The sequence below is a fragment of the Otolemur garnettii genome, unplaced genomic scaffold, assembly GCF_000181295.1.
Source record: "Otolemur garnettii isolate 467f Iridium unplaced genomic scaffold, OtoGar3 scaffold00021, whole genome shotgun sequence".
Lineage (NCBI taxonomy): Eukaryota > Metazoa > Chordata > Mammalia > Primates > Galagidae > Otolemur > Otolemur garnettii.
In genome coordinates this window covers 1,524,633-1,596,721 of record NW_003852416.1, presented here as the reverse complement: position 1 = coordinate 1,596,721, position 72,089 = coordinate 1,524,633, and positions in this window count along the sequence as shown.

Genomic DNA, 72,089 nt, shown 5'->3' with positions numbered 1-72,089 from the left:
AAGAACATCTGCCTGCTTGTGTGCAGTTGCTGATCTTTGCCAAGAGTAGGCCAAGGACAATGAACCTCCCCCTGTTAGGCAGCTGGAAAGCTGTCCTAGTGGATAGCATTTTAGCAAGACTCCCGCAGAAGCTTAAATGATGTAAGGGTCTCGTCTGAGCGTGTTTCAGAGGACTTCAGTAACTGGCAGCCAAGCCTTGGTTTTTGCTTTCTGCCCCGGCAAACCTGCACAGGTGCCAGAGATGTGGACCAGGGTGGGTGGAGGGGCACTAGGGACTGCACTTCCCAACAGTCTTACTGCCTGACCTTAGGTGAGGGTCACCAGAGCTTCATTTGTAAGATGGTGGTGATACGGTTTCCCTCCAGGGGGTGCTGAAAGGAAGACAGCTGCCAGGGCTTGTCAATGTAAAGGGCACCCCATGCCATCCTCCGCCAGCGTGGCTGCCCCTGGGGAGGGGATGAGACTGTCACACTGTCAGATTCTGTCCACCAGCAGGAGTCTTGCTTGAGGGGCACAGACAAAGAGCAGCTGGGGTTAGAATGGGTGGGACCTGGGGACGAGGAAAAAAGAAGGCAAGATTGACGCCTAAAACCTCTAAGATCACCCACTTGTGATTGCAGAGATCCTGTTTGGTGCAGAAAGAACTTGATCTAAAGCAGATGATTGAGTACCTTCTCCCCAGGCATCCCTGGGCACAGGCGCCATCTGCTGGTGGCCCCTGTCCTGGGTTTCCTCCTGCCTGAGGGTCCAGCTCATCCTAACCCTTTTGCTGCCTCACGCTCTGTCCTTCCCCGTCTCTGCCCCATTCCCTTCCATAGGAACCTCCAAGATCCAAGTACTTATTGGGCTATCCTCTTCTCCAGGGACCCAACACCCCGTGAGAGGCAACAGGCGGCAGTGGAGAGCGACCCAGCCAGGGTTCACAGTGCTTCAAGAAGGGACTGTGCAGAGACTGAGCAGGAGGGGCAGGCGGAGTGGGCAGGATGCTGCCCTGCAGTGAGCAGCGGGAGTGGGGTCTTGTGAGCTCAGGGAGGGCGGGGAGAGCCTGGGTGGCCAAGCAGGCTTTCCAGTCAACTGGGGGGTGAGGGCCCAGCACAGCAGGGAGCATGGGTGGACCCTTCTGGGGCCTGGTCTCCCTCCACTCCTGGCCCCTCCCTCCCTGACTTCCCAACTAGGGCAGACAAGAAAGGTCTGGCCACCTTCAAGTTACGTTTGACTTCTGCCCCCGCCCCCACCCCACCATTGACTGTTTCCTGAAGGCAGGAGCAGTAGTGGATAGTCCCAGCCTTCTAGGGCCTTGGAGGAAAGGCAGCAGGTCACTCCTCCAAGCACTAAACTGCTGTTCTGTGTTTTCCTTCTCCTATCCTATTGAGGCCACCAGACTGGGAGGGGACAGAGAGGCCCAGAGCAACCCAGGCCAGAAAGGGAAAGTCACCTCTGACCAAGAAAGAAGGAAACAGCATTCATGGACCCAAACTCGCCTCATGTGACTGGGACAGGCCCTGGGGGGCTCAGAACAAGAAAAAAATAGTCCCAGTCAAGTTACACAGCAAGGAAAGAGCCCACTGGAAACTTGGCATGGCTCCAGAAGATGGCAGATTAGGGCCAGCAGGGATGAGCGTGAGGTGTCCAGCAGAACGGCACAGGGAACAGCCCCAGAGCCAGCAGCAGCAGGTGCTGTGGTCCTGGAGTGCCAGCACTTGGGCTCCTAGACTTGGTGGGCATGGTGGATAGGCCAGCAGCTCGGGTCCCTGTGGAGGGCTCTGCTGGGGGCTCTGTCCTGCATGTGCACAGCTCACCCGAGAACTGGAGTGTGATGCCATCAAGGCTCTCAGGGCAGTATGGTCGGCCCAGGCAGGGACAGAGGGGCCGGCTCGTTCCACTCCACTGTGGGCCCCACCCTGAGCTGGTCCAGCCCTTTGGGAGAACACACAAGTGTGATGCCACTTGTCTCGGGAATCCATGGTCTGTGTGGTATGCCCTTTCATCTGGCCCCCACGGGCTTTAATAAAATCAGGAAATCCTCTATTTGAGGGGAAAAGCCAGAGAGGAGGATAAACTTTGAGTTAAGACTAAGAACAGCCTCAGCCCATAAGCTCAGGGAGCAGCCACCAATGGGGTTGTGAAGTCTGACTGGGGAGGACTCAGTTGCTCCAGCTGCGCAGAGCTGGGGCCTTATGAGAACAGTCTGACACCAGCCAACACCAGCCTGAGTCTTCCCCCTTAAGGCACTAGACTTTGCCCAGACAGGTGGCCCTTGACTTTCTGGAGAATGTTCTAGAAAGGTTACCTACAGGTGTTGAGTAATCTCATTTTGAAAGTTTCCATTTCTTCCCCAGCACATATAATAGGACTGCCCCCTCCCTCCCTGTTTTTCTCCCATCATATTTCATATTCTTTAGAAAATACATGTGCTGTTTTAAGTGCAATCTTAGAAAACTTAACTAGAGTGTTTAGTTAGTCTAACAACATCTTCTAGTGTAGTTAATGAATACAGAAAAGAGTAGTTTTAAAAAAGAAAACTGAGGTGTCATTGTTCTGTGTTTTCCTTTCTGAAATCTGTAGACAGGCATGAAACCAAGAGGGAGAGACCTGTGTCCTGAAGAGCCAGCATTCCATTTCCACAGTGCATGCGGGGAGGGTAGAATAGATGGGCCGGCTCTGCCTGCTCCCCCTACCTTCTCAGTACCTCTCAGTAGCCCTGCAAGGCCCTGGAGCCAGACTCAGGGGAGGTTCCCTGGTCTTCCATTTGCTAATTTGTTAGTCCTGACACTTTAATGTCCTTTTGCCCCAGTATCCCCATCTGTAAAATAGACTCAATGACAGTGCTTCTTCCCTTGAGCTGTAAAGCACTCAGACCATAGCTTGGCACAAAGAATCTTGGCTCTCATGGGTATAAAAGTTCCACCTCTTGCCTAAATGGAGCTCAGAACACCAATCAGAGAGCAAGTCCTTTCTGAGATCTCCCCAGAGTCCTGCTTAGCCTCTTTGCAGACTCACAGCAGGTGCTCAGTGAGTATTTGTGGAAATAAAATAAATATCTCTAGGGAGGAAAGGTATAATCCAGAGAGGTGACAGTTTAAGGTTAAAGTATTATTTTCTTCCTTAAGGATATGCTAAGAAATACTAGTCCCACAAGATAGTCCTCAGATAAAAACAAAGAGAGGGGAAACCACATGAGTCGCGAAAATGAGGCATTCTAATGTCTCTTCTTAGAAATTCACGGTGCACAGCAATATTTTTAAAGGCTCTGAGGAGTCCTGCATTAAAGAAACTTGCTTAACTGTGTTTCAGCTAACACTAACTAAACTCATTTGATGAGGAATTTTCTCCTCTCTGCTTGGCTCTTTCTCCCTCCCTCCCTTCCTTTATTTTATGCCATCTATTACTATACCACAGAATTCATGGATTTGAAAAGGACACAGTTGCCTGAGATGCACAGGGGCTTTCTGGGTATAAGATAGGATGCTATTCCATACAGGGGACAGAGCAACAGTGCCACACTCTCAACAGGACTTCTGGAAGGCCCAGCATTGCAGCACAAGGGTGACAAGGGTCTGGCAGCTGACACTGGAGACAGATGACTTCTTTCCAGAACACAGCCTCAAGCTTTCTTTGAACTGATCTGACCTTGGTTGATGAAAAACTAAATCTTATTTTCATATGAAGCTGAGATTTAGATCATCAAACAATTTTTTTCAAATCTAGAAGATTCATGGGGGAAGGCAAACAAAAACAAAAACACTGAAGTAAAATCAAACCCAAACAAAACAAAAGCAGCCCTGAGAACAGAAACACAATAATCAGACTTGGGAGCCTTTCGGGGCTACTGAATAATTCATGCCACCACAGCTTTCCTTCTGTTTTGTTTCTTAGGATTGCCAAAGTCCAGGGACTTAGCCTTGCCATGGTCTCTTTCAAATGGCATTCTGTCTCTGCTTACACACTTCCTGTGGTGGGGAGTTCACTACCTCCCAGGCTGTCCCTGTGTTACTCTTAGTTGCTACCACCAGGATGTTCTTTATGCAACAGCAAGAGGACTCCAGAGTTCTCCCCACATCAGAGTAGCTGGCCAGTGTAAGGGTTGAAAGTCTGGACCCTGAAAAAGGCCTCCTCGGTGTGAATTCCAGTTCTATCACGTACAAGCCATATACAAGGGCCAGGCACCATCTTCCTAGGTACAGCAATGGCACCAGGAGTGCATGGCCAGGGAGCGATCCAGACACTGGGCACTGTGCTCCCCACTATTAGTTCCTGTGCCCAAGGCCCACGTCCCCCTCCAATCTACCTTCCCTTTTGGTTGAGGCCTTCTGGACTCCTTTCCTCTCACCAAAGCTCTTCTAGAAATTTTAGATCCGATGTGGAAGGCATGTGTAGCTCAGCATATACCTCCTCTCCTGAGGAAGCCATGTGACCACCAGTGATGGAGGGGCATCCCTTCACCTGTCCTCTGCTTCCAAGCCTCAGTGCCTGGTAAAGGGTCCTGGTAAAATTCTCAGGACCCCAGGCCCAAGTTATCCAGAAACAAAGAGTCTGTCCACAAGGTGAAGTAAGGAATCTGTCCGACTCCAGAACTGGCTCACAAGTTAAGGACAGAACTGTAGCTGTAAATGAGCAAACAGACAAAGGGAAACAAAGACACCAATTTTTCTGTAAGTTTTTGAGCCAGACCTGATTTCCTTCAAGATTCCATCCATTCACGCATCTACCTCCAGGGTCAGGCAGAGCTCCTGGATGCTACCCTACAGATGAGGGGAGAGACATTCGGTACCCTGAAGAGGCTTCTGTCTGAGCCCGTGGCCCAGTTCCCTGTGTGACTCTCCACCCTCTGCCTGTCTTTCTCCTGGGAATGCACCCAGGTTCCACAATGGAAGCAGCTAGAGGGGAAGTGAGGACAAGGAATGGGAAGGATATTGGGCCAGGTGAAAGTGGGTCAGGGATGGAAAACATCGGGGCTGGTGAGAGGGTGCCCCACACTCCCACCCCCCAGTTTTCAGGGAGCAAAGCTTCCTTCCACTCCCCTTGCCAAGCCCTGGGCCCCCTACTCCTCACAGCGGCAGGGTAGGAATGAGCACCATATTTCACAGAAGGGAAAACTAAGGCTCAGAGAAGTTGAGTAAACGAGGGTGACCAACTACCCTGGATTACCAGGACAGAAAGGAGTTTCCTGGGGCCTGGGACTCTCAACTAGGACAGTCCTGGGCAAACTAGCACTGTCGGTCACCCTGCTCTTCAGTGACAAACCTGCATGACACCACTGTCCAGGCTACTGGGCAGCCCCCAGCTCTCCAGAGGAGGGAGGATTCGGAGGGATTTGATCTGGCTGGGCTGGACCCTGAGCTCTCTACATGGGAGGGGACCCAAGTTCAGTCAGTGAAGGAGACAGGAGGGCGGAGAGACCGGCAGGGCCAGAATTAAAGGATTGTCTTCTTAGTCATGCACTGTTGGAAAAACAAAACGAAACCGGTTTTAAGCTTTTCTGCATAGTGGAGCTGGGACGTCATTTGCAAAACTGGACCAAGTTAAGCTGTTTCCGTTTGGGGCACTGTCCTTTCACACACCATTGAAGGAAGCCACTGCTTTCTCTTCTGTCCTTAATTTTCTTTTGAATGACTAGCAGATGTTTTAGGGGAACTGAAACAGTACCTGTCAGCTGAAAACTCAAAACACTGGTCTACGACATCTGCTCTGTTCCCAGGCGGAGGGCTTTGGAACCGTGGGTCTTTTCCTGCTACTTCAGAGATGGCTCTGATTTCAGTTCTGAGAGCAGCAGAGGACAACACTCACTTATGACAATGGCACCAGGGCCCATTCTTCACCAGGATAGGGCCACTGTAGCCACTGGTCATTCAAACCCTGGTCTCAGAGAGTCTCATGTTCAGGGCCAGCTTCTGCTGTTTGGTCTACTCAGAAAACCTAAATAAATAAAGTAAATAAACCTCTCACAACCCACAGGCAGAAGCATTATGAACCTTCAGATTTCATAAGGGGTAGAATGGGAGAACTTCCAGAAAGCTCCAAAGAGGCTGCCGCCTTTGCTTGTATCTCCCCTCCCCCACCCTCCTCACCTCCCATTCCCTTTCCTCCCCAGCACCTGGGCAGGCAGGCCACTCCCAGGGGAGGCCGGCAGGCAGGCGTCCTGCTGCGGGGGAGATGGAGATCAGCAGCCACTCTGTCATTAGACTGACACAGAATGGCCCAAGCTTGCTGCCCAGTGACCAGGAAAGGACACATCTCACAGCAACCTCCAACTCCTGCGCTCAAGCGATTCTCCTGTCTCTGCCTTCCAAGTAACTGGGACTATAGGCACCCTCTACAACGCCCAGTTATTTTTTGGTTGCAGCTGTCGTTGTTTGGCGGGCCTGGGCTGGATTCGAACCCACCAGCTCAGGTGTATGTGGCTGGCGCCTTAGCCACTTGAGCTACAGGCACCGAGCCTAGTCTGCATTTCTTGAAACTGTACTATTCTATAAAATGTTAATAAAAATTTTTATAAACCATCATAGTCAGATAAGTTTGGGAATTGCCAAAATAAATATAATTAAATGACTGTCTTACTGCGGAACTCCTCAGGGCCTTTAATATGCCAAGTACATGTTGTGCCCCTCCAAGCAAAGGATATGGTATTTGGAGGTTCTCAAATCTATTAATCACAGTTTCCCTCTGTGTTCCGACCATGCTTTGAAGGTCACAATGCAGAGGGCCTTCTTTTCTTTCTCTTCTAAGTTTTGAGAAAGCCAGTCTGCCCTTCCTGTCTTTCCTATAAATACGTGTAACTTTGCAGCTTCCTGGCCCACAGCTCTCCTGGGAGGCAATGCCCAGAGGCATGACTTTACTTCTGAATGGCACCAAGGCCCTCCACACTGGGACCAGGCCACCCATCCTGCTCAGCACCTACTGTTTGCTTCCCATGTGATCTGTCTGAACCCTGTGGTCTTGAACCTGCGACATGATCATGGCATTGAGACACCTGCCTCCGCACTTCCTGGCAGACATCTATGCATCCTTAAGGCTTCATGCCCACACCCATCTAACGTCCCCCAAGGTTTCCCCAACTTGGGTAAGATACCCTCCTCGGAACTCCCCTCATCCCCACAAGCTTACCCTGCAAGACCCGCTACTTTCCATAATGATTGTGTTAGGGCTCTCTAGAGGAGGGAACCAATGGGAGATTATGTACCCACCTGCATTTCCACACACAGGGGAACGGACTCACAAGGGAAACTGCCATACAGACCATCTGTAAGGAGAGAACCAGGGAAGCCAGCAGGGTGGCTCAGTCCAGCCTGAACACCTTGGAACAGGGAAGAAACAGTGCAGCCCCCAGGCTGAGGCTGAAATCCTGAGAGATCCGGGAGGTGGCGCCTGCCCCATAGTCTGACTCTGAGGAATCTGGAGTCTGAGGCCCACGGCCAGAGGAGGAAGCAGGAGCCAGCTGGGCATCCCACTACTCCTGCCTGCTTTGTCCCAGTTGAGGGGTGGCCTCCACAGTGACGGCAGGTCTTCCCCTCAGCCCACTGACTCCCATGCTGATCTCTGGAAACACCTGCCTAGACACACCCAGAAACGATGCTTCACCAGCCACCAAGGCCACCCCGGATCCAGGCATGTTGACACCTACCCTGAACTATTTCAGTTGTACGGGGCTGCGAGTTGTGGACTGGTCTTGCCCTCCAGCATCTTCTACAGTGCTGGACCCGTACGGCCTTCCTCATCTGATGCATCAGGGTCCAGAACTTTCAGAGCGAGATCACTTTGAGGATGAATCGTCAGTCTGTAAAGCACAAATTCTTGTGGTCTCTGCTTCTTGCCTTAATGTCTACTCTGTTGGATATTAGCACAACTACACTAATTTCCTTTCCTCTTATGGTTATTATTATTTTTTTTAATGGTTAGCCTTCTCTAACCTTAAGAAGAGGCGTGTCCTTTTTAAGTACCAGATAGGTGGGTTTTGTTTTCGCTTTGTTGTGGTTGATCTGGCTTCCAGTTGAAGCGCTGGACCATTTACATATAGTAGGGCTACTTACAGGGTTCAGTTAAAATCTACCATCTTCCTCTTTCATCTTTCAATTCTTTCACCTTCTCCATGTTCTTTCCCTCTCCTCTTCTGAAGGAGTATTTTTTATTATTGCATCTTCCTCTCCTGCCATCTCGCCACGTATATGTTCTTTTCTATTCATTTAGTGGCTATCTGGAGGATTCCATCATTTGTTCTTAACTGATTCTGGAAGTCTAATATAAATTAGGACTTTCACCAGTTTCCAGACAGTGAAAAGGGTCTTAGAATGCTCTGATTTCATGAATCCCTCTTCTGGCTTATGGTAAATTGTTATTGTGTATTTTAATTCTCTCTGTATTTCAACCCCCCTCAAGACAATAATTATCATTCTATCCAGTCAATATCCACTTACTCTGCTCACGATTTGCTCCTTAGTCCTTCTTGCCATCTGAGATCCTCTCCCTCTGCCAGAAGAAGACGTTTCAGTATTTTCCTTGGCAAGTGTCTATCAGGAATGAATTCTCTTGGCTTTTACTTGTCTTAACTGTCTATATTTTATTTTCATTTCTTTTATGGAACATGTCAAGCACACAAAAGTAAAGGAAATAATGTAATATACCTCTGTGTACCCATCACCCAGCTTGAAAACTCATCTCTTACCCTGGTATTTTTTTTCCCCTGAGACAGAGTCTCACCCCATTGCCCAGGCTCTGTGTCACCACTCATAGCAACCTCAAACTCCTGGGCTCAGGTGATCTTCTTGCCTCAGTCTCCTGAATAGCTGGGACTACAGGCACCCACCACAAGCCCTGGCTGGTTTTTCTATTTTTAATAGAGACAGGGGTCTTGCTCTTGCTCAGGCTGGTCTTGAACTCCTGAACTTAGGCAATCCACTCCCCTCGGCCTCCCAGAGTGCTAAGATTCCAGGTGTGAGCCACCATGCCAGGCCTCTCACCCTTACATTTTTACTGGCTAATCTGGGCTGAGAATTGTTTCTTTCTTTCTTTCTTCCTTTCAACACTTTGAAGCTACTCCCTTGCCTCCCGGCCTCTATTTCTATGGAGAAGTTGGTCATCAGTTCTATCCATATGCCTTTCAAAGTGCGTGGCAATTGTTGATTGTCAGATATTCTATATGTTAAAAAATAAGGTATAATTTGAGACTCTGGATGATGTTTTCTTCTCCAGAGAGGATTTTCATTCACTTTTTGCAGGCAGCTGAACCTGGGCCATTGGCAATCTCGGGATACCTAAATACACTTAGGAACTGAGATATTCAGAACGAGGCTGTAGTCCTAGTGAGGTCTGGTCTATTTCTAGTGCACTTTAATTTTTAGGGTATAGCTTTGCACAGTTCCTCCAACCCCCGTCTACTGAGAGCTCCACTTATGTCTTCAATCTCTAAGTCACCACTTTTAAACTCAGAAAAAATAAAACTCTGGATCACTTCTCAACCTTTTGGCTAAGTGTAAAAGCATTTTGGCCACTTCTTTATAGTCTGACCCTGTGGAAAGGAGACATCAGTCCTCATTACTGAGGTTGGTGCCTTAAATGCCCCTTCAGAGAGGCAGTGCCCCCTGCACCCCTCCAGGCAGGGCCCCACTGCCCTCCTCCTCCTGCCCTGAGCTCCCAGGGTTACACACTCCCAGCCCTTGGGGCACCATTACTAGTTTAAAGTACAGACTCACTTATTACACAGGAAGCCAACGAATACTGCTGCTGTCTTCTCAAACTGACCATATCTTCTGCAAGGAAAATCCCTCTCAGTGATTTAACATAGTTCAGGGGACACTTGGGGGAGCAGTGGGGCCATCCTGCAGCAGATAAGAATAAGATGGGAACGGGTGCCCCTGGCACAGCCCTATCCCCCTCCTCCCTGCCTTGCTTGTCTCTGGCTCTGCCAATCACCTGGCTAACCAGTCAGATCCCTGGAAGGTCTCCTCCACGCTTCCGGGTGGGAAGGGGCGTGTTTCCCTACCAAGGGTGAGAATGTGGCTTTCTCCTGCCTGCAACCCCTCCGTCTTCCCTGCCATCGTCAGGAGGAGGCTACATCTTAGCATGACACTCCCCCCTCGCTTCTGCTGGGCTCTTCCCGGGTCCTACCTCCTCCACCCCTATTCAGCCCAATGTGGCGGCTTCTATGGCTCAGGTGCTCCTGGGATTCCTTGTAACCCTGAGCAGTGTTGGGGGCTAGTGACATTTGCCTGCTGAGAGTACACTTGGACACAACATTTCCACAGCATCATTTGGGGAGACAGAGAAAATTTTCAACATGGGGCAGTGCCTGTGGCTCGAAGGAGTGGGGCGCCGGCCCCACATGCTGGAAGCTGCAGGTTCGAACTCAGCCCTGGCCAAAAACTGCAAAAAAAAAATCTTCAAAATGGCTAAGAAATTCTATTTGCAGACATTTTGCCAGAGAAACAAGAATGGGCACCTAAATTCAGCTGCAAAAGATGTATTTGTAGCAACTTCAAATTTCCAAGGGTTGCTTAAAGCTATTCTAGCCCAGCCACACGGTGGAAGGCTGAGTTGGTAAAAGCCTTGATGCAGATGGAAACCCTGTATTTGGAACTGTCACCTCTGCCCCAGACGTCCGCCAAGCCTCCTAACATGTTTTTAGACATCCCTCTTTGCTTCTCTTCAAATCATTTGCACTGAGTTTTGCATAAAAAATAAAAGCCTAAATCTTTCCATAGCAGTTCAAAACCCTATAACAAGTTCCTGTTAAAAATGTGAATTTCTGTGCTAGGCTATGTGGGATTAAGCCTGTGTGGTCTCTGCACATAGGTGCTTCTTTACCGGGGATGGAGGGGTTGGGTGTGGCCCTCGGGAGCCTCAACCTGGTGTTCTGAGCTTACTACACCCACATCAACCCGTGTCCACCCCCCATACTCTGGCCATGCCCTCCTCCTGTCTGTCCTGGAGCGGGCCCAGCCCTGGCCACCTCTAGACTTTTGCAAATGCTATTCCCCTGGCCAGGGATTCCTGTGCCGTCCCTGGTGCTCTGGGTAACTTCGTCTTATCCTTCAGTTCCCAGAGAGGCTTTCCTTGGCTTTTCCATCTAAACGTGCTTGCTGTTAATAGTCCTCCTGTGTCCTGTTCTTCCTTTTCCTTCCGTTTCCATTTAATACACGAGGGTGGCTTCCCTGTGGGCTCTGCTTACAGGGGACAGCCAGCACTGAGCACTCTGTAGGCCTCACATACAGTAGGTGCTCAGTGATCATGTTAGGAGAACACCTGTGCTACATCGTTAGTTAAAAAATCAAGTTACAAAACATACGTGTAAAACATGGTATAATGCAGTGTAATACAGTGTCACACATATTAGCATAAAGATCCAGCCAGAAGGCTCTCCAACAAACTCTCATTAGTCATTACGTATATATGCTGGGATTATAGATAGTTTAAAATGTTTACCTTATTTGTTTTAGCTATATTTTCCAAATCGTAAATAAGTTCTTAATAAATGTGAACAATAAAACTACCCCATTATAAACAATGAAAGTCAGGCGTTATTCTCATTCCAAAAAGACCCAGCCCACAAATCCCCAGCCTCTGTGAAGTGTGTTCTCCTGGCTCCACCTGCAGCCCACCTGGGAAGGTGGAGCTGGCGGCAAGTTGGTGCCCTCTAGAGATATCAACATCGCTCACCATCAGAGGTTTCTAAGTATTGGACTCTGAGGAGTCTTCTCTGCAGAAGCTTGGGCTGATCCCCCTGGAGCTGTGGACATCTGCGTGCTCCCACCAATCCGGACCTTTCTAAGTGTAATAATGGACATCTGCGTGTTCCCACCAATCCTGACCCTTCTAAGTGTAATAATGGACATCTGCGTGTTCCTAACAATCCTGCCCTTTCTAAGTGTAAGAATGAAAACTGGGAGTCAGAGTCTTGCATTTTTTTCAAGTCACATTTTGATTTTAAAGATGGACATTGATTTCCAAAGAGATAGCAAAAGTTATCACTATTTAATTGGTCTATTGAAACGCTGAGCACTAAGCTCAACTTACATAGTTCCTGTTTGGAGAGCGTGTGTGTTGCCAGGGCACAGCTAAAAAGGTGCATTTCTGACAGGTTCCCAGGTGATGCTGATGTGGCCGGTCTGGGGACCACACCTGGAGAATCTGTGAGCCAGGGGGCTCTGCCTTGCTGATGGGACCACAGGAGCGCGAATGAGGTGCCGTGTGGCTTGGAGGAAATCACTGTCCGTGCTGAACCTCAGGTTTCCTGTTGGTAAAAAGAGAAGGAACAACTCCTGTGGGCCGGGCGTCACATCAGCATGTCCCAGCCAGCACTGGGCAGCAGAGGGCAGCAGAGATCAGCAGATGGGGCCCAGGCCGGCTTCCTCCTGCTGATCCCAGCTCCCTGAACTGTCTTCTGTTGGCACAGAACAGCACCTGTTTGGCAACTCAGCGCTCCAAAACCATTAACCCAAGGAACAAGAAGTTTCCTAATCTGTTTGCACTCTCTTTAATGACTAAGAAAGGTGAACTGATGCCTTAGATGGAAGTTTACTTCTTAGAGAAGTTCACCTTGACAGACTCTCTGAACACAGGAAAATCCAGGCCCAGAAAGAGAAGAAAGAGCCTGTGGTCACTTGGTGGCAGGCTCAGGACTACACAGAGGCCTTTCCATTTTACCCACACAGAGTGGTCCATTCCCTCCTGGAAGAACATCAGGCTAGTGGACGTGAGGGGGGAGGGGTTGAGGGGGTCCAGGGACTGACGGGTGTGGAGAAGACACGAGAGGTTTCCCAAGTAGGGCCCATGGGTATCCACCCCTCCTCCACACTTGAAGCTGGAAGGGGAAGTTCCCTATAAATCTGTGACTCCAGAGTCCTCAAAACTGTATGCAGAGACAGCAAATCATTCCCATCTGCGCCTCTCCAGCCGTTCTTCAAACGCAGACCCTCCTCCCCCTTTTCCAAGTGTGGATCCATCACCATGAGGTCCCCACACCTCTCCCAGTGCTGTAGATGTCAGACCCGAACCCTAAAAAAAGCCATTTTTCTACCTTGATAAATACATCTTCCTTGTCTGGAATGCCAGGTTGGAATTTAGAATTCCTAAGGAGTTGCCCATCAGAACAAAGCAGTGACCAAGGGCCAGGCAGCAGCGCACCCGCTTTCAGACCAGCCCCAGCTTGCCCTTGTGCTGTGAGGGGTCTTCTATGCATACGTGTGCATACACGAGTGTGTGCCCGCCAGCCTCACGTGTCCACGTCCTGTGCACACCCTCCCCCAGCTGAGCAGTCAACCACAGGAGAATGAGGGGCCAGGGAAAGAGGCCCAGACAGACCTGCAGGTTGGCTGGGGGTTCCAGGGCCCCGTGATGAACTCCACAGAGACAGGAGGCAGGATCCTGGTAGGCACATCCTGACCCCAGGGACTCCGCGCCTGCATTGGGGCCCCTCCAGCCATAGGTCTCGGGACAGCTCTGCCTCAGGAGCAAGTTTGGAAGTTACTGCCTCTTGAGTCTGTAAGGTTTTGGTTGCTCAGTGCTGACCGCCACGTCCCTGTCAGTGCCTGACACTGCCCTGCCCTATACCTGGGAGTCCTGCTTTGGTGAAGGCATGCCCTAGTTAAACTGGGGCTCCCACCTGTGACAGAAGCGGGTTATAAAACTACTCCTGACTCTGTAGGTGGGACTCTTGGTTGCTGAATCCATGGGGCGATAGAAAGTCTCTGGGATGGTGGTGGTTGGGCAAGGCCAGTGAGTGGTTACCAGCCTCGCCTCAGCCCTGGGAAGCATTCAGAGGCCCCTGACAGGGAAGACCAGAGCCACCTGCCTCTTCTGAGGCAACAGCTGGGTCTCAGAGCCTCAGGTGTGCTCAATGCCCAGCCAAGCCCAGAACATGGGCCTCTTCTGCCCAGGCCCTCCTAGCTGGCCATTAACCAGTGAGGAGAGTTTATGAAAAGCTCCCGGGATGGGCCCAGTGAAGCCACACTGGCTTTGGGCCCCTGGAGGCCTGACTGGGGGCCTTCCCAAACCACAGGGAGGGCTGACAGAGAGAGGGCAGTAGGCTGCGGCTGAGCAGGGCTGTGGGCTGGACTGGGCTGCAGCTCATTCTGACAGGGTCTTGGAGGAGTAGGGGGTGAAGAGGCTGTTAAAATGCAGCCTTCCAGGCCCTGCAAAGGCCCTTCGTACTCGGCGAGCCTGGGAATCTGTATTTTAACAAGCCCTCCTTCCTGAGGATTCTAACGCACGCACACTAACACCTGAGAAGCACAGCTGGGAAACATTTTTTTATTTCTGCAGTCAACAGATGTCCACAGAACTTCTCTTGCCATGGCACCATCGGGCTTCTGTCCTCTGTGGCAAAGTCAGCTCTCCCAGGCAGGTTCCCCCCTCCTCAAGTCACAGTGCTAATGTTACCTCCTCAGGGGCACCGTTCCTATAACGGCTGCCATCTCCGGCCTCACCCCACATCCTTTCTCTTAGTTCCTTGGCCTTCCCCACAGGCACAGAGAGCTTTGAGTATTTATTTCACTCAATGGCTGTGTCTCCCCCTCTAAACTCTCAGCCCCTCCCCAAGGCGAGGGCCTGATTTTCCCAGTGCTGGGGCTGAATGGGCTTCCTGAGTCTGTGTGGAATTGCGCATGAGGCCTCCACAGCTCAGGATTCATTCTTTGCCTCTTCCCATAATGAAATGACAGGGCAGGCACCTGTGGGAGAAAGAGGGTGTTTGTAATGAGGAAAGGTAGGTGGTGGAAGCCTCCAGGCTCTGAAGACCCCGCGTGGCTGTCTGCCCACCCACTCCAGGAAAGGGGAAGCTCTTCCATGAAAGGCAGAGAAGCAGACAGGCCGAGAGAGCTCACAAATGGGCGTCCCCCCAGTGAGGAAGGATTCAGGGCTCAACACGCTTCCTGGGGCCGGGTCTGTACAGGTAGAAGGAAGAGGCCCGGTTGGCTGCACGGCGGGGCGGCCTGAGCCCCGGGCCGGGTGTGCAGCAGCCTGGCTTCAGAGTGTGCTTGTACGCACTTGTTCTTCTGGCATGCTATGAATTGTTTTTTGGCTGCCTTGTTAGGAGATTAAGCTTTCTGTAAAAAGATGAAAAAAATCTCTAGCAAAGGCTTGACTAGAGCTGACCCCCGAGGAGGCGGCAGCAGTAACTGATGGGCACAACATTTGTCTAATTAATCTTCTTGTCAACAAAGTTGTTCTTTGCCAGTGCCAGCCCTGACATCATCCCATAAGCTTGCCACACTGGTTCATACCCACTCCTAAGGCCACCTCCCAACTGCTCCCCAGCCACCCCCAAATGCTGCCCATGGGCCGGTGCTGCCTGGAAATGTGTGGATGAGAACAGAGATGTCACATAGCCACTAGCTTAGAAGGAGCTCTGGGGAATCACAATTCGATTGAATAATGGGTAAAGATCTGGAAGGTTCAGTGGATCCCCAAGCTTGGAGGAGCCGGGTTTCCAAATAGGACTCAGAGATACTGAACTTTTTCTTCAGATTAAACTTCGGGGCAGGGGAGGGTTCGATCTCACAAGGCAAATTGCTTTTGCCCTGCTGGGTTGTCCCAAAAGTGACCCAGGAAAGTTTGGCTGGCAAAGCTGCAAAATCAAGTGCCTTCAGGGCCCAGGCGAGGCTGACCTGGACTTCAGGAACTGGGGCACACTGTGTTCAAAGGTTGAGTCTGAGTCCTGAACATGACATTTAAATTTTCAAAAAGATAGCTCAGTGCCTGTGGCTCAAATGGCTAAGGCGCCAGCTACATACATCTGAGCTGGAGGGTTCGAATCCAACCGGGGCCTGCCAGACAACAACCAAAAAATAGCTGGGTGTTGTGGTGGGTGCCTGTAGTCCCAGCTGCTTGAGAGACGGAGTCAGGAGAATCACTTGAGGCCAGGAGTTGGAGGTTGCTGTGAGCTGTGATGGCACAGCACTCTACCTAGGGCAACAGCTTGAGGCTCTGTCTCAAAAAAAAAAAAAATTAGTTTAGTTTATGAACTAAATCACATTGCTGATTTAGTTTGAAAAGCTCCTGGGATGGGCCCAGTGAAGCCACACTGGCTTTGGGCCCCTGGAGGCCTGATGATTTGAGAAGGCCCCCAGTCTCCTCCATCCCAGGAGCTTTTCATAAACTGATCTTTGCCAGTGCCAGCCCTGACATCATCCCATAAGCTCGCCACACTGGTTCATACCCACTCCTAAGGCCACCTCCCAACTGCTCCCCAGCCACCCCCAAATGCTGCCCATGGACCGGTGGGACCTGGCCAAGGATCACCAATGGCCATCACATTGGTGGCCATTTCTTAACTCTTCGTGAGACTTTTAAAGTCAAATATCATCTCACCCAAGCCTTCTGGGACATCCCATCTACATAGGCCCTCCCTTCTGATTTTATTGCTAGTACATCATGGCCATGGCTTTCCTCAAGCCTTTGTCACCACACATCCTGTTTCTGCTCAGTTTCTGGGATCCTCAACCAAGGAGTCTCTGGATAAAATCTTAGGGGTCCATAAACTTGGATGGGGACATAGTTACATTATCACTTTCATTAACAAAAATTTCACATTTTACTCCACTATGAACATAGGCAGCACACCACAGGGTATTAGCAGTGCCTGTGACTTTGTTGCAAATAGAAATCGCAGCTATTTTTATATCACATTACAGTTGATGCAGTTATCTCAAAATACCAGTTGGGATCATCACTATTTTGAAATGACTGTAGTTAATAGACTTGTTTGTAGATCTGGTTACATCATCCATTAGCTAAGAGCATATATGACTATTTCACAACTAAACAATATTTTGATTGCTGTATTTCAATATACATAAATAATTTGCTTTGTAATCCTGTGTATCTTATTTTATACTTTTCCAAATAATCTGAGAAGGGGCCAAGGGGATTCACCAAAACTGGAAAAGGGAATCGTGCCACTGTAAGCCATCTCTTTCATCCTCTTCTGTATCAACAGCAACTACTTTGGGTCCTGACACATAATAGGCGCTCAACAGTTTTGGCTGAATGATTCAACGAATGATCCACTAAAAGACACAAGTAAATGAATGAATGGTCCAATGAAGACATGAGCCCTAAAATGACCTTGCCCAAGTTCATGGATCTATGTATCTTGGAAAATGCCTAAGGTTCCCTGGACCCATTGCCACGGGCGCTCCTTTCTAATTCCACCAGGAGAACTTGGGGGTCTTGCTCCCACCACTAAGAGCAACACGAAGAGTTCAGGGCCAACTAAAGAGCCTCTGCTCTGCTGGACCACACCGGCCCATTGCCTTTACTGCTACAGCCATACTGGCCACTGAGTCCTGAGAAGGAGAGGAGGGATGATCCCAAAGAGACGCTGGGGTCTTTTTGTTTCGGCGCCACCGCGGGACTCGGGCCCGCTGCGCGGCCCGCTCTAGCCACGCGATGGCGCCGTGCGCCCGCCTTGCGCGCTCGGATTCCCGCCCCGGCGCCAGGCTCCGAGCTGGGGTTCGGGCCGGGGGAGGGCGCTGCAGGACGCCTGGAGCTTCGCCGCAGCCCGGCTGAGGTTGATCAGCAGCGGTCAGTCCCGCATCATCAGTTCCCTATCAGTTCCGTGGGGCTAGAAGGGATCCCAGGGTGGGAGGCGTGGGAACGCTGGGGCCGGATTCCCGATGCCCAGGGGTGAACCCCCAGGAGCCTACCTTTGAGCCGCCCTAACTCTCCATGCACACCCCGCGTCCTTAGCGGGGGGCCATGATACAGAGGCCGAGCGCCCTGTCTGGAGAGCCACACGGCCTGAGTCCCGATTCCATCCTGCCTTCCTGCCATCATATTCTCTTTTGCAAAATAGAGACAAGCATGGTCAGGACGAGTTGGTAGGATGGAACCGGATGCAGCAACAAAGGGCCGCTTAGCACAGTGCCGGGCGCTCAGTGAGCGCTGCGGTGGCGCCTCGTCCCCAGCCAGGTGACTCTGGCGAGGCCAACCACAACCCTCTCCCGGTACTTGCTTCCTGGATTGCGGTGGAATTGAAGGTAACGCTCGCAGAGCTCCGCACGGTGCCTGGCGCCCAGCGAGTAAGCATGTCCTGTGTGAGTGGACAGGCAGGCACCAGGACGCCCAGCTGCTCCTCTAATAACACCGTCACCCAGATCCTAGAGTTTTATTCCAGGGAAATGAGGCCCTGGCCAGGTCAAATTTTCCTGTTTTCTAAAGAGGACTTGGGCAGCAGACAAGGAAACACAAGAAGGTGGTGAACGTATGTTGGAGTCCTTTAAAAATGGGGAGATGAGCTCCTAAGCAACTGTGTTCTGCTCAGAAAGGAGTTGCTGGGAGAGCCAGGAGGCTCAGCTGAAACCCAGCCGGACGCTGGAGGCATTCGGGGAGCCTCAGCCTTGCTCCAGCAACCGTCCTGCATGCGTCCTAAGCCCTGTTTCCTGAGCCATGTCGCTGGCCCACCAGCTCCTTGGTCTGTCCCTGTGCGCAGTCACTGGTGCGTGCAGGCCCGAACTGGCCCTCTCTGAGTCAGCCTGAGACCAGAGTGTTGATAATTAAGAGACACACGTCAAGAATGTAAATTCCTGCGGTTCCCAGCCTAGGAAGGGTTCATTTGGCGTCTCAGGACAATTACAAGCTAAGGGAGGCTGAAAGAACCAGTGTTACTGTTTAAAGTGTTATCAGTTTAATGAACTGCTTATGAAGTGTTAAATGCATGTGAGTGTAAACCCAACATCTGGGCTTGTGTTTTATTTGCAGACTTCAAACTGGGCGCTGCGTGTTTTGAAAATGCCAATTAATGGTGTAGAATCAGAATTTCTAATAGGGAGGAAGGAAATTCTTTTGTGATATCTCCCTAAACTATCTCAAAATATGTCTAAAATACACACACATATACAAACAATAAAACCATGAAGACTGAAATGATTTTTTTTTAATTTAAAAAAATAGTAATTTGCTGCTCTGTCCTGTGTGGCCACATGATTTGGTATATTTTTGGGGACCGGAAAGAATGAGGAGTTTAAAATCAGAGACGTCATCAACACAAATTTCCCAGAGGTTGTTCTAGAAAATTTGATATTTCTACTCATTTCTTTCTTTCTTATTTTTCTTTTTACTCTATTGCCCAGGCTAGAGTGCTGTCCCTCCAGGAGGCCTGGCTAATTTTTCTATTTTTAGTAGAGATGGGGTCTCACCCTTTCTCAGGCTGGTCTCAAACTCCTGAGCTCAAGCAATCCACCCACCTCGGCCGCTGGAGTGTTGGGATTACAGGTGTGAGCCCCTGCACCCAGCCCTGTTCATTTCTCTCAGGCAGAATGTAGATAGCCTTCAGAAATATTTACTGTGCTTGCATGAGAAAAACCTTCAAGCTACTCCCCAAAGCAATGAAGTTGGATTTGGAACAAGTGGAAACATTGTGAAATGGCTTATTTTCTTCCAAAATTTGTATTTTTCTTCCTTATTTCCTGTTAAATCAGTGCCACTCATTAGCAACCATATTTTTTGGTTGTATACTCAGCAGAATTTTCACTCCGTGACTACATTCCAAATTAAACTTTTAAGTTTCCAGGGAAAGAGTAACAGACGTTTAAAGCAGTCCGAAGTTAAACGAATGAGGAGAGGAGGAACCCAACTCTCTTCTTCTCTTGTAAAGAGCTACTGCTTTTTATCTACTTTATGCTTTGGGGACACTCTTATCCCTGGGTTCTTGAAAGGAATGTTCACGAAGTAAGACGGCTCAGCAAAATGCCAAGATGTCTGAACTTAGCACGATGGAAGGGTCCTGATAAATGCTGCTTTCAGAGAAACAAAGGTGGAGTTTGAGGATTTGATCACGAGAGTTGGATGGGGCTGCCTACCAGTTGCACCATGCTAGAGCTGGAGGGGTGTCCAGGCTGGAAGCCTCATGCGGTGAGGCAGAATTCCAGAGCATGGCAAGAAGCACACCCAAGGAAATTTAGTGATAAAATTACAGATGGAGCCCATAACCTTTGCTGAGTGTTCTTTAATGAGCAGCTACTTGTCTCATATACAAGTGCCCCTCTGCCAGGGGGCAACGATGGCAGCTACCTGCAAGTTATTGCCTTAATGAAAAGAAGGTAACCCCCCCAATTAATTTCCTGTCAAGGTGGCCCAGTAAGGCCCAGGCTCTTTCTTCACTCTGCTATTGTTTGATTCTCCATTTGGAAGCAAAAGGCCTATAGGAGCAAGGGAAAAAAAATTCCTATAGGAAAGTCATAAACTTTACTACATGGTAAGATAATGTTGGCTGCTCAGGTCAATAAGCGTTGCTATATACAGACCAGACCTGTAACAGCCTGGAATGTTCCTTTTAAGAAAAATTTGGTAGCTTGATTCAGCTCAGATTATTTTAAGAAAGTACATTAAAAGGAGTATATCACTGGGGGTTGGGAGAAGAAGGAGAAGAGGCATTATGAAACTTCAGTGGCCAAACTAAACTGTGAACATGGTGAATCACTGCAACAGAATGTCTCGGACACAGGCCCTAAGGGAGATGATATAGATACAAAATTAGTATGTGGTAAATATCTGCAGGGAAAGGCAGTCGGTCAATGAATGGTGTCAGGACCAATCACATGGAAAAATTAAAGACAATCCCTAGCTCTCCCCATACACTGAAATAAATTACCGGCACACTTAACAGCTTTATGCAAAAAGAACATAAAAATTTCAGACAGGCAAGCTTCAGATCTTGACAGAAGGATTTTATAGATATTTTAGAAGACTGGAAAGAACAAGATTATTGGATTGGACCACAGAAACATTCGAACTTCCAGATATCAGTAACATTGGGAAGATGTTTGTGAATATCACAAAGAATCCATCTTATTTTCATGTGAAATTTTATCGCAAAACAATGAGAAAAGTGCTAAGACCATGCTGTTAAAATGGACAAAGTATACGAGTAAGTAACAAAAATATAAATGCCCAATAAGCGTGTAAAATGTTCAAATATCAAAAATGTAAATAAATCAATAATAAAAATTCAGGGCGCTGCCTGTGGCTCAAAGGCGCTGGCCCCATATGCCAGAAGTGGTGGGTTCAAATCCAGCCCTGGCCAAATACTGCAAAATAAATAAATAAAAGTAATAAAAATTTACCCCCCCCACATTGCTGGTGGGAGTTTACATGGACAGAAACTTTCCATAAAACAAAATTGTTCATCAAGACCCTTAAAAATGGTCATACTGTTCATTATGTTTTCCTATTTTTACAAATGATCTATAATTGGATAGGAGCACAAAAACCTGTTCATCAGGGAGTTCATTTGGTGAATGCTTACAAATTTTGAGACATAATCTATATTTCCAGTAACTGGGATTATCATCCACATGATGGGATAATGATCAGCCATTTATTTTGTTACTATTTAAGGTTGCAGGGGCATGACCATGACCGAATGCCCAGTGAAAGACTTTGTGTACAAAACAGGTACACAGTATATATTATAAAACTCCAAACGTTTTCAATGGGGTTAGTGGGGATTGGATATAATTTCAATTTTCTCTTTACGTGTTTATTTTTCCATAATATACATTAATTTATGACAGAAAACAAATATTGAAAATAGCATTGGTGGGAACAGATGTTCTTTCCAGGTGGTGGTGGGTGGGTGAGCCCATGTTCTCATGAAGCAGGCTCCGCACGCCCCTGACCATCTCACCTATGTTCGTTCTGTGTTTACCAAATCCTTCACAGCAGATTTTCCCAGGCTGGTTATGGTAACAGGAACTTCCATATCCCAACTGGCTCAGAGCCACCTTCATATCTACCCCTTGGGAGGTGAGGGGCTTAGTCTCCATTTTTCTGTGTCAAATTAAGGGTCTCTTAGGGTCAGGTAGGGTTAGGCAGAGGTTTCTGGGTCCTGTTTGGCCACAGTGAAGTCGGAAGGGCCGCATTGTCAATCTTGGCCAAATGTCAGTACAGACATATTCCACCAGTCCCCTGCTTCCTGGAGTTGAGCTCCATCACATAAACTGCAGAATTTTTAAACATACTTAGGTACTCAGTTGGCCTTCCGAGCTATTCTTTAAGGATTTTCGCAGGGGTGTGCTGGGGTCGGCTCATACTCCTCTAAGAAGCTATTGTATGCATCTCTTTCCAACTCTGTTTACCACCTTGGTAGCTTAAGGTTGGCCATTGTGGGAGTAAATATATTAATGCCACGGAAATAGGGAAGCAGTACAAATCGGGGCTGCTTTCTTTGTTCATCGAAAGCCCTACTTTAAATAAAAATCTATTAGCATACCACTGGCTGTACTTAAAACAACAATCATTTTATTATCTTTCATAGTATCTGTGGGACAGAACTTGTGAGGGGCTTGAGTAAACAGTTCTGGGTCTGTTGTGCAGTTGGAGTCAGACAGTGGCTGGAGCTGGCAGAGGAGAGGGCAGGAATAGCAGGGGCTGCCTGGCAATCTCTCACTCTTCCTAGCCGTGTGGGTTCTCCATGCGGAATGATTTGGGTTTCCTCACAATGGCGGCTTCAGAGCAGTTGCGGTGCTCACACGGTGTCTCAGGATCCCAGAGGGAGAGCTAGGTCTCACGGCAGAGCTGAATTGCTTCATGATCTTGCCAGCGAAGTCAGTCGACATCACTTCCGTCGTATGCTATTGGTTACAAGTGAGTCAGAGCCCCCCAGGTTCAAGGGGAGATGAATTAGACTCCACCTCATGATGAGTGAATAGCAAGGTTTCTGAAAAGCATGCAGGACGAGAGGAAAAGATAATCTGCCAGACAGTTTGAAAATTTACTTCGGAATTTGCCTTCAGAGGCTATAGCACGTCTGTCTAAGTATTGGTGGATGTGGCTGTTCTTCCTCTATTGAGATAGATTTAATTTTGATTTCTGAGAGTGGACAAAAGGTACGAAAAGTCACCTCCAGCAAACGATGCCCACAAATCTGCTAGAGGGCAATTTTATCAGAAGAGGGGGTGTTAGAAAAGGGGATGTCACAACAAGATAACAGAGTCAGTTTTCATAGGAGACCTGACCATTTCCAAGAGAGTGGCACAGTCCTGTCAGCTGCCTTTCAGAAATAAGTGCACAACCTTTAAGGGGACTGCAAAGTCTTCTGGACTAAACACAACAAAAGTGGCTTGTCTTACTACAAAACCTGCCTCGCTGTCTTCCAGCCACCTGCACCCTTCTTTGGTGACCATCAAATATTTAGCATTCCACCAAGCATATTATAGAGACAAAGTAAATATTTGAGTAGTTGACTGATATGGTGTCCAGCCCCTGATTTAGTTAGGTTCTTAGGTGGTAGTGGGACTTGGTCAACCACAAAAAAAGAGATGTTGACTCCATTTCTTCAAAACCACTTAAAGAAATTCCAATGTGTTTAAACTTGAGGGCTCAGGGCATGAATAAAAATGTACATTTCTCTTGATACATACTCTTGCATTCATCCTTTTCTAAATACAATAAATCTGTGCACCTACTTCCTCTCACCCTTGTTGGTGAGGTTCACTGAGGGTAGAGGGGTAGGTGGGAACCACAGGTGCTATACTCCAGGCTTCTTCATGGCCTTTAAGGTAGACTCAAATCGGCCAACTGGCTTATTTCTGTTCAGACCACTAAGTATACTCTTTTAGTTCTAAGGCCCCACTTGACCAAGGCTCATCAACTACCAAATATTTACCTAGACCCTAATCTCTTCTGTCAGTACGTCCGAAATGCATATGAAAGTCCTTATGCATCTAGTACTTTCCCATTAATTGAAGCTTAGAATTTTCCCTCTTATCCACATCAAAGAGAAAAAATATTTTTCAGTAGGACTCATGGTTGCAAACACATTGATGCTTATATGGGATGGCAGAGACATTTCTTGTTCACCAAATACCATGTGCCTTTCTCCACCACATTTCCCAGCCCACTTACATATAGATGGGGCCACGAGAAGAAGAGATACGTATTATTTCTAGGTTGAAATGTAATTCTAGGTTGGGGTGGGATATCCAAGCATTCTCTTCTCCTTCAAGGTAACATGGAGGTCATATGTTCATGAAAACAAAGCGAGAAGACTCAGAGGGCACCATTAGCCTGGTCTTTATGTGACTATGCCCTAGCTCCCTTGAGTATATGCCCCTGGACAACTTATATGGAGTGTGGAATAAACTGCTATTACATTGAGGCACCAAAATGTTAGGGTGCATTAGATACTGCAATATAGCTTGGCCTAGCGTGACAAGGGGTCTACAACAAAATAACAAGAGCATGAGCTGTTCATGCTGGTAGAGTGGTCCTATCTGAGCAGGACGCCACCTGGGTGCTCCAGGTACAAAAAGCTACTTGGCTGGTGGGAAAAAATTCCACCTAACTTTTGTTTTAGGGAAAATAAAAATGAAGTTCTCAGTAGCCAATAAAGGACACTCTCTACCCAGCGTAGTGACTTGTAATGTAGCATCTATACTGGCAAACCTTGTGCCTAGCTTCCTTTGGACACGGTAGCACCACAATAAATATTTGATATTTGACATGATTGTTTACTGTGGGGTATATTTGTGGGTTCAGGATCATGATCATGGATAGAAAGTCTAGAAGCCAATGTCTGATGACCTAAGTGGACACTTGGCATTTCATCAAGATGGATATGTGACCATCACCGTGTGTGCGTGTGTGTGTGTGTGTGTGTGTGCTCACATACCTATGAGTTCAGGTGAGTTGAGAATATAGTAAATAAATAGGAGTTTTTTATCTGCCCCACTTTGTAGTCAGCCACACAGTGGCTCTGCTCTAGAAGCCAATATCAAACAGTAACAGATTTTTTATATGCAGCAAATGAAAGAGGCCAGAAAAAAAATCAACCCTCAAAGGAGGAAGTTAAGTCAATCATATATTGAAATATTAGGCAGTAAATTACAGTTATGAAAAGTACAGACTTTGAACTCTGCCTGCCGGGGCTAGAATCTTGGTAGTACCCCTTTTTAGGTGTATGACTTTGGGTTACTAATATAATTTTTATGTGCCTCAGTTTTCTTATTTGGAAAATGTTGATGTCATCTTGATGTTATGAGGATTAAACGTAATAATGCTGTGTTGGGATTATGTTTAGCTGTTTGTAACAGAAAACCCTTAGTCCATGTGGGTTGCTAACACAAAATACCATAGATTGGGTGACATTTATTTTTCACAGTTCTGGAGGCTAGGACGTCCAAGGTGAAGGTGCCGGTAGATTCAGTCCTTAGAGAGGCTGCTCTTTCTGGCTTGCTGATAGCTGCCTTCTCACTGTCCTTACACACTGGAGAGAAGGGGCTCTCTGACTCTCTTCCTCCTCTTACAGGGACACTAATCCAATCACGAGGGCTCTATCCTTATGATCTTATGTAAAGCTGATTACCCCCCAATGGCCTAACCTCCATGTTGTTACATTGGGGGTTAGGGCTGCAACATTGGAATTTTGGGAGACACAATCATTTGAGCCCATAACACGGTGGCTTAAAAAAAAAGAAAGGTATTTATTTCTCTCACTTTACAAAGAAAAACCAGACCAAGGCAATGATTTGTTGTCCATGGCATCACGGACCCAGGCTGCTTCTAACTTCTTGCTCCACCATCTTTAACAAGTAGCTCCCACTTTGGCCCAAGATGGTGACTGGAGCTCCAGACATCAAATCTTCACTGCAGCTATCAGGAAGAGAGAAACCAGAGGCAAAGAGCTCATGCTGTACATCTCACTTATTGGAACTTGGTCCATGACACACCTAGATGCAAGGGAGACTTGTAATGTAGTAGCCACACTGGGAAGCCACGTGCCCAGCTTAAAACCATGGGTTCTATAATCAAAGAAAAGAAGGAAAGCAGCTATCAGGATATAAAATTTGTAGTCTGTGTTCCAACGTCAAGTGCCTGCCTAGCACTGTTTGAGCAGATAGTGAATGTAGACTAATAACTCTTATCAGAAGTCTACCATACTGGACAGAGCTAGTCATGCTTCAAGCACATCATGTACCTTACTGCTGCACTCTGTCGTAGTTCTAGTTTACTTTCAGGCTCAGATTAAGTACACAGACCATCCTTCTGTTGTGACAGAATAACAAAAACAATTCAAAAACAAAAAGAGCGAAAGCAGGCATGGGAACTGGCAGAATGAACCTTACATTCCCTTGGAGGAAGATAACTGCACCTAGACAATGCCAAGGTCATGGGTGCACCGTAGCTGCAGTGGGAGCCCTGGGGAGCAGTTACGGAGAAGGGGACATGCTCCTCCAGCGAGCAAGAAGGCTTTAGGCAGGAGGACATGGCTAAACGGAACACAAGTGAGGACTGCTCTGCTCCTTCTCAAGCATATGAAGGGTGGTGTGTCACTGCAGCTTTCCTTTCCCCAGCTCACGAGGGACGTAAAGGAAATAGGAAGACAGAAGAGACTGGTGGAGGGAGAGAGAACCACGTCTCCTGAATTGTGTCCCCAAGGCCTGAGGTTGATGGGACTGCAGGAGAACTGGTGCCTGCACCTCAGGTGTGCAGAACAAAGGAGGGACAGGCTTGTTCTAGCCTTTTCCATCTCTGACACCCTCCTGGCAATAGGGGCAGGAGAGCCCTCTTTCTCCACATGAGTCAGCTGTCTCATAGAGGGTTCACGCTGTGACCGTTATGTGTATCTCTTTGTGTCTCTCAAATAGTGACTCCCAACATGGGGCTTTGGATCCTCTGGGGTTCATCAAGAGACCTTCAGGAGGTTCACTATGTCAGAACTATTTTCATAATAATACTGAAGTGATGTTTGTCTTTTGCACCCTCATTCCCTCTTGACACAGGGTGCCATTTTCCTGAGGCTGCGTGATGTAAAATACTCCAACAGGAGCAATGACAAGAATCCACATGGCTCCTCTTAACTGAAACTTGAAAGAGATTTGCAAAAATGCAGTCAATTGCACCCTTTTTGCTAACATTTTTGTTTTGGAAAATAGGGTTGTTTTTCGCAAAACTGCATCATTTATATATATAATTGGTTTATTATTTTAAATAAATTAATAAGTATTTTAAACATTCAGAGTTTTAATTTGTAATAGGGCAACTAGCAATAGATATAACTCTATTAAACAAAAACTCTTTCAGGTCCTCAGTGATTTTCAAGATTCAAAAAGTGTTCTGAGACCAAATTGTTGGAGGACGCCTATTTTAAACAAAGCATGTCTTGTGTACATTAGCCTGCATGCACTCGTAAGTACACTGTAACGTATATTATCACCAAGTGTCCATTCATACCTCCAGGCGAGGATGGACTAGTGAGTAAATATTAATATTTTAGGCTCTGCCAGGCAGTATGGTCTCTGTAGCAATTATTCAACTCTATGATAACGTTGAAAAATCAGCTGTAGACAATTGGTAACAAATGGGTATGGCCATGTTCCAGAAAAATTTGTTTATGGACACTGAAATTTAAACTTTGTATAATTTCCATGTGTCATGAATATTATTCTTCTGCAAATCTTCTTCTTCTTCCACATAAATAGGCGTATACATCAGATAACATCCTTGTTTTCCACTTTTTGATTTGGGAAACATGATTTTTGAGGCCATGTCACCACTTTTCCCCGTATGATCAATGGCTCTTAAATGAAGTGGGTGGTGAAGGTCCAGGGTGCCATCTGGAGTTGGCATCTCTGTAAGGGGACATGTCAACTGGGGGATTGGGCCTTAGAGAAATGCCTTCTAGGAACCAGCCAGAGACGAGGCTGAAAAAAGAGGCAGAGAAATTCATTATGCTGAACTAAGGTCCAATTGCATAACCATCTCTGTCTTTCCCGCCATTCATTCAACACACACTATTTACTGAGGGCTGACTGTGTACCAGGGGCATTAAAAGTTAAAAGGAGGTCTGTAACCCACAGGCAAGACTTCGGGAATATGAGTAGAGGTCCTCAAACTTTTTATACAGGGAGCCGATTCACTGTCCCTCAGATCGTTGGAGGGCCAGACTGTGGGCCCCAGGATGAGTCGGCTGCTAAGCAGGACAGGAAGCAGTGGCAAAAATACCTGGTGGGCCAGATAAATGTCCTAGGAGGGCTGCGTGTAGCCCGGGGGCCATAGTTTGAGGACGCTTGTGTCAATTCTCATGATTCATGGTTGTTATGTACTGTATGGTCACTGCAAACCCTGAGTCAGCACATCCTGAGTGCTGAATCAGGGTTTGAGTCCTGAGAGTCTGTGATCACAACATTTTTGGCAATGGATCCTTATATAACCTAGTTTTATGTGTTTCTTTCTAAAGAGATCTTATTTAACATTTTGTTGATTCATTGGCATTGAACTCATGGCCAACAGCATTGGCTCTCACGCCTGAACAAAGCCTATCTGCCATACAAGCTTTGTTCACAAGGCCCGTCAGAGCCTTCTTGTGCTTAGAACACCAGTGTGGTGCTGGGGCCACTTTAAACAGCCAGATCGCCAACCAACAAAGAACTCTGAAATGCAAAATCCACGGCACTGAACAGAGAATGAACAGGGCACTCCTTTACAGTGTGAGAGCTGCGAGGAGAAGGCAGAGGGTCATCTTCTTCGAGCTCAGTTAGAAGGTGAGCAGCAGGGACTCAAAGCTTTCACTGCTGGGCGTTTTTCTGCAACTAGCTATGAAAGTGCCCCACGACTGGTTGTGGAGGTTACAAGTGAACTTTATTAAGTAGATGAATTTGTAAACACAGAATCCATGACCTGTGAGGACCCACTGTGTTGTTGGTGTCAGAAAAGATCTCAGGATGAAAATCGAGACATTCGTTCTGGAGGTGGAGACTCTGGAGGGGAGTTGGGTGGTATGTGCACTGCGTCATTGACTCTGGGAGTTCAACTCCTGAAACGGTCTCCAGAGAAAATCATCAGGCAAATGGGTGAATGAGCCCGTACGAGGATGCTCATTGAAGAGTTGTTCCTAATCGAGTGGAATATTATGCAATTAGTAAAGATAATACCGTGAATATTTATTACTATGAAAAGTTTATGAAATATTGTAAAGTGAGGACACAGTGAAACAGTACACACCACAGTCTAAGTTTTGTGAATAAATATATTTCATTTATGATGTATGATATAGACATATATAGCTTATGATCTAGATACGCTCAATTTCTGGATAGACAAAATTCTGGAAGGATATATATCAATAAGTGACCTTGTCTAAGAGTGCGGATTATAGAAGAATTTAATTTTGTTCTTTGTACTTTTCAGTGGTTTCTAAATTTGTTTACAATGGAAGGTTACCTTTATCATTACAGATGTATGATTTTTATAATGAACATTTTTAAGGTGCTTTCACTATGCCAGACCCTGGGCTAAGTTCCTTAACTCTTGAATTTTTATTAAAATGCTATAAAACAATAGTTGTTTGTAGTTCACAATTCATAATAAAAATAGAAAACGTCTCAACATTGCCCAGCCTCATTCCACAGATTTGGAAGGCCCTCAAGGGCCAGCTCCCTTCAACACATCTTGCTGCCATTCTGGGAACCAGAATCAGAGGTGGAGACTCTGGCCCATGTCCCCCTTGCTCAGAAAAGTGCTGAGATCTGAGCCTTTTCAGCCAGAGCTGAATTCCTGGGGCTTGGCCGCAGGGACAGGACTAACAGATTCAGGCAAGAATTTTGTCTGTCTCCTTCTCTGTTTTTAAAAGAAATAGCCACTGCCTTAACTGGGTTATGCCTGGTATTATCTGGTTTTCCTCAAAGCCTGAGCTACTGCTACTCAGGTCTACAGGACTGTCTGGGGAATGGGGTTTCTGGGAGAGAGTGTGTTCTGCCCAGAAGGGACTCAGTTGGCGGCAGGGGCCATGGTTGCCTGAAGATGAGCTTAACAGATGTCAGCTCCCCATCCTGAGAGTTTCTGCCTGTAATTTATCCTTGGGAGCATTGCTCTGTCCGCAACCTGTATTCTAACAGTCAACAAATCAAAAGACGACCAAAGGTGATAACGGGAATGGAGTTCAGGCTCTGACCCTCTCCATGGGGCACCTTCCCTAGTACTAGCCTCTCTAGCCTGAGGCCTGACAAATCCTCAACTTTCCAGCTTCTTCATTTTACTCCACCACTTAAAAATGGCAGAGGTTCCTTGATATGAGGCCAGAGGACTTCGATGCAGGTGCCACTCTGCCACATCTGCTTATGTGACATTAACTATGTCACTGATCCTACCTGGCCCTTGGGTTACCCATTTGAAAAATTATGTCTAAAAATTAGGTCAAGTTTTGATTTGTGGACTTAACAAAATGCAGGCTGGGGATATAGGAATTAGGTCCCATTCTGGAGACCGGATCATGTTCCCTCACTGGAGTGTCTGCCTGTCGTGGCAAAACCCAGGGTTTGGACTTTTGTGATACAGATTCCAAGGACTAAAGCACGACTGATTTCAGTGTCCATGAGCTTAGCCAGAAGGCATGTCTGTGGGCAGGAGCAGGGGAGACCTTTCAGAATCACAGCACGCAGGGGGTCCCCTGACCTACATAGAACAAGGCAGTACCTCCTGGGGCCGGTCGACTGGAGCTCCTGGAATCACGTGGCAGAATTAGGCACGCCTTATAGTTCTTTTCACGGACCCAGATTCTCCAAGAATGGTGTAAATGTCAGTTTCATGAAAATCCATTCTAAAAGCCCCATCAACTTCTCAATCATCTGCTCCCCCCTCTTCCTCCCAACTCTCCTGCCGAAGGCGATTCTGAGATCACAGAGCATAATTACAAATGAACTGGGGCTCTGGTGATGGCTTACAGCTTAATTAGCTCCCATCCCTACACTGTCTGCATGGCCTGCCTCATGCTTGGGGCCGGTGCTAGAGTCCTGGCTGCCAAAGAATTCTGAGCAGGGGCCTCTCGCCTTGTTAACATGCGCTGCTCAGTCCCTCCTGACAATCGCATCCAGGCTGCAATTAGGGCCAGCCGAGGAGACTGGTGATGGAGAGGCCTGAGCTCTCTCCCTGCCTCTGCAGTGCATTGGAGCTGCTGGGGGTGGCTGCCTGCCTGGACAGGCCCCGAGGTGAGGCATACCTTGGAATGTGGAGTGGCGCGGCTGCAGGGCCGGCACCTGCTCTGCCCAGCCCAGGTCAGGAGGCTGCCGGCTGCAGGTGCGTTTCTGGGGGGCGTCTGGCTGTGCTGGGGCATTGAGGGCACCTGGGGTTAAAGGGAAATGTCCCCCACACTGCGGTCCAAGTAGAGGGAGGGGGGATAGCCCCTGGGCAGGAGCCACCCTGGTCAGCTGAGCATCTATCTAAGTATAAGCCAGGACCTCTAGGAAGGGCTGTGGGCTTGGGCAACATTCATAAGGAGAAACCACACTCGTACCTTCTGGAGAGCCCCTCTCAGGAAAAGTGCAAACTTGTGAATTGATTTCTTGGTCCTTGGACTTCCTGGTAGCTTATGATTTGGGCGATCAGTGAGTTTTCAGCTTAAAGTAGGTTACTCTACCCTGGAGGGAATTCAATCCTCTCTCTTCCGGACAGAAGGAAGCTTGGAGGAAGAATCTTAAGGCAAAAAGAGAGGCCATTCACTTGGCACTGACACCTGCCCCAGAAAGAAATAGGGCTGCCTCCCGGCTCCTGGGGCCCACCCCACAGGCTGACAGGTCTGCTTCAGCTTAACAGACTTGGGGCCCTAGAGGAGCTTTTGTCTCCCTCAGCAATGGGGACAAAAACACAAACTTGCGAAACTTCCCAAACATATGACACCTAAAAGTCAACCATCACCCTGCTTCATCTGTTATATGAAGATGTGTTCTAATGTTAGTTGGGGATATATTTGACTCTGTTAGATGTAATAGGGAGTGGGTTCCCCAAACCTGAGTGTCTGAGGCCCACAGATCTCTTGACATAGATCAGTCCCCAACTCAAACCCCAAAGAGAGAGAAGAAACATGAGTCTGTCCAGTGACACAAGCACCAAGTGTCCACTGCCCCAGGGGTCTTAGAGTGATGCCTGGACAAACTTCCTCATCAAAGAGATCTCAGTGGTTGACCACGCCCAGATTTCCTTTCCCCTGCCAGGTTCATGATGAGAACCTGGAGAGGAAGCCAAGTGGCCCAGGCCCTGGGAGGCCAGACATGGGGCCTTGTTCTTTAGGACCTAAGTTGAAGGGGAGAGTCTGAGTAAGGCAAAGAACTCCATCTATCCCTTTCTGTCTTGGAGCAGTGATTCTCTGCCTCTCGGTCCCACCATGGGAAGTGCCTTTTACACTTCCCTCCAGCCGTGCTGCTGTCCTATTGTTAGGGAAACATTGCTTGTATGCACAGAGGGGAGCCAGAGACTAGACACTCATGACATTTATATTTTAAACAGGCATTGACTGAACACCCTCCACGTGCCTGGCAGGTGCTATTTTTGAGGTGCTCAGAGGCTGGCAGGGGAGACAATTACTACAATAAGGAGAGCTCCATGCAGCGGAGTGTAGTGTACAGAGCATGGAGAGACCTGGGGAATGTGCGATTAATTCTACCCGGAGGTGGGGAGACCACACAGAGGAGGTGACCCCAATGATGGCACAGGTGTCCCTGTGGTGCTGGGTGGGGCTCAGGCTGCAGAGGGGGACTGTGATCAGAGGCAGGGCCCCTGCAGACTTCACCGAGCAACTGAGAGGGCCTAGGGGAGTGACAGAAGGAGGCCAGTGAGGGGACTGTCTTTGGTTTCTGGTCTGCAAAGGAGAAAAAGGAAGGAACAAGAGAAAAGCAAAGCCTCTTCTACTGCTTTCTATTGTGATTTGACAACATAACCATCCAGGGAGCGATGAGGTATCCTGGGAAGACAACACGGCCAAGAAAGGGTCCCCCTGCTGTGCTGTCCCTCCAAAGGGGGTCGCCCTGCTGTGCTGTCCCTCCAATGGCCCCCACAGCTCCCTTGGCAGCATTTGTGTCTATAAACCAAGCCTATTTCCATCGAGCCCCTGTTAGGTTTGCATCTAGACCCAGGGCCAGCTGGAACTCTGCAGGCTTTACCATGCAAGGTGTGGTCCAGGCTCCAGCAGCAGTGGCATGACCCGGGAGCTCGTGAGAAACAGAGACTCAGGCCCCAAATGCACTGAATCCAATTTTTCTAGCTCACCGGAGCCACATGTAACACCTAAGTTTCCCTGGACGAAGAGTGGCCAGGAGTAATGTGACCTGAAGGATGGCTCTTTCCACTCCTGACTCAGAGTAGTCAAAGAGGCCAGGGCAGGAGTGAAACAGGAAATTCTCAGCAGTTTCTGAGCAGGCCTGCAGCTCAGGCTTTCTGATGCGCTAGGTGGGAGGCCAGCCAGGAAGGGCTCAGTGGCTCCCAGGCACACGGCATCAGACACACAGTCAAGAAACAAACAAGCCAGGAATGCCAGTGAGCTCACCCCGCAAGCAGCAGCAATTCATGCCACAACAAGTTCTGTGTGTCTGGCCGAGGAGGTGGCCGGTGCAGGTGGAGTCATGCGCCCCAACCTGTCAGCGCTTCCATTATCCGTGATTATCTGGATTTTCTTTCCATTTGGCCCCGGAGAAGAAGCCGTCAAACAAAGAGTTCAGCCTAGCAAAGTCGCAGGCCTTGCATTGGGATAAAACAGTACCCAGAGATGCAAAGAGCAACCAGTTTAATGGTGTGTGTGTAGAGAAGCTGTGGGTCAGGTCTTGGAGCTGCTGAAACACGATGCACCCAGGAGGGGAACTTGCGGGAAGCTCTCCACCTTGGCGGATCTGCCCGTCACAGCGTGAGAAAAGAAACTTCTCATCATGTTTAGGGCCTTGAGCATTTGAAAATAATAAAAAGGAAAAGTTTTGAATTAAAATTTATGGTTGAGTCTGCCTGTCTGGGAGGAGTTGGCTTAGTGGGCAAAGCTGACGCCAGCCAGGCTACAGGGGCTGGAAGAAATTGGACACCAGCGAGGCTGTGAGTGAGGAAGGACGACTCTGCCGCCCACAGGATGGTGGGTCCAGCTCTGGCTACACATTGGACACTCCTGGGACAGTGTTTAAAGAATGCTTATGACTGGGTCGTGCCACAAACCCAGTGAATCTGACTCTCTGGAAGTGGATCCCAGAGACTGGAAGATGTTTAGAAGGACTCCAGGTGATTCTGATGTGACACCAGGTTGAGAACCATCGGGTGGGGCCAAAGTCTCCAGAGCGGGAGGAAAGCGACCGAGACACTTTGCCTCTGCTCCTGGCTCGTCTCTTCTGCTGGGGAGCCATGGAGGCCTCTGTGGCTACAGAAGGGAGAATTTTCAGCATTCAGCTTCTTGGGGGTCTTACCACTCAGGAAGGACCCACAAGGGACAGGGATAATGCGTCTGACAAGTGTGCCTGCAGGGACGTGGCATCCACATAGCATCAGCTGCCCTGTCCTCGCTTGCCTCTGAACCACATCCACACTTCTGATTTCCAATAAGAATCACTTTTTGTATTTCAAAGAACCTGTACACCGATGATATAATGTGTCTGAGTTTTCTATCATTGGTGTCACAAATTGCCATAAATGTCGTGGCTTGAGATAACACACATTCATTAGGTTATGATCCTGGAGGGCTAAGATCAAGGTGTGGCAGGGCTGCCTTCCTCCTGGAGGTGCTGGGGAGAATCTGGCACCTTGCTTTGTCCTGTGTGAAGGCTGCTGCACTCTGGGCCTCGTGGTCCCCTTCCTCAAATCGCTCTGACCTCTGCTCTGTGTCACTTCTCCTTCTCTGAATCTGACCTTCCTGTTCCCCTCTTCTTAGGACACTTGTGACTACATTGTGAGCACCAGGATAATCTTCCCTTAACTTAATCATATCGGCAAAGTCCCCTTTGCCATGGATTGTCACATTCATAGGTTTTGGGGACGAGGATACAGAAGGACATCCTTACAGGGAGTCATTACTCCATTTCCTACCCCCTTCACGCAATGGCCACGTAAGTCAGGTGTGCATTGTCATACCCACTTAGCAGATGAGAACACTGACACATAGCTGGAGGGGCAGGCAGCTCCAGTACAGCAAAGGTGAAACTAAATTCTTGTCATCCCCCCTCGTTGTTGCCACTGCATCCTGCAGTCACCTCTTGGGATCTTTGGCCATCTCCACCCTCCATCCATAGGTCACCCCTCCACCCTGGTAAAGCCCAAGAAGCCTCCTGTCATCCAGCGCTCCAGCCCTCCAGCCCTCCTGGGGGTGGATATTACTGCACACTGTTGTGGGACAGCTTCGTGGGCACCTGGATACTAATACAAAATCACTGCCTCCAGACTGGGTTTGTATCTCAATGGGCCCCAGAAAGCCAGGTTCTTCCTCTGGGTTGGTGCCTATGGTTCTAGGCTTCTCCATTCTCCTGGATTGGGTCCCACACCCCCATATACACAGATGGCTGATACCATAGCCCTCTCGTCTGTGGAATTTGTCAGAATTCCACCACTGTTTCTGTGTTCCCATCATTAATCTCAGTCTTTCTCTTTCAACTATAAACCTGTGAGAACAAAAAACATCCTTGCTTTTGCTCACCAGCACCTTGTAGGGTGTATATGGATCTTTAATAAAAATCTGTGGAATGAAGGAGCGTTTGCAGGCAGTCTAAAGCTTCCAGATTGTAAGCAACTACTCCTTTGTAAGCTAGAAGCTATGGAGGACTGCTTTAGGGTTCCCATCCCTTCCTTGTAGGAGGGTTACAACCTCCATTCACTGACTGCGGTTTCCTTGTTCCATAGCTTGGGTTGGTCATGTGACTTGCTTTGGCCAATGGAATGTGAAGGGGTGTAACAGAAGCCATGTCTGAGCAGCTGTGAGAGCAGCTTCGGGGCGTAGCTCTGCCTCTTGCTCTTTGCCCTCTGCCAGGAGAACACAGTATCCTGCTACAGGTTCTCCTCAGGATGGGAAGATGGAAGGAGCCTTAGTATCCACCTTGCCGCTCTCAACATAAGTGACATTGGAGCTGTTGTTGCTATAAGCCAATAAGGTCTGGAGATTTTTTTGCTGTTGCAGCATAACTTAGCAAATGCTGACAAATACGGAAGACTTTACTAGACACCTCGTGGCAGGGCCTGCTTTTCTTATGCCCAAATGGAGACCCAGGTGATAGCCATGGTTCTGCCATCTGAAAGCTGTGTGATTTTGAGAAAGTCACCTAATGTCTTTGGCTTCTTGTTTTTATACCAATAGAGAAAAGCTTCCTCTGGCTTCATCAGCAATTTTAAAGAGTCAGCCTGTCATTCAACATGTGACCTCTGTCCTCCAGGAGCTATCTTTGCAGATCACATGCGGTATCAAAGAAGTCCCAAATTTTGAGTCCAACAGCTTGGTATTCTTGAGCAAACTGTTTTTTTCTCTGTTTTTCTCTGTAACAGTCTTGTTATCTGTAAAAGGAAGGTTTGCCACAAAGTGTCGGGTATTTCATCTAACACATAATTAGTCTTCAATCCATCCAGCTCTCCTTCCTTTCTCTTCTCTCCTTGTTCAGACTGGGCCCTTTGAGGTGGGCTCTTTGCATCTTCTATGTCCTGACCTTGGGCGTTTTGAGGGAGGGGGTGAAAATCCCTGGGTAAGGATTTAAGAGTGCAGAGAGATGGACACATGCATCCATGGCAGCCCCACAGTGGAAACGCCACAAGTGTCTATCAGTGTAGAATAGGTGAAAGCAATCACAAATGGCTACATACTATATGCTTCCATGTACCTGAGGGGCCCAGAATAAGCAAGTCCAGACAGATAAGACGGATTTACTGCTGGGCTGGACAGGACGGAAGGCTGGGGGATATTGATAGCTAACGGGTATGAGATTTCTTTTGAGCTGATATAAATGCTTTGAAGTTAGACAGTGGTGATGTCGCACAACTTTGTAAATATTCTAAGAACCACTGAATTGTGCACTTTAGTTTTTGAATCATACACTTTGAAAGTGTGGCTCAGATAGTGTAAAAATTGAATCTTAACATAACTTTTAAAAGCACCCTCAGAGGGATGCGGAGTGACGTGGAGGGGTGAGGAGCCCTGTGCTGACAGCTCAGGGCGAGAGGCACCGCCAGGCCAGCGTTATCCTACTCTGCTCTCTTCCTAAATCTCTCTTCTGCTAATGCCGCATGACGAAGCAAGGGGAAATGTTTCTTGTTGCTCAAAGTAAATGGTCAGGAGTTTTCAAAGATCATTCTATTAATATGAAAAAAGGTGGCAAATAAAAGTGTAAATGCATAAAAGGATGGAAGTGTTCCTGATGTCATAGTCCTTACTCTGTCTGGAGTAGCCACAAGCGCTGGCCAACTCACGGGCCTCGAGTCCTTCCCACCCCCTGGGTCCCATCTATGGAAACCAGCCCTGCAGTCCCATGTGGAAGCTCTGGGCAAGTTCCTCCATTTTTCCTTCCCTTTCATGTGGGGCCAGCTGGTCCCAGTGGGGGGAGTGGATGGTCCTCTCCATGTAGAATGCCACTTTCTTCCCCTGCAGAACCAGGGACCAAGGCACTGAGAGGCAGGTGAATGGGGGGAAATTCGTGAAGATTCTTAAGTCTGTCTTCCACTTGCCCCCCTTCCCCCCACCCAGAGGAGGAGAGGCTATTTCCTTAGTAGGGGTTCTCAAACTTTTTAAACAGGGGGCCAGTTCACTGTCCCTCAGACCATTGGAGGGCCAGACTGCAGGCCCTGGGACAAGTCAGCTACTAAGCAAGACAGACAGTGGCGGCAAAAACACTCGGCGGGCCAGATAAATGTCCAAGGCGGGTGGCATGTGGCCCGCGGGCCGTAGTTTGAGGATGCCTGCCTTACAGTGTTCCACAAACCCTTGCTAATGGACCAATCACCTAAGTCTCAGAAGATCATCACCCCCTTGCTCAACAGGAAAGTATAGGTCCTAATTTTACCTTTGATCCCTAGTTTCAAAGATCACCAATTCATTTGTTAGAGTACCCCAGGAACAGAGAGAAATAAGTAATTACTCTTCCCTGTTTCTGCTTGGATGATTTCAGATTTTAAGGTCCAATGATACTGGGCCAAGTCAAATCTTTGTTCTTGGTCGATCTGAGTCACGATGACATGACCAACTTGTGCTGATAGGAAAAAGCCCCCCCACACAAAGAGAGTGGACAGGTTGCACCTTGGGGCCCCTCCAAGGCCAGTCAAGTTGCGATAGAGGTGGAGAGGCGTTTGCTTTTCCTTGACAGTCCCCACTTACCTTTAAGGGGTTGACTAGCGTTATCTAGAGAGAGTTTGGACTACAGAATCATGACTTGCCTCTTTCTTCAGAGCACTATAAGCTTATTTACAGAGCTCTCCTGTTCCTGGGTTGAAAGGGCTCACAAAAGACCTAAGCTATTCTCATAACAACCTAGGACCCAGTCAATATTTATAACCAAAGGCTTTAGCTCAGGTGGCTTCATGAGACTATTTGAGCTCCACTTAACTACTGTGCATTGATCATGTGCAGGAGACCTCTTGCCTGCCGACTCCTCTATCTTTATTATATTGTGCAATTGGGAATATACTTGACTTTCAAAGGCTCAACTTGTACCATTCAAAGGAAAAATTTCCACCTATTTTTAAGCCCTATCTTGTTCCCCTCGTTCCCCTGCAGTCTGAATAAACATTACTCAATAGCAGGAGTTACTTAAGCATCAATCATTTCCACTTCAGGGAGAACTTAAAGGGAACAAAGAGGTAACTGCACAAAAAGATTGAAATTTAACCTCCACTGCTGGGTGCTTTCCAAGCGTACTCAGATTAGTTCATCAAAAAGAAGCCCCAGAGAACTGATGTTACCTCAAGTTCACTGAAATTCTCTTTCTCTCAAGGATTACACTTGACTGTGAAGCAAGTCACCCCAGAAGTCCCAGGCAGGTGATAAACTTGGCTAGCCAGTGAGTATTTACCATCTTTCCTCCTTTGACTAGTTGCCATAAACTTTTTACTTTCCTCATCTCCCTAATGTACCTGTCCAGAGATGGGTCTCTCACCCATCCAATGCAACTCCTAGTTCATGGCCACCCACAATCTCTCTTAATTCTTCTTTCTTTTCCCTCCACCCATCCTTTGAAGAGTAGTCACCCTCTTTAGAAAAACTGGCCTCCAGAGTCTCTACTTTCCTCATCTCATTGACTTCTGAGATGCCATTTTTGACTCTGAGATGGAGAAGTCTCATGCAGAGCAGGGACATTTTTCCCAGGTGTGGTCACAGTCCACCTGGAGTTATTTCCTCTGGGGAGCTTGCTAAGCACAGGGGTTCCCTGAACCCCACGCACCTCTACTGAATTGGACTCTGGGGAGTAGGCCAGGGAACTGGCCCTAAGCATCTGCTAATTTTCTTTCTGTCGCTATGGGTTTACCTTTTCTAGACATTTCATATAGATGAAAATCATACAGCATGTGGCTGTTTATGTCCGACTTCTTTCACTTAGATAATGTTTCAAGGTTCATCCATGTGGGGCCAGGAACTAGTCCTTCCTTCCTATGGCAGAGTGATATTCTAGTGTATGGATATCCACCTTTTATTTAGCCATTCATCTGTTGTTTCCAGTTTTTGGCTGTTGTGAATAAGGTTGCCATGTACACTTCTGTACAAGTTTTTGCACAGACACAAGCTTTCTTTTCTCTTGGGTATATATCTAGGCATGGAATTGCTGAGTCCCCTTGTAACTTCACGTATAACATCTTGAGGAATTGCCGGGTTGTATTCCAGACTGGCCGCACCATTTTACATGCTCAGCAGTAGTGTGTAAAGGTGGCATTTTCTCCACATTTTCACCAACACCCATTATTTTCCGTCTTTTTTATTATAGCCACCTTAGTGGGTGTGGAAAAAAATTTCATTGTGGTTTTGATTTGCATTCTAACAAAAATTGATGCTGAGCGTCTCCTGTGCTTATTGGCCGTTTGTGATTTTTGTTGGCTTAGCTGCACCATTTAGGAAGGCATTCGGCCTCTCTGTGGTTCAGTTTCCTTGTCTCTAAAATGCAGTAAATAGCAAGGTGATTAAGTTAAATGTGGCAAGGTAACTGGGGTCCCTTCATGAAGGTTAACCTTCTGCACCCATTTTGAAACATTTCAACCTAGATAGGTTGGAGCCAGGATTCCCAGAATTCCCTTTCCTGTATGATTCTGGGTTAGGATTGGCCACAGAAGGTGTCTGTGGGAACTGTGGGGTCACAGTGGCTCAGTTGCCATTTATGCTCTGAGGGCTGGCACATTGCACCACCGCGGCTCACGGTCACTGCCCCACTGCCTTATGTGGTTCCATAAGGTGGCATGTGCCCCTGCAGCTCTGTCCACACCACCGGCTCCCCTCCTTCACCTCCTAAAGTCCTGGGCCAGGTGACTTCACTTCTGTGGCAAATGGCATAGTTTCTTCAGCAGATCATCCTCACAATTGAAATGTGGTCAGGAGATGAGCTTGGGGTCCAGGGCATCCTCCCGGATTCCAGCTTTTCCTTGCTCTCTTCTACTCAGACCCAACATTTTTTTCTCTTCGCTGCTGGTCTGGTTGACCTAAATCCACTTCAGACCCAACACTGGAGGCAACAACCTGGCAAAGGATTTCCCACCAGTTTTCAGAATTGTGTATGGGCCAATTCTGATAAGAAATTCCTGTCTCCTGACAATTCTCTGTCACACGGAGTGATTCTGCTTCTCTGATCAAACCTGTGAGCTACAATCACCAAGGGCAATGACAGGTATGAAAAAGTATTTCACTGTGGTTTTATAGAACCTCCCCCAGTAGAAAAAAATAGGGCCTGGAACTCAAAATCTGGCCTTCACTGAGAAAGTAAATGTGGTGGCCTGAGTGCTCCCCATCACAGCACCTTCAGGTCTCCCCAGGCGGAGGAAACCCCCACTTGGTCCTTTTGTGTGTGTTTCCCATTACTGTTATAACAAATCACCACAAACATAGTGGCTTAAAACAATACAAATTTACTATCTTGCATTTGCAGAGGTCGTAAGTCCAAAAAGAGTGTCACTGGACCAAAATCAAGGTATCCACAAGGTCACATTCCTTTCAGGGTCACATTCCTGGTCACATCCCCAGTCTTTCGGGAAGAATCTCTTGCCTCCTCTTTTCCAGCTTCTAGAGGTGGCTTGCTTTCCTCAGCTTGTGGCCTCTTCCTTCTTCTTTAAAACCAGTAGGTAAACATCTGCACATCTCTCACTCTCTTAAATGCCCTCTTGCCTCCCTCTTATAATGACTCTTGTGATTATTTTGGTTCCACTTGGATAATACAGGATAATCTCTCCAACTAGAGATCTGCAAAGTCCCTTTTACCATAAGGTAACATTTTCACAGTTTCAAGGATTAGGACTTGCACATCTTAGGGGACTATTATTCTGCTGACCACATCTCCACATGCACTCATCCCACCTCTGACCCGGGCTCAGTGCCCCGAGAGACTGACTTATATGGTCTTTTTTTTTATCAGCCTTCTACTTTCTGGTAGGGTCCAGCCAACTAGGGGCCCCAGCAAAGACCAGAAACAGAGGAGTCCCTGGGTCCTTCCCCATGGGGACACTGTGGATTGGATGCATCCCTCTAGCACAGACCATACTCACACTGGCCAAGCCCTTCTGCACAGCTCCAGCCCCACCTGTCCCACTTCCACTTCTTGTCCCTCAGGCCTAGGGACAGTAATAGTCTCTCTGCCTGGCTTGACCCAAGGTACTGCACCGTTCCTTATTGGTTTCCCTTAACCCTGCATGTACTTCCATAAAAGTTCCTGTTTGACATGCATATAATAGCTTAAAATATAAAATCTTAGAATACAACACAGGGGTAAGTATTCATGACCTTGGGCTTATTGATGGATTATTAGATATGACACAAAACCCACAATCAATAAAAGAAAACAATCCCATATGCTGGATTTCATCAAAATTAAAAACTTTATTCCACCAAAGGACACTAACAAGAAAGTGAAAAGACAATCCACAGAAAGGGAGAAAATAATTTAAAAATCACATATCTGATAAGGGTCTGGTATCCAGAATATATAAAGAACTCTTCCAAATCCACAACAAAAGACAATTCAATTAATAGGTGAGCAAAGGACTTGAATAGGCATTTCCTAAAAGAAGACAAATGACCAAGAAGCACATGAAAAGACACTCGTGTCATTGGTCATTAGGGAGACGCATGTGGAAACAATGAGATTCCACCTCACACACGTTAGGATGGCCATAATCCAACACAAAAACAAAAATCTCCCCAGTATCAGCAAGGACGTGGAAAGAGTGGAACCTTCATACACTGCTGGTGGCAGTGAAGAACGGCGCTGCTGTGTGCAACAGTTTGGTAGTTCCACAGTGAGTTAAATAGATAATTACCATGTGACCCAGCAACTCCTCGTCTAGGTATAGACCCCCACTAATTGAAAACAGGTGTTCAAATGAAAACTTGCCCATGAATATTCTGTTCTGTCCCTCTTGGATCTTCCAAACCAGCTCCAGTTTATGAACACAAAACCCTCCTCGTAGAGGCTCTCACAGCAGACAATGGGTGTCACTGCAGAAAAGCCAATATGGAGGCCCTTCGGGGGGAGAGGGAGGGCTGTCCACTGTCCAGGAGTGTTTATCACAGTGGGACACAAAGTTCAGGGTTTCTGCCAGCCAGGCTATTAATGTCCTGGAGGAGGGTACCCTTCACATGCCTAGAGAGGCCCCCAACTTATGAGACTTTAAGAACAAAACAAGGTCAGAGGAAAATTAGCCAACCCACAGTGAGTCCAAAGTGATTTCAACTCAAATACGTAGACAAAATAGACATCATAAAAAAGGGAATTTTAGATTTAGTGTCTAATGCTCCCTCTCCTAAAATCAGGCTCTGACCTTGGCTTTCCTGTTGGACTATCTCTTTTGGAACATGCTGTGTGGGTGTTTCTGTGCCAGATTTCTACCTGCCTGATACAAACCCTGTGCTGGGAGCCAGAGGACTTTAAATGCAGCGTGTTAGTGAATTCCTTCCTCCCTTCCTTCCTCCCTACCCCCTTCTTTCCTTTTTCCTTCCCTCCTTCCTTCTTGCCTCTCTCCCTCCTTCCTTCCTTTCTTCCTCTCCTCTTGCCATCACCATCTTCAAGCTGCTATGAAACTGGCCTGGCCGTCTGTGACTCCTGTGTTGCGGCTTCCTCTCACCCTGGCTTCCAACCTCCCAGTCTTCGGCATTCACATCCCTTCCATTTCTCACGGACCACAGCCCCCAGTGAATGCCAATGCCAATGAATCTCTTCGGGGCTCTCCTTACTCCACTCCACTTAGGGCCCAGAGTCTAAGTTCTCTGCAGCCCAGCTCCAAGCTACCTGTCTCTGGCTACATAAATCATTCCTATGAAAACATTAAAAACTCTTGTTCCACTCATTCTGCATCTGATGTTTCTTGAATATCTACTTTGTGCTGGGTGTGGTGCTAAGGGCTGGTGGTTTAACAGTGGACAGGGCTATGGGGGGTTCATGACATCATACTACAGGGGAGACAACATGACATAGTAGTACAGGGTGAAAGTGTGTCATAGGGAGGGAGGAAGAATGTATTCTGGAACCTCAGATTTTCAGGTCTGGGAAGGCCCTGTACTTGCAGGATCAGGTCCAGGTTACCTTAGCAGGGATGCAAGATCATCCACACCTGGCCCGGATTCCCTTTCCAGCCTCCTGACCTCACGTGCTGTGAAGCACCCCTGGCACTGAGATGAAGGTGAAAATAAGGGGATAAGAGGCCAACAGGATTGTTTTTGTTCCAGGTACAATGAAACACGAATGAGCCAGATGTGGTGGATTTGGCCTATTCTGTCAAAAATTTTGCTAACTCACCTGCTTCCTCCACTGGCCCAAGAAAAAAGTCAAGGCCAGTTACATTCATCTGTGTGCCCTGGGGTGTTGACGAGCACCTTGCAGGTCTGCAGTAAACATTTCCTTAATAAGGAAACCGAGAGCAAACATGTCTCAGTCTTTCACATCACCTAGACTGAATCGAAGCTCTCGCAAAGACACCTATAACCACGTCTTTCCTTCACACATTTGGTGAAAGAGAACTTGCTTTTATTTTGAGATCGCTGCTCTCTGCCATCCTTCCCAATCCTTCCCTCTCCATTTCTCAACCTACTGGCAAACTTTCGCCTCTTACCCCAGTTCTATTTGGACTGGCCAACAGCCCAATCTATACGACCGTCCTTCCCTTCCCTCCTCCAGCACTTGGGCCCTTCACCTTGGCTTTGCCTTGGAGAAAGTTTAAAAGGCTCCATCCCCTTTAATCATATTCTGTTATCTTGATCAGCATTTTCATTTTACATTGTAAGACATTCCACTTTGAATTCTGACCACGTTGAGGGAGGGGAGGGAGTGGGAAGGAGGACTGTGGAAGAGGGCAGTGTTTTATTATGTGTGGTGGTCGGGGGTAGATGCTCTGCGCGGCCTGTGAGGCTGGGGCTGGGGCTGGGGAGACAACACTGAAGTCACAGTGCAAAATATTTTTCAGGGAGACATCAAAGCCTCTTTCCATGGTGTCTTGCCTTGACCCCATTTCATACTGGCAAAACACAAACTCAATTTAAAATAAAAATACCAGGCTGGCTCCATTTAGCCAGTTGGGCTGCTGGGCTAAGTGACCAATTTTATTAAAATCACCAAACGCAAACATTCCAAGATTTATTTTCCTTGCTTATAATTTTTCTGCCTTTCCACTGGTGGGCTGTTTATTTCTAATAATTTGGTAGGAAAAAAACATTTGCTCATACCAGTGGAGGTCTTATATGCCAAGCTGCAAACCAGAGCACATTTTATTGCGGAATAAAACCCCTGGAAAACAGGCTCCAGGGGGGCCCGCTGACGGCAAGTTTACAAGCATAGTACAATTGACGCCATTATAATTAGTTCCCCCCAAAAGTCTTATTTTTCAGGGCAGAGATCTGAATCTTTCTCTTTGCACATGAATATCTCCGGACTAGAGCAAAAACATTATGGAGGGTGAGTCATAGAGCAGCGTTGGGTTTAAAGACTAACGCAGATGCTGTAAATCTAACCCACATTCTTTTACTGGGAATGACTGACTTTTATGAAAACCAAGGATTGTAAATCAGAAAACTAAATAGCTTACTTTGCAGCGGATAAACACAGATTTATGTAGTGATTGAGCCCCAAGTTAACCCTTTCATGGTGCCATAGAGGACCTGGGGGGTGTGAGTGTGGTGGGGGTGCCTGCACCAACACTGGGGTTTCTTTCTCAAAGCTGGAGTGCGGAGAGGAGACAGGCCACACGTCTCCTGCAGACTGAGGTGGCAGCCAGGAGGAACGCGAATCCTCTAGCCAAGTGTGCTTCCTTCTGATCCATCTCAACTGGGTGCCCATTAAACTGTCAGGATTTGGCCCCCTGGTTATTTCAAAGGACAACTCTAACTTGAAGTCTCTCTCTCTCTCTCTCTCTGTCTCTCTCTCTCTCCAGAGCTAACCTGGAAGGGGTTTCTAAGGGATTAGGGCTGCTCAACCTTAAAATGTGTGACTTCTGACAAGGCACTAAAACTTCACTGGACCTCACCCTTCTTATCTGCAAAATGGTGTATCTGGCGCATAGAAAGGATTAAACAGGACACTTGTGTGACGTGCGCAAACAGTGCTGAACTCTAAGGGGGCGCTCGGTCACATCACCCTGTATTACTACTACCAGAACCGCCGGTTCTGTAGATGAGGCTTGGGGAGCTAGTGTGCACGCACAAGTCACCCAGGGATCTAATTAAAGCACAGCTCAGATCCCGCAGCCTGAGAGTCCGCATTTCTAGCATTTCTAACAAGCTGTCGGGGTGTGGGAGCGCACAGCAGGGCAGGCGACTGCTCTGGAAATTCACCCAGGGCGCAGCCAACTGGGCTCATCACCGTGGCCTCCAGGGCAGGCCAAGCTCTTCTGGGCGAGGTCGATGTTCCTATTCTCATTAGCGACGAGCACTCCTAGGCAGAAGGACGGGTCCTCCTGTGTGTCCTCTCCCTTGGGCCCCAAGGCGGGACCCCGGTCACTCGGGTGGCCCCGCGTGTCCCCCAGTCCGCGGGTCCCGCGCTGCCGGTCCGCCCAGCGCCTCTGTGTTTAAAGCTGGCTCGCCCTGGGGGTGCCCACTTAAGCTTTAACGGGAAACAGGACCAGCCGATCCCCCGAGGGAGGGAGAGGGCATCTATCATTTTTATGTGGCATTTCAAAGGAGGCGGCTTCTCTGCAGCTCGGAGACAAAGGCCCTGCAGCGGGGTTAATGGAGAACCCCCTTTTAATCATTAACGCTTAATACTAAACCGGCCAGGAGGAGCAGGCCGGCCTGGGTGGGGGCGGAGGGCGCCCTCGAGACCCTGGCTTAACCCTTGGGGTGGTTCAGCGCTCTCCAAGGTGACAGCAGAGGGGGCTTCCTGCTGAAGTGAGGGTGGGGCCCTGAGAATCTGGGGGTGGGGTGTTACCTGGGGGCGGGGCACTGAGCCAGGACGGGACAGGGTCCTTTCCCCTGGCTTACCTTGCCCTGCGAAGGGAGGGGGCCGGGCCTTAGTTCACTTTTAAACCAAACCTGCGAGCCTGGTGAGTAAACAGCGCAAATCCAGGAACACCTGGCCTGTGGCCCCTGAGAGTCCAGGGCTGCCTCTCTTTGCCCGCGGGGCCAGCCCCACCCCAGCACTGAGGCATTCAGCTGACACCTGCGGGTCCTCCTGCCCGTCCCAGCGCTGTGGCCCCCAGCTCTCCACGCTTATCTCATTTTAATCATTTACCTGGAACTGGGTATAAGCTGCCTCCTTCAGTGTTTTCCCAAGTGCTTGGACAAAGCCTTGAATCACAGTGAGCAAGTCGTTTCCTTTCCAATCCCCTCCAAACCTGAGGAGGAGGCGCAGGAGGCAGGAGGCGGCCAGCCAGGCTTCCAGGCACTTGTTCAGCCTCTTCTGAACAGGGGAGAGCAGGCCTCTGGCCGGGGCCCCTAAACTGACCCTGGTTTCAGGCTGGAATTTAATAAGCATGGGAGTGTTCAATGTCGTTCCCCTTTTAACTTTTCCTCTTGTTTAGTATTGGAATTTAGCACTCTAAGTGATGTTAGCTGGATGTAAAACCGACTCACTGTCAACAGACCAACCTGTGGAGCCAGAACCCGGAGGGAGAAACAGAATTTTCTGGACTCCCAGAAGCCCCTCTCCCTATTTTTTCTCACTCCCTGTCGCTTCTTCCCAAAAGGTAACCGACCCCCCCACACACACACACACCTGTGACTTCTAACCGCAGAGGTTAGTTTTGCCATCAGCTGTGCATGGGGCACCTGGCTCCAGCTTCTTTCCCCCGGCTGATGTCCGCGACCCTCCTCCTGGCTCTGATCCAGCAGCCTCCGTAGCTCCTTCCCACTGCGCCACAGTATTCATTATCTATTTTGTGGTGACTTTCTGTATATAATACAGACACTAGTTTTCTTTTTACCTCTACTACCCTTTTCCAGTTATTAAAGGAAAGAATAAAACAAATGGATTTAATTAAAAAAGTCAAACAATAGTAATGTGGAACACAGATGTGGCAAAGAAGTGAAGATGGGGCATCAGTGGTGGCGGTGTGGCCTTAGTGTGATGGGCTTTCTGACCCTGAGCCCACACCCAGGCTGGCCTAGTTTAAACCTTATCAAATGAGAGCTACGTCAAGGCTCCTGGGGCAGGATTTTTTCAGCTCCCTTGCAGGACAATAGCATTACCCTCCACACATAGCTCCTTGCTAGGTCTTAGGACCCCAGGATTGGCAGGGATTCAATGCGAATGTGTGACTCTGGGACCTCTCCCCAACCTTCCTAAACAAAGGGGGATAGACCTGCTCCAGGGCTCCCAGGACTTGTGCTGACCTCTTCTGCCTCCCGTGGGAAAATTCCCCAGGAGGAGATAAGATCAGGGTAGTTAGAGCCTTGCAGGGGGCCTGTGCCTGAGGAGCAGGTTAGAGTGAAACAGTTCAGATTTAGCTTAAGCCACATGCCCCCTAGGGCTCTATCCATCTGGAGTTTCTGCAGATCCTACTCTGGTTTCCCTGCTGAGGGAGAGATCCTCCTGGAAATAGCACTGGGCCAGGATCTCCTGGGGGGCTGAAGGCAAAGGATGCCTGGGAGAAACTTGAGCCCCTGCCGTGGACTCAATTAGGTGTAGATTTCCATGTTTCTCTCCCAAGAGAGGAAAAGTTAATTCACAACCCCTAAGGAGAGGTGATACTGACTTGTTTATCTTCAGATAGTGCTTTGAAAGTCCTCTTGACTCATTAATCTTGGAGATCTGATCACCCAGCAGTGGATGGCCCACACTTAGGAGGCTGAGAAGAAAGACTTCTGTTCTCTCCTGACAAATCCAGATTGGAATCCCAGCTCCCCTGTCCCTTCATAGCTGCGTGACCTTTTGAAAGTCCTGTAAGCTCTCTCAACCTTAATTTCCTGATACCTAATGTGGAAATAACAATACTCTCCTTACAGGGCAGCGGTGGGAACTAAATGGACCATCCAAGCATTTGGGACTGAAGCAGCTCAGTGAGTGGTGTTGGGCTCTGCCAGTGCATAAAGAAGAATGGAAAAAGTCTAACTTTGACCCCAATTGCTTGGTTCTAACCCCAGTTTGGGGTGCTTCTTCATTTAAGTTCAGTTTTTTCTTCGAACAGAAGAGAGAAACAAGAGAAAGAGGCAGAGCTCTGCCCGTTGCACCGACGGCGACTCTGGGTGCTTTGGGGTCTCAGATTCCACTCACAGCATGGCCCTCTGGGCACTTACTTACAGAGACGTCTTTTAGATGCTTCCAAAGGGCTATCTCAGCACCCTCAGCGAAGGCCAGAAGCAGGATTCTAGCAAATAGTGAAGCACGGTGCCTCTACTACTCAGGAAACCTCACTCCTTATTCTCCAAGGGCCACACTTTTTACTCTGAGACTTGCAAACATCATTTAACATTTCTGATGCTTTAAAAAAGCTCCTAATTAAATTCTAAACATTCTATGGATAACACGTGGGTTTTCCTTTCTTGAACTGAGAGTAACCAACTGGCCCTAATTTGCCTGGGACTTCTCCCATTTTAGCACTGAAAATCCACATCCTAGGTCTGTTCTGGTTTTAAAATCAGAAGTACCACATACCAGCAACATCCTCAGTCCCAGACAAACCAGGACGACTGGTCACCCTACTGAAATTGCTTCATCACGTTCAGCTCTGGCTATTGTCTGCCTTACCTACCCTAATTATATGACTATTGAGCAGAGACTGTACTGAGCACATTTTCAACATGATTTCACTTAACTTTCCTAATAATCCTATGAGTCAAATATTATCGAAATCAACATAATTCCCTGTTCGTGTGCTAAACAATACCAGGACAAAATATGCTTTCCATTTTTTGGTGCTAAATAAATTGGGACTAGGCCAAATAAGGTAGCTGCTTGCTTCAGGAAAGACTTGCTGGAAGGCAAGTCTGTTAACCTATTTCCTTATCGAGACCAAAACCTTGCTCATCCACACTCGCCCTAACCCCCTAGCCTCACTGCACTCACCAGTTGAAAGGTCTTATATCATAAGACACGAGTCCAGTTCCAGCTAGTCTTTTAAGAACTGCCTTAAATCACACAGCTTGGGACTTAAAACCCTGTTAAGAGCTCCTCTGTCTCCTTCTTACTGAGACCGCTAAGGCTGTGAAGACAGTGGGTGCCCCACCTTCTAACAAACTCTCCTCATGCTCTTTTTGAAGTCCATAGTTGGCATTATTTCCACAGTTTTAGAGATGAGGCATCTGGAGCTCAGAGAGATGAAGCATCTTTTCCAATGAGTGATGAGTATTTAACTGCTTTGAAGACCTACTATGTGCTGGCTATGGTGCTGAATTCCTTATGTGGTTATTTCATTTGATCTTGACAGTAACTCCAGGAATACTAATTCTGGGTGTTATGCCTTACTGCGAATGGGCTGCTGAGGTCTAGAAGGATAAGATGATATGCAGGGGGCAGAGCCTGATCAAACATTCCTGGTGACTCCCTAATGCTGTAGAACACAGCTCTCCTTCCTTAGTCAGGGGTCGGATGTCATCCTTGGCTTGGTCTCTTTGTAACAATATCCCTCTCCCCTGCTCTTTGTTGGCCCGGTGCTCACTCAAACCATCCTACTTGTGTCCTAGCCTGGCTACGGGGAACCAGCATCCTCCCACCTGCAGTGTGTGCTGTCTTCTCTTAATCCACCAGGGGGATTAAGCTGCTGACGCCAGTCCCCTGGCCACATCAACCATCCTGTGCATTCCCATTCTCCAGCTTCCACCCATTCCTGCATTTGACGTTGCCCTCTTTGCCTCCTCATACAGTCATGGTTGGTCTTCCCAAGAAGGCGGTGAGCTTCTGGGAAACAACTTGGCCATGAGCACCCATGTGAGCAAACTACCAATCCAGACCCCTCCCCGGTGGGGCTCTCACACCCCAGGCCTCCATTACCTTGGCTCTAACCAGCCCAAGGCCAGGGACCAGACACCTAGGTACAGTCCTGCCCTCCAGAGCCCACTGGAATTATTCAAACTAGCCACCCCTACCCCCGCTTAGCCTGCTTTGCCATTTGTTCCTTCAGAAACCTCAGGAAAGGCTCTTGCCCAGGTGCCCCCGACTGACCCCAGTGTGTCCCCAAGGGGCCCCCCACCACTGTGTTATGGCCTGTCCCCTTCTTTGGGGAATCTATGCACACAACAAACTCTCTTTTTGATGGTAGCTGTCTCCTAATCTGTTGGCCAAACCATATCTGGATAATAATAAAACTTAATTATAAAATAATTGTGTCCAAGGGACAGTGGGCAGCTCTGGTCCTGTAGGTCCTAGCTGGTGCAAACTAAGTGTGACCACGAGGCCAGTCCTAGAAGTCTTTGCTCTGTGGCCTGGGCGCCTGAAGCAGCACCTCCATGACACTGCCAGTTTGGGTCAGGCTGGGCTGAGTCTGGGGGCTGCTGGCAAGAGTCCTTTGTGAAAAACCACCCATTCCAGGGGGGGACTTCAAGGTGGCTTTCCACCCATGTCCATAAAGGTTCAAACCAACCACACTCACTGTTCAGCTTTGTACCTAGCCAATGAGACGAGCAGACCTGAGACAGCCCCTCCCTGTAAGGGCAGCCCAGGCAGCACCTACCCCGTGTGGCCCAGGGTGCCATGTCTGCAGCAACCATGCGCGGGGAGCCAGGTAAGTGCAGCCTGGCTTTGCAGTTAGAATTCTGTTGTTCCAGCTCAGCCCACCCTGGCCAAGTTGACAATCCTGAGAACGGCCCATGAATCTCTATTTTGTTTCCACACCTATAAAATGGGACAATTCTCCTCAGTGCTCTGCTGAGAGGATTATAGAAGACCACAAGGATCATGTGGATGAAAGGCCTTGGCAACAGAGAAAAGGGGCTGGCTTCAGTCTTATTTCCAGTAACTTGTCATGGCTTTGTAGGTTTGCTTTTTAAATTCAGCCTATTTTTATTCACTTAAAATATTGAATGTCCAGTTAAGGTCACTCTCTTTGGCATGTCCTTTTAGGTGTCCAGTTGTGAAGCCCCCAGCACACTTCAGATCTAGAGCAGCTGCCTTGCTCCAGTCACGCCCTTCTGCCGTCCTTTGTAGTCAAACCCATCCCTGGCTCCCAAGCCCTGGCAGCTACTGGCCTGTGTCCTGTAATTTTGCCTTTTTCTGAGTGTTGCATAAATGGGGTCACACAGTTTGTAGCCTTCTGAGACTGGATTCCGTCACTTAACATCATGCATTTGAGAGCCATCCAGTGGTGTGCAACATCAATCTGCTTCTTTTTATTGTTGAGTAGTATTCTGTTGTCTGGATGGACCACGGTTCGGTATAAGGGAGTTTCACCAGGTGAAGGACATTTGGGTTATTTCCAGTTTGGAGCAAGTATGATTAAAACTACTATAAACATTTATGTTCAGGGTTTTGTGTGAACATAAGTTTCATTTAACTTGGGTAAACACTTAGGAGTGGAATGGAAGAGTCATACGATAGGTGTATGTTTAACTATATAAAAACTTCCTAACTGTTTTCTGAGGTGGCTGTACCATGGTCATTCCCAACAGTAGTGGGTGAGGATCCTCGTTGTATTTCCCCCTTTCTAATATTTGGTATGGCAGTTTTCTTTCCTTTTTTTTTTTTCTTAGTCATTCCAATAGGGGCACATGACCTTGAAGTTTAAGACTGGGTGGTGCGTTAATTTATTGGGGCCACCATAATAAAATACCACTGAATGAGTGGCTTCCATAGCAGATTTATTTTCTCAGTTCTAAAATCAAGGTATCAGGAGGGCTGCTTTCTCCTGAGGCCTCTCTCCTTGGCTTGCAGACGGCCACCTTCCCATTGGGTTTTCTTTCTTTCTTTTTTTTCTTTTGAGATGGAGCCTCAAGCTAGGTAGAGTGCTGTGGCATCACAGCTCACAGCAACCTCCAGCTCCTGAGCTTAAGGGATTCTACCTACCTACCTCTGCCTCCCAAGTAGCTGGGATTACAGGCGCCTGCCACAACGTCCAGATGTTTTTTGGTTGCAGCCGTCATTGTTATTTGGTGGGCCTGGACTGGATTAGAACCTGCCAGGTCAGGTGTATGTGGCTGGTGCCTTAGCCGCTTGAGCCACAGGTGCTGAGCCTTCCCATTGGGTTTTCACATGGGTGTCCATTGGTCTGGGCATGTTTCTGTTGTCTCTTTCCACTTGTCCAAACTTCCTCTTCTTAGAAGGATGCCAGACACATTGAATGAGGGCCCACCCTATAGGCTTCATTTTAATTTAATTAACCTCCTTTAAGACCTTATCTTCAAATTCAGTTAAATTCTAAGGAACTGAGAGTTAGGACATCACCATATAATTTTTGTGAGTGAGGGAAGACATAGTTTAGCCCATAATAGGTGGTATATCTCAGCCTGAGCACACAAAGGAGGAATATAAGTTAAGAGTGTGGCCTTTATGTAGGGAAGGTAGAGAAAATTCCTGAAGTCCATATAGCTCAGTGGGGTCCATCACCTGGGGACAAAGCTCTAGAAACATCCTTCCATCAGATGTGTGGGAAAGGCAGAGGCTATAGAATAAAACTCCAGATCTGGTCCCAACTCTGCCATTTCTTGGCTACAGAACCTCCAGTGGGTCACCTTTTCTACAACATAACATTCATTGTCTGTCACAGGAGGAAGAATGATAGTGGTCTCAGAGCCTGGTGGTGAGGAGTTAGGATAATTCATATGTAGCAGTTCCACCAGCAGACATATGGGAGAACTACAACTTCCTTTATTTTTTTCTAATTTATTTCTGCTTTTTTTTAGCTGAGCTGTAGGGAAACTTTTGGCATTTTCCTCATCTCCTGGGGCTCGTGTTAAAGTCTTAGTGCTTAGTAAATGTCAGCAGTTGGAGTTAAAGATTCTTGGTAAAACTGGCTACTGAAGACTCAAGTGTGTCCAAAGATTTGTACATGATTGCAAAACTGTCAAGTGCTGTAGAAAGTAGCTATTGGGATTATTTGCCAAAGGTCTCAGATGTCTCCACCACCCTCCCTCTTTCCATGAGCTGTCTAAGATCATCCTCTGTTATAGACTGAATATTTTCCCCCCTCAAATCATATGTTGAAATCCTAACCCCCAATGTGATAGTATTAAGAGGAAATTTAGGGAAGTGATTAGGTCATGAGAGTGGAACCCTCATGAATGCGATTAGTGCCCTTATAAGAAGGGACATGAGAGCTTTCTCTTTCTGCTTACAACCAGGTAAGGACAAAGCAAGGTGACAGCCATCCACATGCCAGGAAGAGGGACCTCACCAGAAATTGACCAATATAGAACCCTGACTTCCAAATATCCAGAACTGTGAACAATACATTTTTCAGTCTATGGTAATTGTTATAGCAGCCTGAACAGATACCCTCTTTAACCTGCATTTCTTAAGGAAATTTGTATATGAAAAAGACCCATCCCTGTCCTGAAGTAGTTTGCATGGACCAGGGGAGGCAAGACAGGAAGAGCAATAAGCAAACAACAAGAGAGTGTGAGGTCGTCTCACTCCAGAAAAAAACAAGTGAGGTTGTGAGTGATCTAAAGAAGAGAGATTTGAGGCCTTATTGTCAGGCAGTGGCGACGTGAAAGCAGATACTCCTTGAGCATCTCTGGACTAGAGTGAGTATTAAAGGGAGTGAAGATAACATGGGCAAAGGTGGCGAGTTGGGGAAGGGATGAACACACATAGAGAACCAGGTTAGAGACATGTTCAGTAAGAAGGAAAGTATAGAGAGAAAGACCAAGAAGGAAGCTGTGACCCGCACACTGAGTCAGGCATGTGGAGCTTCTTGGCAATAATAAACAAAGCCTATTTTTAAGTAGGAATGTTCCTCACCTAACTTGGGTTTTTGGAAGATAACTCTAGGATCCAGAGAGTGGACTAAAGGGAAAGAACAGCTTTAAGTAGGAGGTCCAGATGAAAGGGATGCCAGTGGTTCAGAGAAGAGGAAGGGGGAGTTGGTCTGCGTGGAGGTAGTGGGGACAGAGACATTAGGGAGGAGGAGGTGGCTGGCCAGGTGTGGAACATAGATGGGGAGGAGGGGGCGGAGCTCCAGAGCCTCCTTTGTCATTATATTCTTTTCCTATTGCTGCGGTTAGAAATCCCTACAAACATGTTTTCAAACAACACAAACTTACTGTCTTACAGTTCTGTGGGTCAGAATTTCAACAGGTCTTGCTAGGCTAAAATCAAAGTGTTACAGTCTGCACCCTATTCCAGAGGTTCTAGGGAAAAATCCATTTCTGTATTGTTGTCCAGCTGCTAGAGGCTGCCCACATTCCGTTTCCTATGGCCCCTCTCCTAAGGCCCCTTAGGCTGTCTTCAAAGCCAGCGTCTCCTTTAGCCTTCTGTAGTCACATCTCCCTTGGACCCAGCTGGGGACTTTCTCTCATTACAGTGCTCATCTGATTAGATTGGGTGCATCTGGCTAAGCCGGGATGATCTCCCCATCTCAAGGTCCTTCATTTAATCACACCTGCAAAGTCCCAATTGTCACACATGGCTATGTCGTCACGGGTTCCGGGGATGTGCAGATCCCTGGAGTCTTTACGTTGCTTACCAGAGTCATCTAGCCACAAGCTCTAAATCTAGGCAGGAATACCTCCCGAGGATGCGGTTGCCTTGGTCTTCGGTCCTAAGTAGTAGGCTCTGACCTTCCTTTTTCTCAAGCATTCAGCCCAAGTGGTCAGCTCCAAACCTTTTGCCCTCCGGCTTCTCCTCTTCCTCCTAAATAATGGGATTTTTTTTTTTTTTTTTGCCTCATTCCCCTTCTCTTGGGCTCCTGCTCTCATCTGATCTTTCTGTCTCTGCCCACATTTCCTGCTCCCTAAATTGGCAGCTACTTACAAGCTTCACCCCAACCCCCTGCTCTTAGTGATGAACCTTCAGATGTCTGGAGTGTGGGATGAACTTCCTTTGGCAAGCTTCTCTGTGGCTGCTGGAAGAACCTTCTGCAGACACTTCCAGCCCAGCCTCTCCTGCCCTTGTTGAGGCAGGGTCATCAATTCTGCCACATGCCACATCTCTTCATCCCCACACAAGTGCTGCCACCTCCCAGGCATGGAAGACTCTGTGACAGCTTCAGAATTCACCAGCATTCAAAGACTTCTTAACTAAGGAGACTGTTTCCTCAGGAAGAGACTGGAGCTCCTGTCTGCCCAATCAGAGCATGTTTTATTTTTCAAAGCCTCTGGAGTACGAATTGTAGAATTAAAGCCAACAGCTCAGCCCTGACCACAGTGTTGGGGTGTGTTTGTCCTCTGACTGTACACAAACGTGCCCTTCCCTTGCTCACCCTGGTGCCTGCCAGGGCTGCATTCCGAGCCTTTGCAGTCAGCTCAGCCCGAGGTGGCAAAACAAACACATATGGCGATTCTGCAGAGAAGAGCTGCCCGGGGCGCTTGGGCCAAGATTTTATTTGAAGAAGTGTGGGAGAGTTTGTGGCACTGTCCCCAAATTTCCTGCAAACACAGCTTTCATGGCTGGGAGAACTGGATGGGGATAAGCCACCCCTCCAGAGCCACCTGCCACTGTGCTCTCATAGGGAACCTCAGCTCCAAGCCAACCAGGCACCTGTCACTACGCACAGACGTGGCCGCCTTCCTCCTCCACTTCCCATCCCCCTTCCCTTCCATGCAGTCCAACAAATCTTTCCTGACACTGTGGGCTTCCTGGTCCAGTGCGGGGCAGCAGGGCTGCAGAGATGAGGAAGAGGCCATGCCGGAACCCTGGGACTTCACAGTCTAGGGGAGGAGGTGGAGACTCGTACAGAACAATATTATACAAAGTGCTAAGGACTAACATGGTGGGACACAACACGGAGGGCAACTGAGGAGCTTGCTGAAGGAAGAGAGATCTGAGCAGAGGGAGGCTGGCCAAGCAGAGAGGACGGGGGAATTGTAGGTGCAGGGAATGGATGAAACAGCATCTGAGACCATTCAACCACATATGCAGCTGTGTGTAGCAGTGTTCATCTGACTCCTCGGCATGAGTGGACTCTGTGTACGGGTGTGTGTGTGTATGTGTGTGTGTGTGTATGAGAGAGACATTTATACTCTCAAGCCCGGTACCAGCACAGGCCTGCCCCTTCTCAGCTGCGTCCCTTCAACTGTGACAGGTAGATAATCATGGCGTCAGCCTCACGGGTTCTTGAGTGTCTGTGTCAAGTGATGGCTATTTGCAAAGCATTCAGCAAGTGCCTGGCACATAGAAAGTGCTGGATAAATGGTAGCTGTTATTACTCTGGTGTATTCTAAAGTTCCCAGAGCCACTATGTCAAGGCCCTGGCTGGGAGTCAGGAGGCCCCAGGGCACTGTGAAGAACATCTCCCATTGGAAGGCCAGGTGAGTCCTATCTAGCCATGTGACCTCATGCAGGTGGGTGGTCAGCAGGAACTAGGTCCTCTGTGCAGTGGCCAGTAAGCCCTACTGCTCTTGGAACATTCCCAGAACCGAGCTCTTCCTCCCACTGCCCCTCTCCCTGCAGCATCCAGATCCCCCTTTGGCCTCTGCTTTGGAGTCATGGACTCCCTGCATTGGACCCAGGGAGTCCCCTGGCTCCCTCTACATACCCACTCCCAGCATGGCAGCAGGTGGTTGCAGGATTTACACCTGCCTTTCCCACCCGGGCCTCAGGGGTAGAACCTGAGCCTGGCCTCACTGGGGCCAGCACTGCTCCATGGAGGGGCCCTCTGTGCCTCCACCTCACTGCTGTGCATCTTCCTAAAACCCACCCATGCTGAGGAGCTGCTGAGCCCTCAGGGAGAGGCTAGGACAGGTGGGACCCAGGCCGACACAGAGCTTGGCACCTGGACAGACCTGTGTGCTCCGGGAATCCTGGCTCCAAATCCCAGCATTGCCCTTCTAAGTCACAAAACCCTGGACAAGTCACTGGGCCTCTCAGAGCCTCTGTTTCCTGACTGTAAAGTTGGGGAAATGATAGTGCTTGTCCCCCTGGGTTGGTGACTGAGAATAACACGATGTACACCCTCAGCCCAGTGTCTGGCCTATGTCAAGGTTATACATGTTTTCTTTAAAAAGACCAGGAGCTAGGCATGGTAGCTCATGCTTGTCTCCTAGCTACTTGGGAGGCTGAGGCAGGAAGATCTCTTCAGACCAGGAGTTCAGGAATAGCTTTGGCAATAGAGGCAGAACTCATTTCTATCCAAAAAACCGACCAACCAACCAACCAACAAACCATGGGATTAGCCCAAAGCCACCATTCAAGTTAGGGGAGCAGAGTGCCCAAGATGGGCCATCCCTCGAGTCACAGAAGGTGCCGTCTTTACAGATTACTGTGGGGCCCCAGGAAGGTAGGAGACACTAAATAGACTAGAATTGATGCTGACTGGGCCTGCAGAACATAGAGGGTGAGGGTGGAGTGCGGGTTTCAAAGGCCCTTGGGTTGGGGGGCCTGGCCCTGCAGAAGTGCTGTGTACACTTAGCATGGAGAAGGGCCTGGCGTGGGCTTCCCTTGGGGGAATGTGGCCTTGAGTCTCGCCCTAGTCACCGTGCAGAGCACAGGGGCACTGAGGAACCTTAGAAGGTACCTTTGTATCTGACCCATGTAGGGGTCCAAAGAAAGTTCCAAAGAAAGTTCTGGAACTACTTGCCAGAGGTCAGACTCATGCTGGACACGTGGTGGCTTGAGCAGCAGTCCAGTTTGACTTCCGGGAGAGTGGGGGAAGCCTGGCTGAGATGGTTCAGGGACCTCTGAGCTGCCCAGCTGGAGGGAATGTTTGCTGTGGCCACTGCAGTAACTAGAACCACAGATCTTCACAGAACCCCCCTTCATTCGAGCCCCCACTTCGGGGGAGCTGCTCTTTTTAACTGTGACTGTTGTGGGAGAGGACCCTGGCTTTCTTGACTTGACCCTGAAGGTTGAGAAGAAACAAGGGCAGATTCAGCACCAGGGAGAGGAAAGGAAGCCTCTTGGGTTCTCAGGGGTCACAGAAGGTCCTAGGGCAAAGCTGTGGGAGTCCCCAGCCCCTGCACCACTCTCCTGGGATCCCCCGAATGGGGAGGGGAAACAGTGGGTTAAGGCCTCCAGGGTTTCTCTGGTCCCAGCTCTGCAGGTGGGGTTGGGAGTGAAAGGAAGTAAGCTGGAGACGCAGGAGGAGGTCCTGGGAGAGGAGAGGGTGACAGCCTCCACCCCTTGGGTCACTGCTGAGTGCCACCTCCTCAGAGGGCCGTCCTGCCCTAGAGTGTTCTACCGCCAAGGCTGTTTCTTCCAGGGTGCTGATACCATCTGTGACTGCCTATTTACTGGCTCCTTTGTTCTCCAGGGCAGAAGCTCCTGAAGGCGGGGCCTGGGTCCCTGGTCTCTCATCTCTGTTGTATTCTGACCGGCCACTAGAGGGCTCAGAGGACAGAAGGCGTTGGAGAAATGTCTGGGCGTTGACTTTCCCAGGACAGGAGCTGTGGGGACAGAGTTGTGTCCTGCAAAGTTTAACCTAGCAGCAGGGTGGGGAGAGTTTGGAGGCCGTGGGTTAGCTGCGTCTCTGAACCAGGGAGGGTCCTTGGAAGGCGGGGCTTGGCCCACCAGAGAGGGCCTGTCAATCAAAGGGCAACTCTCATTCAAAACATCATCACTGTGGGTGGCTTCAGGACCATGCACTGCCAGAGCTCCTGAGTCACTGGGGCCTGAAGACTTCCCCTGGGTGAGGGGCAAGCTGCTGCCCAGGCTCCTGTTCTGGAACAGCGGGTGGGGAAAAGGGAAAGCGCTCACTCTGTGCCTGTCCTCACGCAGGGCTGAAATACATCACCTAATTCATTGATTCCTCACTACCATCCTAAGAGCTGCAAGATGACATCCTCACCTCATAGATGAGCAAAGAGAGGCTCCCCAAAGTCACAGGACTTTCCCAACGCCATCCTCCTTACCAGGGCCAGAGTGAGGGTCTGGGTGCAAGTCTGACCCTAAGGCCCCTTCTCTTTCCCAAGCACTAAGCTGCAGAAGCTTGCCACCAATGGCAGCAGCTAGTAATGCTGTCCCGGTACACCATCCAATAAGGGGCCAAATATTTGAAACCAAGAGACTAACCTGGAGAATTTCTTTGTTAGAACACCACCTGCAGGGGCCCTATAGGTCCTGAACCTCCCTGTGACCCCCTGCTGAGGAGCCAGCACCTGCAGCCTGCTGCCACCTGCAGTGTGGAGTAGATTTCCACCCCTGGGCTCAAGTGGCCCCGCCTTGCTCTTGCCTGGCCAGGACACTGCTAGCTGGTCTCTCCCCCCTTCTCACCTGCGTTCATTCACACCCATGTCATTCACGTCTCCCCAACCTGCCCTCTGGCCTCTCTGCTAAGCACATGTGTGTGTCTGGACCCTCTCTCTTTTCTAGTTCTGTGCAAGCCAAGTCTAGATCTCTGCCACTGAATGTTGCTGCCAAGGGGCTTCTAGAGCCTTGTGCAGGCATCTTTGCCTCAGGAACATGTCTGCAATGTTATCTGCTGGGTTTGGCACCCCAGACTTTCTGATTCTGTAGAGCTGCATAAGCCCCCAGGAATCTGCATCTTGAAGGCTCCCCAGGGGACACTGATGCTGCTGGTCTGGGCACTGCCCTTGGAGAAGCTCTGAATGACACCAGTATAGAACCAATGCAAGTTTTTCAAATGAAAAAGACGGTGGAAAAGCCAGTCAGAGAGGTGGGCTGAGCAGGGATGAGGGGTGTGGGTGGGGGCTGGGAGCAATTCTATGTGGAGCTCTGATTTTAGACATCTCATCACCCTTGGGCCTCAAAACAACTTTGCAAAAATAGACCTTATTAGCTCTTTTCACAAAAGAGGGAAACTGAGGCTAAGAAACTTACCTAAGTTTTGGTGAGCTGTCAGCAAAATATCTGAGTCTGAAGCTCTGTGTGGCTTTTTCCAGAAGCCTTTGCAAACTGCCTTGCTTGGTGATGAGTGGGCAGGTGCCAGCTGCCAGCTGTCTTTCTACAAAACCAAGCAGTGCTCAAAGTCTAGCTATTAGATGAAGAAAGAATGAATGAATGCATAAACGAGAGAACAAGCCTGTTTTCAGATGATGGAAACTAGCCCCAAAGCTTCCCTCTATGACCTCATGCTCCCCTTCCGTACTTGCTTTAATCTGAAAGTTGACTCTGCTAAATTTGCCCAGTTGATAAACCTGGGCAGCTCACCTGCACCTGTTATCAGTAACCTGAGTCCAAACAGGAAGCTGGGGCTGAGATAAGGTTGAGGAAGGCAATGGCTGGAATAGTTTCTAGGCTGGAATTAGCCATTGAATGATGCCGTGAATATGGCTATGGAGGACCTCCGAGGTGCCATGCTGAGTGCTAGGCCCTGAGGATGAGGAAGGAAACCAGACAGTCCCTGTGCCTGCACGGCCTGTGATCTACAAAGAAGTGATTACGCATGGGATGAGTGACATGGAAAGGGAAGCGTGAAGCCAGGTGGTCACAGCAAACCTCCAAGGGACAACACTTCAGAGACTGGAACCTGAGAGGGGCAAAGGAGAACCCCAGGAATTGGGACACTAGGGGAGCTGCCTCCCTCCCTTCATACCTTACCCACCCAGACTGCTATTTCTGTTTTTCCTGCTTTCCACAGCCCTTGCCCACAGCCAGAGTTTGGCTTGCTCTCTGCTCCTGCCTTCCAGCTTCACCAGGGCTTTCCCTCCAGGAGCGACAGCCTCGAACTGTGCTTGCCACTCAGGGCTCCTCCCGGCCTCCCCATCACCCCTTCAGTCAGTGTCTGATGAGGCCTCGTTGTGATGGCCTGGCCGCTGATAATCTTCCAAGGACTTCATGAACTGGTTAAACAGTGCTGTATAAGAATTAAGTTACATATGCGATTAATGAAATCATACTATATTATATTAAAGTCAAAGGTAATAAATACTCAAAACTCATTACTCTCTAGTTCAGCGGTTCTCAACCTGTGGGTCGTGACTCACAGGAATTGTGTTAAAGGGCCACGGCATTAGGAAAGTTGAGAACCGCTGCTCCAGTTACTTCACTCCTAATTATTATTTATGCTCTGAAGGATATTTACATCTGTGTATCTGTATGTTGAAAATGCTATATCCCAGTGGGGAACAATTCTATGAGGAGCTCTGGTTTTAGACATCTCATCACCCTTGGGCCTCAAAACAGCTTTGCAAAATAAACCTTATTAGCTCTTTTCACAAAGGAGGGAAACTGAGGCTAGAAACATATCCAAGTTTTGAAGGGCTGTCAGCAAAACATCAGAGTGTAAAGCTCTGTCTCTTCCAATTCTGTGTTCAGTCACATCGTCTTGTAGCTTACAATGGCCACGATGGGAGTATTTACATCACAGGAATCAGTGTCAGTTGTTTTGTTTGGTTTACGTCTCAATTTAATAAAGTGATGGAGGAAATCTAACAATAGAGTGAAACTTATCACTGTGTCCTATATACCAGCTGCGTTGTGAATTAGCACTAAAAATTGAGAACATATCCTCCCAGTCATAGAAAACAATGATCTGATTCAGCAAAAAAGTTGCTCTCGTCATTGACACAGGAGTGTCCTGCCAGCATCCATCTTCACAATTTCACTTTTGTCTCCAGCTTTCAAAACAACCCACATTCCCTAGTTGTACGTTCATTAGAATAACACTCATTTGTCAATGATGTGATGGACTCCGCTGATTAAAATAGTCAACATTTATTCCCAGTCTGATTTTGTCACACTATGGAGTTGCAAATTATAAAAGAAAATATAACAAGAAAGTACAAGGAAGTCACACTGAAGTTATGACTTCTTAGAGGTGCATAGAACCGATCATACAACAAGATTATTGAATTTTTTATTGTTTGTAAACTGTGTGGTGCAATCCTTTATATCAGTTAAACTTATTTATTTATTTATTTTTTGAGACAGAGCCTCAAGCTATCCCCCTGGTTAGAGTGCTGTGGCTTCATAGCTCACAGCAACCTCCAACTCCTGGGCTCAAGCAAGTCTCCTGTCTCAGCCTCCCAAGTAGCTGGGACCACAGGCGCCTGCAACAATGCTTGGCTATTTTTTGGTTGCAGCCATCATTGTTGTTTGGCGGGTCTGGGCTGGATTCGAACCTGCCACCTTAGGTGTATGTGGCTGGCGCCTTAGCCACTTGAGCCACAGGCGCCGAGCCATCAGTTCAATTTATAATGCACTTCTGTTCACGTGTAGGCAGACTCTCTGGAGAGCTGACCTGCCTTTAGCCCTCCCCGCTTGTTTTAACTCCCTCCGCCTGAAGGGTTTAGAGAATTCCACCCACTTCTCTTGCTTGAAGATCTGCTTCTCTGCCTAGGCAGTTCTCAACCCCTTCCCAATACTTCCCATTGTGGAGTCGCAAAACAAGTTTATTTTTAAAGGTAAGCCTTCCTTCCCTCCACTAAACAACATTAAGAAAGAAAAAAATATATAAATAATGAACCCTATGATCCCTAGCAAACTCAAAATATCCTGGACACAGGGCTTTCATGGCCAGCCAAGGGACACTGGTGTGGAATTCTGGACTGGTGGCACAATGATCCATACGCTATGCTCAGTCCCTGCGTCTGCCATCATTTTGCAGACATTTCATCAGGAAAGCCTAAAGGGGCCATCCCTTCTGGTCATGTTTGCTTCAAGGCCCAGCTAACTCCTTCAGCGGTATCTAGAACCTTCTGCCAAAGACAGATCATGGAGCTGAATCTGAGCTGGGCAGCCTGCTCCCTACGTCTTTATCACCCTGGGGCCCACAGGCTTTTCCCCTGGTGATGTCAGCTTTTATAATTAGGTCTCACTAGAGATCCCCAGAAGTGTCTGAATCTTACAGGTGTCAGGAGTCCATCACAGCCTGAGGTGAGGCATTTAGGTTTGAGTTCAGTGACTTGGGGGAACAGGAGGTGATATGAGTTGTAACAGCTACTAGGCACCCGGCACTGCGCTCAGACATTTAATGGGTTCCCACTGAGTCCTTACTGAAAGCCCACGAGGTGGATCTTACGACTGTCCCAGTAAACAGATGAGGACAGCAAACATTCTGGGGTCTCACAGCTATTGAGTGGAGACCCCAGACACAAATTGCTTCCCTCCACCCCCATCCTACTAACTTGCTGTCCACTGGGCCGTGCCCTCTGGTCTGTCCCCTCTCCCACTGTGGCCACAGGGCACACCTGTAGATGGGGCAGAGACTTGAAAGGAGTCCCTCTGTCAGTATCAGAAAACATGATCACCGTGTGAACAAATGAAAAGCAAGTCAATCATTTTCTCTGACTTCAGTTTTCTGTCTGTGAAATAGGTTATTAAGAAAACTAAATGAGAAAATCTGTGAATAGTGCCTGGTTCACAGTCAGAGCTCTGTAGGATCAATCGTAATTAATCATACATGAGATGACACTTGTACACTGCACAGAAGAGAGCCTGGCACACACAGCGTGCCCAATGAATCATATTCTCATTACTCCTGATAGTCTCTGTCCTTCTTTAGATCTACCCTGAGCCTCCAGCTTTCAAAATACCCATCTGCAGAAGCTCCGCTGGCTGGCTGGCTTTTCTAGCACATAGAGGGTAGAAAATCAAGCATCTGGGGACTGAGTGGGTTAGGATTCCAGCTACAATTTTTAACATCATTTCTGGGGAAGGGAAAGGGTCTTCTGCATTCTAAGTAATTGACTTATATTATACATTGTTTGAAAACAAAGCCCATTTGTAGTTACGGAAAACCGTTTTCTTACAGGGGTCAGGAGTCCTCCCACTTTGTGTCTGGGAGGTGGAGGCATAGAAACCTTTGTTCTAATGTCATCTCACATGTTAACCTAAGCTTTAAAACAGATTTCGCAATGAATGGGTAGAGTGAGGTCAAGGGGGTGGAGGTAGACCAGAGCCTGCCCCCCCATCCCAGGGTTCTGCCAAACTGATAGAAGACGCCCAGCTTACACTGTTATCAAGCTGGGCTTCTGGAGACCAGCTAGGTTATTAGGGTTATTGAGAATGGCTGTGTGTCCACCACGTGGGGATGTTTAGGACACCCGAGATGCTTTGGGTTAGAAGTGCTACCTTATTTTGAACATGCCTCTGTGAAGCAGAAGTAATCATTTCACGATGATGGCAGGTCAACGGGGTGTCCACTGAACCCTGAGATATTGCCGATATTGCTTTCCGCAGATCAAACAAGGCAGATCAAAGTCGAGATTTTCAAAATTCTCTTGTAAAAGGAAATTTCTCCAGGCAAAACTTTGAGGTTTTCACAGTCCTGAAAACTAACCTTGACTTTTTTCTGGCAACAACAACACAAAAACCCTTTTATTTGTGCCAAACAGGAATCTATTTCTTCTCAGAAACTATTTTATAGATTGCATGTCATTTCTACTTTCTTTTTCATTCTCGTGGTAATTACCTTCCTTTAGGAAAATGTCGGCACAGCACATACAGTCGGCATGTTTAGGCAGATAAGCCCTGTGAGCCAGCCCAGCCGGGGAGCAGAGTTGTTTCTGTAACCCTTCTAAGTCCTAAGACCCACGTGGTTAAATCTCAGGGCAGCACTGCATTCAAGAAACGACAGTCTTTTGGCCAAGAAAGTAATTAAAAAGGAATTTCAAATCCTACCTGGGATTCTCAAAAACTATTCCAGGGATCCACAAAGTCTACAGCAACAATTTCTTCTTTTCTGACTGGCTCCCCGTGCCCACCCTGCCAGGTTTCTGGAGCTTCTCTCGCCTCGAGGTCTCCGAAACCTGCTTTCACAACAGCCCTGCACTGGGGTGGCAATGACAGGTTTACCTTGGGTGGGCCAAGGGAAGGTGGGGGGAGGGAAAATCTGAATCATCCCTCTTCATCTTAATAAGTTTGGTTTGAGGTTTGCTGTGTGTTCTAAATCAGATCCCTATTATTGCCTGCTTTTGTGCCTAGTACAAACACAAGCTGCTCTACCATGGAAGCCCAAAACAGATCGTTCAGTGGAACGATATTTAGTTCTGTTACTTTATGAGTTTCTAGTAGCCTGAAGAGCAAAGAAAATCTGATCCCAGTAACAATAAGGGAATCATATTATGGCTATTATTTTTCATAGAATAAATGAGAGACTCCACATATCTTTCAATTTGCACATGGTTAATCCATCGTGATTAAGGTTAAATAAAGTAAAGACACGCTTCTTACTCCGAAAATGAAATGAGAGGCTCAGTGTCAAAATGAGGTTATGAACCAGATAATCCCAACTATCTCATCAAGGCTCATATGTGTGATTATATACACTTTTTAAAAAATAGTGAATGCATTAGAATTCCAACAGAAATCCTAACTCAGAGACCAGTAGCAATATGTGAGTACATTCATATGTGAGATAAACACAAATTGAAAACATAATTGAATAGTCTCTTAAACTACTTTCATATTTCCAGCATTCTTCTTACTATTACTTGAGTGACATTATTGAATAAAAATTAAAAGACAATTAAAAAAATCCAGGGAAAGACAGATATACTAAAAAGTAAAATTATAAGTCCCTCTTTTGATCTGATGACAGAAAATTAGTAAAATTGTTAAAATCAACCATGATTGGGATAGGAAATAACTCTTGAATTTGTCAAGGATAGACCCTAGAAATAAGAAAAGTTTTCAGAAAACAAGTTAACTGCAAAGTAAACTATGAACAACTTCTAGACCACACTGTTATTTCATGTTAATCGTGTTCTTGTTTATTTTGAAGTGAGACTTTACATGTGGAGGCACTGAAGAAACAGAGGAATTGATAAAATAGTCCTTGGCTTCAAGGAACTCCCACTCTGCAGGGTACATAGTTATAGATAAGCAGACACTCAGCAGAATGCAATGTTATAAGTTGTCTAGAAGGCAGCCTGCCTCGTGGAAACACAAAGAAAGGGTGGACAAAGTCTCTCTGTAGGCAGAGGGTCAGGAGAAGACACACAAACAAAGAGGGTCAGGAAGAATGTTTCAGACTGAGGGATCAGTATGCACAAAGGCTGAAATGAGTGGGCATGAGTAGTGGTTTTAATCAACCACAGATACTCATTGGGTGCAGGTGCAGATTTACAGAGTGTCTCTGGAAGACACAATTCAAGTGGTCTGTCTGGAAGTGAAGGTTACAGTTAAATGAATAAGAAAAACTCTGACACTACCCTGTGTAACACGGATGCCCAGTTAGAAGACTGCACTGTACCACGACAATCTGCAGCCTTGCCTCCTAGTTCTGTAGGTGGCTGCCACTTCCACAAAGTCCTTCCTTCTCTCTGACTCAAGAGAGACCTCAGATATCAAGGACTTGACCCTTGGCAGAAGCCTTAGGTGTTTAGGAAACACAAAGCAATACCTTCTCAATAAATATTGGGAAGCTTTGGAGAAGGCAAGGAGGAAGGACCCCAACTGTGTAACTCAAAGGAAGAGGCATCCAACTGCACATGCAGCTCAGACCAGGGCAGGGAGAGAGAGACGGGGCAGTTCATGAGAGATCCTGTGTCTTTAGATAGATAGGTAATGGATGGACAGACATATCCACACAGTAGCCTCATCTCTTAAAATCTGACTCAGGAGTCTCTTGTGTTTCTTTTCTGTTGCACAGTTAAAAACAAAAGCACGCCTATCTCGACAAAGTCCTTCTTCTCTAGATCCTTCCAACGTGGTACTAGATCCAATTCAGACTAATCGGAGCACCAACAATTCATAGTAGTAAGACTTTCATCTGTGAATAATGGGCCACCCTCAATCCCTCTCCCTGCATTAATACTCAACCTGAAAATACAGAAAAGTCATGACCAGGAGTTCTCATCAGAATTCCATTCAACAGAGCCTCTGAGCCAGGGATCCTAGGGCCATAAGGAATATCTACTTCTTGGTCATGAGAAGAGGCTGTAAGAAGCCCAAATCCCCCCAAACCCTTATATTGAATTCCTTGATGTTTGTAAAGTTTCACCTATTTTTTTAAAGTTAAGATTTGAAAAAATACTCAAATCTCTATGTACGTGGAACATTCTTTTCACCAGTAGAACAGTAATCCCCACAAGACATTTCACAAGCAACTGGTGTCACACTAAGTACTAATTACTAAAACTTGTCCCCATCTTTTTACTTTTAACTTTTTTCCTCACTGTGCTTTTAACAAGAAGACTAGAATAAGTGCAATGAAATAAACAATGTAGGCAATGTTTGAGAATGTCACGAGCCTTTCAGTGCCAGCTGCCACCAGCTGGTGAGTGACCTTGATCAACACTTTTGACAGCACTAAGCTTTGATTTCGCTATCTGGACAATGATGAAGGTGATCTCCAAAGTTCTTCTTACTCAAATATTCTGTGATTTTGATCCATCTTTGCATTCCCTTTGATGAACATCACTGCACTCGGCATATCGCAGGTGCTTAATAAACATCTCAAGTAGAGGCAGGAAGAGTAGTTTGCTACTACACTCAATAATGATAATGTAGTTTGGTGGTTGCGATAATGTGGTTATGGTAAGTACATGGCCAATCAAAGGGACAGTCATTGCTGTTGCCATGTAGGCACTTGGGTTGGGTTTATCAAAACTTAAAAATACCATAGTGGCCAAACAAAATATTCCTGTGACCTGTATTCAGCCTACCAAACAAATCTGTCCTGCAAGAAGCGTAAGTCAACCTCTGCATTAGATGCTATTTGGTTTCTATCAAAGGTCTAAAAGTCTATCATCCATCCATAAAATGTATGGATGGATACATTAGATATTTCATCAATTTCAACTTGAAGAAATTTCTTCTGGAGCTTCCAATGTATACCAGTCTGAACTGGTGCCTTCCAGTCCTGGTGCACAGTTGCTGTACTGGGGCCTTCCTCAAACTGCATACTGGAAATTTCCTTTGGCTCTTTCTTGTGTTGGATTCTGCCTTCTGTAGCCCATGGTGTCCTCTTTCTTGGTTTACTTCCTCATTTTCACGAAGCACACCTCCCAGTATCCATCTGTGAAAGATGCACAGCAGGTAAATCGTTAGGAGATGTCAAAGATCTGAAAAGTCTCTTTATTATACTATCCCATCTGTTTGATAGTTTGGTTGAATATGGAATTTTAGAATGCAACTAACTGTTCTTCAGGATTTTGAAAGTGTTGTTATATTGTCTTCTTGTTTCCAGTCTTGCTACTCAGAATATCGAAGCTATTCTGATTCCTGATCCTTTGTAAGGAACTTTCTCTCCACTCCCCAAAGCTTATGAAATCCTCTGAAAGCTTATCTTTTCTTGAATCTTTCTTCTGCCTCCAGCATTCTGATACTTCACAATGATCAGTTTAGATCTATTTTAAGTCACGATGTTGGGCACTTGTTAGATCACTGCTGTGTAGAAACTCGTGTTCTTTGTTTATAAGAAATTTTCTTGAATTATTTTATTGATAATTTCCTTCCCTTTATTTTCTCTTCTTGAAACTTGGATGATAAACTTTCTCAATGGGCCTTTGGTTTGCTAATCTTATCTCTCCTATTTTCTGTTCTCATGCTTTTTGCTCTACATTCTGCGAGATTTCCTTAAGTTTATTTTCCAGTCTTTCTACTGGGTTTCAGATAGTGTGTGTCTGTGTCTGTGTGTGAATAGTCAAGAGTTCTTTTCATTCTCTGAATATCCTTTGGATTTCCTCCTAGTTTTCATCCATGGATTCAATACATTCTTATATCTCTGAAGAGATATAATACTTTTGACATCTTCTAGTCATATTTTCTCTTTTTCCTCTAACTTGTCATCTCTTTATGTTGACTTTTCAAAATTGACACATAATGATCCTACATACTGCAGGGTACAGCATGATGTTTCAATATAGGTATACGTTGTGTAAAAATCAAACTAGGGTATTTAGCATATCTGTTGTCACATATACTTATTATTTCTTTGCGGTGAGAACATTCAAAATCCTCTCTCTAGCTATTTTGAAATGTGTAACACAGTCTCGCTAACCATACTTACCCCACGGTGCAGGAGAACCCAGAACTTCTTCCTTCCATCTGACCAGAGCTTGACCCCCTTCCACTGTCTCCCATCCTCCTGTCCTTCTCTCCCCAGCCTTTCTCAACTGCTAGTTTAGTCTCTGCTTCTATAAAATCTACTTCTTTTGCGTGTTACAGGTTTTTCTCAGTGTCTGGTGACCCAGGTTTTCCTCTTGTAACTAAGAGTGAGACATTAAAAAGGTCATTGGACAACTTGACTTTGAAATGGAGCCATGAACTTGAAGGACTATACCGCCTCATTTCAAAATTTCCTCAAAAGTCATAGTAATTGACTGTGGCATTATTTAGATATATTGACCAATGGAAAAGAATGGAGCGTCTAAAAATGGAGCCACACATATAGAGTTAGTTAATTTTTGACAAAGATGCCAAATGGGTAATTCAAATGGGCAAATCTAGTCTACCCAGCAAATGGTGCTGGAACAACTATGAATCCGTAGAGAGAAACAAAACAAACCTCAGCCTTTATTTGACTGCATTCACAAAATCTAATTTTAAGGGGATCATAGATGCAAACATAAAAGATAAAATTATGAAACTTCTATAATCATAGGAGGAAATCTTTTTGATCTCGGGAAGCTTTCTTACATAGGATGCCAAAAACATAAACCATAAAATAAAAAAAATTAATAAATCAATTTCCTCAAAGTCAAAAACTTCAGCTCTCCAAAAAACATCATTAAAAAGGAAAATGCAGGACACACACTGGAAGAAAATACTCACAATAAATAAATCTGACAAAGGATTTATATCAAGAACATATAAAGATTTCTTACAAGTCAGTAATAAAAAGACAAATGATCTAATTTAAAAATTGAGAAATGGCCCGAACAGACCTTTTACAAAAGAAAGAATACGAACGGCCAATAAACTCAGTAGAAGTTCCTCAGATCATTAGTCACCAGAGAAAAGCAACTGAAAACCGCAGTCACACACACATACACATGTGTGAGCACACACTAACACACACACAATACCACTTGAATGGTGGCTGCGGTCTAATTGCATCGCTTAAGATTTTGATTAAGAAAACATGTATAGCCTTGACATAGGCCAGACACTGGGCTGAGGGTGTATCTTATGTTCTTCTCACACTCACCAACCCGGGGGGACAAGTACTATCATTTTCCCAACTTTACAGTCAGGAAACAGGCTCTGAGAGGCCCAGTGACTTGTCCAGGGTTTTGTGACTTGGATTTGGAGCCAGGATTCCTAGAGCACGCAGGTCTGTCCAGGGGCCAGGCTCCATGTCTGCCTGGGTACCACCTGTCTCAGCCTCTCTCAGAGGGCTCAGCAGCTCCTCAGCATCAGTGAGTTTAGAAAAATGCTCAGCAGTGAAGTGGGGGGGGGGTCAGAGAGCCCCCCCATAGAGCAGCACTGGCCCACAGTGTGACCAGGCTCAGGCTCCACCTCCAAGGGCAGAGGCCTGGCTGGGAAAGGCAGCTGTAAATCCTGCAGTCACCTGCTGACATGCTGGGGGTGAGTATGTGGAGGGAGCCAGGGGACTCCCTTGACTCCAAAGCAGAGGCTGACGGGGAATCTGGGTGCTGTAGAGAAAGGACAGTGGGAGGTAGACGTCTGTTCTGGGAATAGGAAAAATACATCGTTTGGGAGCTCTGAACCGGGAGTGAGGCTTAAAAACTATGGGCTTCTTGAAGGACGCACAGGTCTTTTTGCTTGGTCTAATCACACTTCGTAGAGAAAGCATGTTCCCTGTTCTGCCTGGAGGATACAGCTCTGTCTGCCACAGTTCTGGGGACTGATTCCAATTTTGCATTCACTTAGGAAAATGTTCATCCCCCTCCTCTCGATGTCTCCCCAGCCCTCACCTGTACCTGGGGGTCCCTCACTTTCCACGCTGTCTAGGCCTCTAGATTTCTGCCAGGGCGGGAGTGGTGCGGTGATCTGTCTGGGGAACACCCACTGTTCTGCACCTTCATTTGCATTTCCAGAGGTACCTGCTGGGGCCAGGCCTGCGGCTGTTTTGTCCTGCACTTCAGGCTTCTTTCTGCCTTGTCCTGCGGTGCCCTGAGGAGTCAGCTTTCTCAAGGTTACAGCTGGTCTATCTTTTTCCAGCATCTAGAATTTTGTTCCAGTTGCCCCTTTTCTCAGTCTGTTTGTCCCTGTGGGTTTATGTGTGTGTAAAAAAAAAAAAAAATTAAATCTCTTTATAATCTGTTTCGAGAGGTTTTGGAAGGGAGAATAAGAAAATGTATTTCATCTGCCACCTTTACAGAGAAGTTGCACCCTCTCTTCTCAGTAACTATCTGGGCACAACCTGGTTTCTTCTCTGGAGCCTGTGCCCACTCCCTGCTTTTGTCCAGATGGGCACTTAGGCCCTCAATTAACCAGCATAGGCAGCAGCTCTGGCTGCCGGGTTTCCTTCTCACATCCATGACCTCTAGGCTCCGAGCCTCCTCCGACCTCCCCCGCTTCACGTTCGTCCTGGGTATATTGGTGCGTCCTGGGTATAGTGGTGCGTCCTGGGTATATTGGTGCGTCCTGGGTATAGTGGTGCGTCCTGGGTATAGTGGTGCGTCCTGGGTATATTGGTGCGTCCTGGGTATATTGGTGCGTGGATTTTCGGCAGTTGTTCTCCCTCTTTTTTTCTTGTGCAAATCTGATCCATTCGGATTCTTTCAGGCGTTTTAAAAAATGTCTTGTCTGCTAATGACACTCTTCCTGGTTTTTTTTTCAAACCAATATTACGGTTATGATCTTATTTTAAAGCATTTCCTCCCCTACATTTCGTGGGATTTGAGGAGGAACAGGAGACAGTGGCAAGTACTCAGTCAGCCGTCTTCCCTAATCCTGAATGTCAAGATACGAAGTCTTCCTCGTTACTCTTTTTGGTGG